Source organism: Corvus kubaryi, unplaced genomic scaffold (assembly GCF_017639235.1).
Source record: "Corvus kubaryi isolate FWS band 111438036 unplaced genomic scaffold, C.kubaryi_AGA036_p1.0 split1-37355, whole genome shotgun sequence".
NCBI lineage: Eukaryota > Metazoa > Chordata > Aves > Passeriformes > Corvidae > Corvus > Corvus kubaryi.
The window spans coordinates 375,476-442,586 of record NW_024582078.1 but is presented as its reverse complement, the minus strand read 5'-3'; the positions used below and the strand labels follow the sequence as shown (position 1 = coordinate 442,586).

At 54.0% G+C, this 67,111-nt stretch overlaps 6 protein-coding genes across 22 annotated transcripts in view; 3 read left to right on the top strand and 3 right to left on the bottom strand.

The window, feature by feature from the left end:
• The window catches only part of KCNA10 (potassium voltage-gated channel subfamily A member 10), a 10,998-nt gene extending 562 nt beyond the window's left edge, over positions 1 to 10,436 (top strand). Inside the window, exons 1-2 of one of the 2 annotated variants that reach the window (XM_042013564.1) lie at positions 4,560 to 5,176; positions 8,618 to 10,436. In XM_042013564.1, coding sequence (XP_041869498.1) covers positions 8,692 to 10,242 — 1,551 coding nt within the window. In that variant the 5' untranslated portion in view covers positions 4,560 to 5,176; positions 8,618 to 8,691 and the 3' untranslated portion in view covers positions 10,243 to 10,436. Of the gene's footprint in view, positions 1 to 4,559; positions 5,177 to 8,617 lie in introns of those variants that run through there. The other variant, XM_042013563.1, reaches the window with a different exon arrangement.
• A 4,361-nt stretch (positions 10,437 to 14,797) lies between these two features.
• Positions 14,798 to 19,567, bottom strand: LOC121657603 (embryonic pepsinogen-like). The gene is made up of 9 exons (XM_042013489.1): positions 19,512 to 19,567; positions 19,013 to 19,175; positions 18,448 to 18,565; positions 17,921 to 18,039; positions 16,856 to 17,055; positions 16,386 to 16,499; positions 15,764 to 15,908; positions 15,130 to 15,228; positions 14,798 to 14,935 (listed from the first exon to the last, which is right to left on the bottom strand). Exons 1-9 carry the CDS (start codon positions 19,565 to 19,567, stop codon positions 14,798 to 14,800), a joined length of 1,152 nt encoding a protein of 383 aa, XP_041869423.1.
• A 5,159-nt stretch (positions 19,568 to 24,726) lies between these two features.
• Positions 24,727 to 26,065, bottom strand: PROK1 (prokineticin 1). Its single transcript, XM_042013321.1, has 2 exons — positions 25,919 to 26,065; positions 24,727 to 24,846 (listed from the first exon to the last, which is right to left on the bottom strand). Exons 1-2 carry the CDS (start codon positions 26,063 to 26,065, stop codon positions 24,727 to 24,729), a joined length of 267 nt encoding a protein of 88 aa, XP_041869255.1.
• A 4,712-nt stretch (positions 26,066 to 30,777) lies between these two features.
• LAMTOR5 (late endosomal/lysosomal adaptor, MAPK and MTOR activator 5) lies at positions 30,778 to 32,713 on the top strand. The gene is made up of 4 exons (XM_042013543.1): positions 30,778 to 30,889; positions 30,996 to 31,057; positions 31,819 to 31,936; positions 32,393 to 32,713. Exons 1-4 carry the CDS (start codon positions 30,855 to 30,857, stop codon positions 32,451 to 32,453), a joined length of 276 nt encoding a protein of 91 aa, XP_041869477.1. The 5' UTR covers positions 30,778 to 30,854; the 3' UTR covers positions 32,454 to 32,713.
• Positions 32,714 to 34,022: 1,309 nt separating this feature from the next.
• SLC16A4 (solute carrier family 16 member 4) lies at positions 34,023 to 46,856 on the top strand. Of its 12 annotated transcripts, none has more exons than XM_042013805.1 (9): positions 34,028 to 34,511; positions 34,997 to 35,115; positions 36,068 to 36,200; positions 36,962 to 37,105; positions 37,862 to 38,089; positions 38,561 to 39,178; positions 40,971 to 41,182; positions 42,114 to 42,207; positions 44,022 to 44,308. In XM_042013805.1, exons 1-9 carry the CDS (start codon positions 34,496 to 34,498, stop codon positions 44,126 to 44,128), a joined length of 1,671 nt encoding a protein of 556 aa, XP_041869739.1. In that variant the 5' UTR covers positions 34,028 to 34,495; the 3' UTR covers positions 44,129 to 44,308. The 12 variants fall into 12 exon arrangements, with proteins under 12 accessions (XP_041869746.1, XP_041869747.1, XP_041869739.1 ...); XM_042013804.1 differs by lacking the exon at positions 44,022 to 44,308 and adding an exon at positions 43,497 to 43,962; XM_042013803.1 differs by lacking the exon at positions 44,022 to 44,308 and adding an exon at positions 46,544 to 46,856 and having other exon boundaries at positions 34,037 to 34,511.
• On the bottom strand, positions 39,659 to 64,756 carry RBM15 (RNA binding motif protein 15). Of its 5 annotated transcripts, none has more exons than XM_042013801.1 (5): positions 55,848 to 64,756; positions 48,991 to 49,173; positions 43,692 to 47,257; positions 41,122 to 41,250; positions 39,659 to 41,022 (listed from the first exon to the last, which is right to left on the bottom strand). In XM_042013801.1, the coding sequence occupies exon 1, from the start codon at positions 64,671 to 64,673 to the stop codon at positions 61,842 to 61,844; it is 2,832 nt and encodes a 943-aa protein (XP_041869735.1). In that variant the 5' UTR covers positions 64,674 to 64,756; the 3' UTR covers positions 39,659 to 41,022; positions 41,122 to 41,250; positions 43,692 to 47,257; positions 48,991 to 49,173; positions 55,848 to 61,841. The 5 variants fall into 5 exon arrangements, with proteins under 5 accessions (XP_041869735.1, XP_041869734.1, XP_041869736.1 ...); XM_042013800.1 differs by having other exon boundaries at positions 39,659 to 41,250; positions 43,692 to 43,851; positions 44,380 to 47,257; XM_042013802.1 differs by having other exon boundaries at positions 39,659 to 41,250; positions 55,848 to 57,433; positions 60,843 to 64,756.
• Between the last annotated feature and the right edge of the window lie 2,355 nt (positions 64,757 to 67,111).

Sequence of the window (67,111 nt, the reverse complement as noted above, 5' to 3'; positions counted from 1 at the left end):
CGAAGCCACAAGCCTGGAGCTACACCGGGACCCCACACCTGCCACAGGCTGCTTTTAGTGCTGCTGTTGCAGAAATCGGGATCAATGCAGGATCCATCTGACCCGATTAGCGGCTTCCTATTGCTTTCCATTTATACCTCCTCTCCGGTTTTGCCTCCGGCCGCTGACCTCCTCCAGGGTTTGCTGCCAGTGCAGATTCTGAGGGGGACAAAGTCATTCGTTCATCCCTAGGAGCAGACTGAGGTGACAGCACCGAGCTCTGGGTGCTGGGTTGGGGGTGGAGGGGGGCCGCTCTGCCTCTATCCCAGCACTTTGGGACGGACTGGGAAAGTTTCCCATCGATTTGGGATCGAGTTCTTTATCGTGTTACAGGGCAGTAAGCAGGACGGTGGCAGTGGGGGGATGGCTGCCTGCCCCGGCCCCAGCCAGGCGCCCGGGCGGAGCCGGGATGCTCCGGAGGGAAGAGGTCACTCCACGCACCCCCTTTTTTACACCTCTGCCGCTCCAGGCTGATCAAAGCACTTTCCGAGCGCTTTGTGTCCGTGTGTTCATTCAGCAGCCGCTCCCCAAAGTGTGTCCAACACTTTGCAGCAGCGACTGCTCCGTGAATCCCAGCGGGGACCAGACCCGGCCCCCGAAGAGCTCACTTAGCATCCCCAAGAAGCCACCGCAGCACCTCACAGCCAAAAATCCATTTAAATCTTTTCCTGAATCAGGCTAAACCCCGGCTCGGAGTGCAGGGAAGATGAGGAGGGCTCAGCTGCAGCCAAGCCTGGCCCGGTCCCAGGCTATCCCTGTCCCTCGGTGGAGCAGCCGGCACCACCGCAGGGCTGATTTCATCCCACCTGGCTTTTCCTGCTGCCTGCGCTGGGCTGTGGCCGCTTTCACGGCACACTCGGAGCGGAACCTCGCCGGCTCCCTCCGAGCAGGAACTCGCCCTCGCTGGTTATTAAATTACATCCTGACCCGGTTAATCCATAGCTGATTAATTTTGGACTCCATGGCTGGGTATAAGAAAGGTTTCATCTGTCTCGTGGCGTGGACTCTATGTGCCGAGCTCTCTAATAATCTGATTTTTTAAATATTAAAAAATATGGGTGGAAAAATCAGAAGGAGGTATGAAAAGTGGGGAGGGCTGTAGGGGTCGGGCTGGGCACAGGTCTCTGCCTGCCGTGGGGTCAGCAGTGATGGACACTCCATCCCAGCACTGGGAATCCAGCTGGGGATCTTCCTCATGTGCCTCTTTTCCTGAAGAGCTCCTGCTTGGCTCTATGGCACGTCCACAGCCCTGGGGAAACTGAGGCACGGAGAGGGAAGTAGCCTGTAGGAGCTGGTGGCTGCTGGCTCAGGCTCATAATTTGTTTCCTGGTGCAATTTCATGGATTCCCAGGATGGGTTGGGTTGGGAAGGATGTTAAAGCCCATCCTGCCCCACCCCTGACATTGGCAGGGACACCTTCCACTGTCCCAGGCTGCTCCAGGCCCCATCCAACCTGGCCTTGGACACCTCCAGGGATCCAGGGGCAGCCACGGCTGCTCTGGGCACCCTGTGCCAGGGCCTGCCCACCCTCCCAGGGAACATTTAGTCCCAAATACCTGATCTAAACCTACTCTCTTGCAGTTTAAAGACAATTTGTGTGTTTAAATGTTGAGGCTCATCGTGTCCCCCCCTTCCCCCCCTTGCCGCAGACAAACTTTAACCTCTGCTTTTAAAAGCAAAGAGGTTTCAGGTCTGGCTGCTCCTGAGCCCTGGGCTCTCCTGGGGCTGAAGAAACCCTGGGATTGCTCTGAGCCACACCATTATTTCAGTGTGTTTTGGCCCCTTTTCCATTCCTCTGCTATTCCCACAGTGAGGACTCCAAAGCAGAGGCAGCTCTTGCCAGATGCCATCATCCCCTGGAAGATCTGAATTACTCTTTCCTATATTTTTATCATTCACAAACTGCCAGCATCTCCCCTCCTGCTGATTCCCTCACAGCTGCACACATTCGCTTGGAATCTAAACAGTTCAATTCGCAAACACCTCTCCTAAGGAGGAGGACCAGCCACAAATTTTCACAGGGTCTCCCCCAGCAGCAAACCCAGAAGCTCCGTGTTTTCCTTCCCGAGATGATTCCTGCCCCGCTCCATCAGTGCCAGATGCCCAGGGCACCTCACTAAGCCTCCGAGGACACTCCGTGCCCGAATCAGAGCTCGAATATTAATAACCCAGCCCTAATCGAGGGCGTTGAAGGGTCTGGGTCGTGGTTTTACAAATTGCACCCCCCCAAAATCCAGCCCTCCTGATGCTGGGGGACTGTTGCTAATTGAGGGGCACTTCAATTAGCTGGGACGAGAAATAAGAAAAATTCCCTTGGTGGAGACGCCGCGGAGCCACCTGAGCTCCATCCCAGAGCCGCGGGGCTGGAATTACTGAACCCCAGGTAATTAGTGCGGCAAGGAGAGGACAATTAGCGGGGGCTCATTACTGCCCCGAGCTGCTCCGCGGACCGGAGCCGGTGCACGGCAGAGCCCGGCCCACACGGATTTCACAGGAGTCTCTGTGGGCTCAGAGAATTCAGGAGAAGCAAAGAAAGAGTCCCTGCCTCGTTCCGCTGCGGGACGGGACCTGCAGGACCCCTCCAGCCTCCCCGTTGTTCCCTGCTCCGGCTCATCCCGCGTCAGAGCAGAGGGAAGCGGCTGGGATGAGCTGCTCTGTCTCCTGCACCATTCCCGCAGGGAAAATTAAGCTCCCTGTGCAAACAAAAATTCAGGCACCTGCTGCCAAATATTCCTCCTTTGCCAGCTAATCCCTCTCTGTTTTAGGACAGGCTCGAGGGTGTTTTATCTCCCCTCTGCTGTCAGAGCTGTGCGTGCAGAGCTGCTGAGCAGCGATCCTGTACCAGGACTTGCTGGATTCTGGTCCATCCCGGATGCAGGACACCCTCGGGGGCCAAATTTGTCTGCGGGATAAATCCCAGCAGAGCTGGTGATTCCAGGAGCAGAGGGTTAGAGGGAAAGAAGAGCCGGAGGAGTGCCTGGGGCAGCCTGGCTGGAGCGGGGATTGAAATCCTTAAAGCCAAGAGGGTGTTTAAGGTCACCTTGGCTGGGAACAAAGGCAGAACTTTCCCGAGGGTGTCCGGGGTGCAGCCGAACTCCCCAGAGATGAGGGAGTTGTGTAACTGCCCCGTTTCTTGGAGGCAGTGATGTTATTCCGGGCATCTCCCCCCGTTCCCGTCTCCTCCGGACCACAGCAGCGCTGTCACTCCGGAGATATCCCCATTATCAAGGGTTTTTTTGCTAAAGCTCCTCAGCCCCAGTACAAGCCAGATCTTCGGCTCCTCTGGGTGCTTTTCATGCTCCGCATTTCCCTCAGCCACAGCTGCTCTTTGCCCGGGTGCAGGAAGTGACCCTGGTTAGTTCCAGGTAGATTTTGGGGAAAATAAACACCAAAAGAGGTCAGATTTTGCCAACAGATCTCATCACCCTGTGCTCAAAGCCCTTCCAGAGCTGGGTTTGGAGGGGAGATGGACACAAGCCGAATTTAGGTGCCAGGAATGTAAAATTAACTCCTCTTTGTTCATAGATGCCCTCAGTGGATTGAGGGTAAATTTAAGGACTGTAATCTACAGGGGTAGAGAAATGGTGTGTAAAACGATAAAGCTTCCCTGAAGGACCTGATCAAAGGTCTGGATAATCTCCTGTCCCCTTTCCATCACAGAGGGCTGGAGACGTCTGTAAGATGCTCCAAGCCGGCTCCAAGCCGGGCTCTCCTCCGGGGCAGGGAGGTTTAATGTGCTCATTAACGTCATGAGAGGAGAAATAGCTCAGAGGACAGAAAAGGATGCTGGAGGGGGGGAAATCGAGGTGACCGGGTCCCTCAAGAGCAAAGGAGCGTCACCGTGGAGGAATTCAGGAATTCAGGCTGAAGCCTGCGGGTAGAAATGTGCCACCCCCTCCTCTGCCTTCCCCCATTGCCTGAGAGGGCGAGGAGGAGATGGAGGAGGAGGAGGAGGGTGGGAAGGTAACCTGGGTGAAGGGAGAGGTGGGATCCAGCCCTGGGTGAGGCCAACAGGGACGAAACCACTCAGGAGCACCCAAGTCGAGATGGCCGTGAGCATGGCAAGCTCCGGGATGGAAAGAAGGGAAAAACGGGGAAAGAAAACAAAAACCCCAGTTATTTTAACGCCTCATGCCAACCTGCCCGGTCCTGTCCACCCAGGGAGCTTATTAATTAATTAATTAATTAATTCCTGGAGGTGACAAGCCCAGTGGCGCTGGGGTCTGAGCCAGCATCCAGCTGCATCCAGGCCTGAGGAAGGGCCACGTCCCTCCTCTCCCTCGTCCCCCACCGATGCCCTTTGCTGGGCTGTGCCAGCTGTACCCGCTGCCGCAACTGGTCCCAGTCACCCCGGGGCGGGGACGGAGATGTCCCACGTGGTGGTGGTGGCACTGTGGCCGTCCCCTCCTGGAAAGGCGCCCGCTGTCCCCACGGCCACAGGCGAGAGGTAGGTGGGCAGCGGGGGATGCTCCAACCCTTGGGCTTTCCCCTCCCCTCCTCTTCTCAATGCCATTATTTTATATTCTTACTGAAAAGAGCCCTTTCGCCTGCTGTAAATCTCTCTCCCGGTGCCAGCGGTGTGTGGGTCCCTGTCCCCCCTCTCGGCCTCCCTCCCGGGGACCAGCTCAGACCTCGCCACGTCACGGACAAGACTTGTCCCCGCTGGACCATCCGGAGCATTACCGGGGATTAAAGGTGGCATCCGCCAGAAGGGCACGTCCTCCCCCGTCTCGCCCGCCGGCGGCTGGGGGCAGGAGGTGGGTGGCCGGGTCCCCCCTCCCCGGGCGAGGGGGCGTGGGGAGAGGGTGTCCCCAGCACGGCACCAGCCCCTGTCCCCATGGACCCCCGGCTGACTCCAGGGCTCGCCGGGGGATGGCGGGGCCGGGGCTCCGCACGGTGCCGGATCCCAGGGCCGCGCCTGCCAAAGCCCGGCCCCGGAGCGCGGGGCTGCCAATTCCCCGGTGAATCAAAGAGAGAGCAGCCTTTTAAATGACATTGCCTGCGTTATCCCAAAGGCACCTTTCGAGGGTACGGCTGGACTTTTCTTTCATCTCTGCTTTCCCTACACATCCCTATGCGTGTTTAATAACTCTCTTCCCAGATGCAGAGAGCCTTGGCGCTTCCATGCCCTGTCCAGGTGAGTCCTTGCAGGCGCTGGCATGGGCGGGCAGCGGGAAGAATCTGCTCCTTTCTCATCCCGTTCAGGGATGATGGGGAGAGGAGAGGAGAGGAGGGGGGAGAAGAGGCTCAATGCCTCCAATAATCTGGAAAAACCTCGGAAATGGATATTGTTCGCCGCAGGAGCGTGAGGGTGGTGGAAGGAGTGGGCAGAGTAGGGGATTGCAGGCGGGAAGGTTTCACTGGATGCAGAGAGCCTGGTGGAAACCACAGCCCCGATTCCCTGGGATGTGCTGGGTAAAACACAAACTCTCCCTCAAAATGACCTTTCTCTTTCACCGTCGCTCTCCCTCGTGTGGTTTTTTTTATTATTATTATGATTTTCCACAGGCAGGGATTTCCGCTGAAGGATATTAGTTAATCAGATTCCGAGAAGCAGATGTTGGGTGATTTAGGAGGAAAAAACGAGGCAACTTTCTAGTTCAAGCCTCGGCTGGAGCCTGGAGCGCGGTGCAAAGCTTAGGGAGGATGTTTTGTGGCTTCGGGACGCCCTGTTAGTTTTGGTCTTAATTAAAAATGAGACAGATAAGGTGGTTCGGGGGCTTGGGGACAGGCGGGACACCTCCCTCCAGTGACAGGGACAGACAGACATCGGCGTGTTCTGGGGGTTTGAGGCAAGGAAAGGAACCTCAGAGCCCTGCATCCCATGGGAAGCTGTTCCAAGGGCTTGAAATGGAGCTAAAAAGCTCCTTTCCATGTCCCAGGGGGGAGAATGAGCCCGACTTTCCACTCCCAGCCCTGCCCAAGACATGTAAATTGCCCCTTCTGTGCCTCAGTTTCCCCAGGAGGGACGGTGCTGGGGGGGCTCAGCTCGATGTTCGCAGAGGCTCTGGAGCAAAGGCAGCTTTCAGCACATCCCAAATCAGATGTCGCTCCAAGCTGGGGCTGGGGAGCCTTCCTGCCCAATGAGCAGTGCCAAGAGCCGAGCGTCCCTAACGCTCAAAACACCGAGATCACCTCACCGTGCTGCCTCGGGATGCAATTTCCCCTTGTGGGTCCCTTCCAGCTCAGCGTACTCTGGGATTCTGGGAATTTCATGGTCAGCTTTAGCTGCTCCACTCTGTTCCACTGCCAAGAGACGTTCCCAGACATGGGGACCCCTCTGGGTTCTCCCCCAGGCTGGAGGTGTGGTGGGTCAGGTCAGCTCACCCTGCCAGTGAACACTAAACTCTGATTCAAACTTTATTTTATTCTGATTTAAAAATCAGCTTGGGATTCATATTAAGAACAAACAAGAATGCAAGAAGGGAATGAGGTGGGCTGCTTTTCTTCTTTCCTTCAGGGTTTGTTTTTCCCTTGAAAGACTCAAAAGAGCTTTATTCGGGCCAGGTTTGTTGCAGTATCCCTTCGCAGGCCTCCTGATGCTCCTGAAACCAGGGTTATCCTCAGCTCTGGATTGCTGCTCCGATGCCTCAAATCATCCTGCCAGCACCAGCTTCTCACAAAGCCACCAAATTGTCCAGCCCAGGGTGAATCCAGCCCCACGGAGACCTTGGGCATGTCCGAGCTGGGCATGGCTGGGGCTGGAGGACTCAGGTTTGGAGTCCTTGGGGTTCCCCAGCTTTGCCTGAGGTCACTTTGGGGACACAACCGTGCTGCTGCTGCTGCTGCTTCCTCCAGGCAGGAGGTTCTTCGTTCTGTCCCTTGCCCCAACCACTCCCCTCTACGTGTCCCAAGTGGGGAATTTGGCACAAAACCAGCCTGAAGCAGCTCTGTAGGGCTGGATTTCTAAGAGTAGCCAAGCCTTGTGGGTTTAGTTTAAGCAAAGAAACCTGGTCTTGTAAATAACTTATGATAAATTGTAGGATTTGTCCGCACACCCAGAATCTCTCCCACCGAGGAGAGAGTGAGGCTTTGCCTGGTCTGGGATAGGGATGCTGGGTCCTGTACGAAGTTCTGCTGCCGGGGCTGTAAAGCTGAGGGGAGGAGAGGGAGGATTCACAGCAAGCCGGGATGGTGATACCCATTTCCGCAACAGATTCAGGATTTTGGCTTGTCCTACCCCCTTCCCAGCTGTGTGTCAGCAAGGATGGATCCATCCAATGCCCCAAATTAATCCAGTGAAAGAGGGAGATCGAGGCACTGGGAGCCATGGGGGGATGGGTCTCTGCCCAGCACTGAGAAGCAAACCCTGCACTGGGGACCATCCTCATCACAGGACCGGCCCCGGTGCCACTGCTGCTGCTCCGTGGCCTAAATTGTGTTGCTATTCCTGGCAGTTGAGGGCATTTGGGTTTTTTTTTCCCTCCCACTGAAGGTGGCTGGGTAAGAAAGCCGGAGTGCCCTTGGTGAGCGGCGGTCACGCAGAGCAGCTCCACGTGTCCTCCTGTGGTGTCTCATGTCTGGAAAATACATTTGGAGGGGAAATAAATCAGGGCACTGAATTTACTTGGAAAGTTCATTCTGGGGAGAATCTCCACAGAAGCGTTCCCTGTTAACGCCTGATTCCTCTCTGTGCTTCTCCCTGAGGCAGGACAGGTAATTTCCCAGCTCTGTAACTTGGTCTGGTCCCTGGGCTCCTCTTTGACTTTGCTGAGTTCAGAATGATGTCGGTGGTGTGTGGGGAGGTGTGTGCCTGGGAATATTTGGGGACATGCTGGCTGTTCCTGAGTGCCTCACAGAGCTGGTCTGGGAGATAATCCACCCCGTGGCCCGAAAGGTGCTCTCCAGTGACCCGAGTGCTCAGTCCTGAGCTTCTTCCTGGGGCTGGGAATGTGCTGGGTCTGTCGTGGAGGAGGACTGGGAGAGCTCTGGAGGATGTCACCCCATCCTCTGCCCGCCCCAAGGTCTGGATCAAGACAAGGGGTTCTGTTCCAACCCCTCTTCCCAGAGCAAAGGCATTCTCCAAGGCTGGTGGACACTTCTCCTCCTGGCCTGCTTCCTGCTGGGCTGCACACCCCAAATTCCCGCGTGGTTCCTGCTTTGGGAATTGTTTCCAAACACTGCTTGACCCAACTGCAACGTGCCCAGGACCTCCTGGGGTTTGACCCAATGCCTCTCCCACCTGGATCAAGGGCTGCTCTTAAGCAGGACAGCCGTGTTTAAAAGCTCCAAATCCTGCTCTGAACTTTGGATCCGCACCGGGAAAAGGATGAAAGGAACCTTTGCTCTGGGATCACTGGGGAGAGGCAGGGTGGGACACCTGGATTCAGCCCCATCCTCTGCTTCTGCCTGACCTTTCATCCTTGGGTTCTGGAGGTGGGTTTGGGAGCTTTAACGATGACAAAGCCCTGCCAAAAGGCTTTGCAGGATGCAAAGGTGAAGACTAGCTGGAAGTCATTTTGCCGGTCAGTGGCATTAATGTTTCCATTAAAAACCAAAACAGGGTGGTGTGAGTTCAGGTTTGTTTCGCTCTGCTCAGCACATGCACAATTCAGCTCTGTGTCCCTGTCCCTTGCAGATCCTCCTAGCGTGGGAAAGACGCGGGCAGCCGGCATCCGCTGTGGGGATTTCTGCTGGTGAGCTGATTAGTGTATGATGGACGTGGCCAGTTGGAAGGAGATGGAGGTGGCACTGGTCAGTTTTGACAACGCCGATCAGATCGTGGAGGATCCCTGTTATTCCAACGACCTCAGCCCCGCCGCGCAGTCGCGGAAAGGCCACCCCAGCTGCGCCAACCTCCTGTCCAACCTGCGGATCCTCATCAACAGCGAGAACGCCAACAATGAGACCATCTTCTCCAGGTTCTCCACCGAGTTCAGCGACCACCTGGTGGGGGAGAGGGTGGGCATGGATGAGGGGGACCAACGAGTCATCATCAACATCGCTGGGCTGAGGTTTGAGACGCGGCTCAAGACCCTCGACCAGTTCCCCGAGACCTTGCTTGGGGACCCGGAAAAGAGGATGCGTTACTTTGACTCCATGAGGAATGAATATTTCTTTGACAGGAACAGGCCCAGTTTTGATGGGATCCTCTACTATTACCAGTCTGGGGGGAAAATACGGCGCCCGGCCAACGTCCCCATCGACGTCTTTGCTGATGAAATCACCTTCTATGAGCTGGGTGATGAAGCCATGGACCAGTTCCGGGAGGATGAAGGGTTCATCAAGGATCCTGAGACCCTCTTACCAACCAATGACTTTCACAGGCAGTTCTGGCTGCTCTTCGAGTACCCCGAGAGCTCCAGTGCAGCCAGAGGTGTAGCTTTGGTCTCTGTCCTGGTCATTGTCATCTCCATCATCATCTTCTGCATGGAGACCCTGCCGGAGTTCCGGGAGGAGAGGGAGTTTAAGTCCGCCGAGGAGCTTTCTAAGAATGTGACAGACACCTTGCTGGCCCACAGCACCTTCACGGACCCTTTCTTCGTCATAGAGACCGCCTGCATCGTCTGGTTCTCCTTTGAGCTCTTTGTCCGGTTCATCGTGTGCCCCAGCAAGACCGAGTTCTTCAGGAACATCATGAACATCATCGACATTGTGTCCATCATCCCCTACTTCGTGACGCTCACCACGGAGCTGATCCAGCAGAGCGAACTCAACGGGCAGCAGAACATGTCCTTGGCCATCCTGCGGATCATCCGCCTCGTCAGGGTCTTCCGCATCTTCAAGCTCTCCCGGCACTCCAAGGGGCTGCAGATCCTGGGGCAGACCCTCAAGGCCAGCATGCGGGAGCTGGGCTTGCTCATCTTCTTCCTCTTCATCGGCGTCATCCTCTTCTCCAGCGCCGTTTACTTCGCGGAAGTCGATGAGCCGCAGTCGCACTTCTCCAGCATTCCCGACGGCTTCTGGTGGGCCGTGGTGACCATGACCACCGTGGGCTACGGAGACATGTGTCCCACCACCTTGGGCGGGAAGATCGTGGGGACTCTGTGCGCCATCGCGGGGGTGCTGACCATCGCTCTGCCCGTGCCCGTCATCGTCTCGAACTTCAACTATTTCTACCACCGGGAGACGGAGAACGAGGAGAAGCAGATGCTGCCCGGGGAGGTGGAGCGGCTGCTGGCCAGCGTGGCCACGGGCAATGGCAGCATGGAGTCACTCAATAAGACCAATGGGGGTTACCCTCGAGACAAGGCCAAAAAATGATGGTTGAGGCCCTGAGGGACTGGGCACGGTCAGGTGGGATTGGCTGGAAAACGTATCCAACATCTGCATGCTCTGATTTTTTTTTTTTAACCAAATGTGCTGCTGCTTTTTTTTTTTTTTCTAGACATTTTTCAATCTCTGATTTCCTGTGGCTGTTCAAATAAATACCATCTTTCTTATCTCTCTGCCCTCCCCATCGGTCTGGTGTTTTTTATTTGATGCTCATCTGCTTGACATTTCTCTTCCCCGTCCATGGCGTCAGAGTGGAATTCCCCACATACAGAGGTTTCCCCGTTTACCGGAGAGGAAAAAGGGCAAAATGACATGAAATGCTTGGCTCGGTGACACCCAGCTGTCCAGGAATGAAGGTGGGTCCAGCTCCCTGCTTTTCTTAGCCCATTTTAAACAGTTCCTCCCCACCCACCACCTGAGATCTGGGGGTCTCACAAATCCCCACACCTGCGACAGCTCCGACTGAAAAATAAGCTGGCAAAAAGAAACAAGAAGGGATATTTTCAGCTGGATGGGTTCCCTGGTCTGCCTGACTAATTAACTGTGATGGCCCAGCAGGGTGGGCAGTCATGGATGGCCCCGAGGCAGCAGGTGGGGGATTAGGGGATGCTGACCAGTCACGGTGGCACAGCCACACGAGAGGTCCAGGGCACCGCGGCTCAAAGCCCGCTGGGGTTTCTGCTGGAAAACTGAGCTCTTAGAGAGGGAATGGGGTTCCTCCTGCAGCAAACGCTCATTATCTGGTCTACAAACAACCCTGGGGACGAGCCACTGTGACCTTGTAGCTTTTACTGTCACTTCTGGTGCTGTAAAGGGGGCACAGAGCGATGAGAGCCAACATTTCCTGACAGCTCCGCTCCCTGCTGTAACAAGGCACTTCTGCTTTCCTAAAAATGCAAATTTCCAGAGGCACTTTGGATGGGAGCAGCCAGCAACCGCTCATTTTGCCATTCTCTCCAATGCCAGCAGGTTTTCTGACAAAAACATTTTGTTCCCACTTCCCTGTTTCGCTCGACTCTTGTTTTTTCTTTTTTTCTGATGTTTCTGCCTCCATTAAAATCCCAGCTTCTCGTGCAGTGTGTCATCTGCTCTGCTATCCCACACCTGCTGCATGGATGTCTCATCTCCTGACGGATCCCCGTGATCATTACACAGCGTGCCAGCATCCCTGGTGTGCAATCTCATTCAGAAAGCAGTGGTGGAACAGGGATTAGATTTATTGCTCCTGGTCTGTTGGAAAATGTGGGTTCGGGATTTTCCCTGTAGCAGAAATCCCACAGTCCTGGTGGGAGGGGGTTTTTATTTTGGTTTTAGGGGATTTTGTGCACTGTCTTTCTGCAATGAGGTGTTTTGCACCCCAGGAGATGGATCGGAGGCATGACCAGTGCAATTCCTTTTCCCTCTGGGACAAATCCCACTTATCACCTGCTCTCCCTGTTGTTTTTTTCCCATCCTTCCACCATCCTTTTCCCCATCTCTTGCAAACCCCACACCATCATCTCGGACAGGAGAAACTGTCAGAGCTATTTCATCTCCTTCCCGCTGTGTCCAAGTTCCATCATCTGTGGGGACGCTTGGAGAATGCACAGCTGGGCACAGCTGGAGGAGAAACAGCTGGGAACAGCTGGAAACAGCACCCAAACATTCCCAGCTCCTCTCTTTTCACCCCTCAATTCTCCCCAGCTGCTCTTCCACGTCATTATTCTTATTTCATAGCAGCTTCTTTCTCCTTTCCTTCCAGAAAACTTGAATTTTCCCATTCTTTTGTATTTTTATTGCTCCCCTCCCCACATTCTCTCCCAGCGTCTCTAATCAGAAGCACTTTTGGTGGTTTTTCCTTGGGAAATCACCACAAAAAACTCTGATGAGAAGGTTTGGGCTGGGAAATATTCAGCCCGATTAGCCATGAGCACATTTCCACTCCCCCTGCAAACATGGACCGTAATGGTGCTGGGATGGATGGATGGGTGGACGGATGGACAACCTGATTCTTATAAACTTGTAAACTTTATCCTCAAATAAAAGAATAAATGCTTCCAAATCTGGCATGCAGAAAATATTGTTTATTTGGACTCAGCTTTTTGTTCCTGGCTTTGTGTTGCTCCATGGCAACGCAATTCCAGCTGGGAATGGTGTGTGGGAGGGTTGAGACATGGGGCAATACGGAATCCCAGACTGGTTTGGGTTGGAAGGGACCTTAAAACTCATCCCATCCCACCCCTGCCACGGGCAGGGACACCTCCCACTGTTCCAGGCTGCTCCAAGCCCCATCCAGCCTGGCCTTGGACAGTCCCAGGCATGGGGCAGCCACGACTTCTCTGGAAAACAGATAATTACAGATCTCCAGCTCTGTGAGATGACGACAAACTCTGCACCATCCACTGTGAGAGGCCAGGTCCAGGGGGGATCCCTGATTGATGCCATGGGAATGAGGTCAGAGGCATTAAACCTCTCTAGACACATCAATTTATTTCCAATTTGCTTGAAAGAGGAGGAAAACCAGGCTATGAATTCCCAGTGTCAACACTCAGCTGGTGCTTGACAAAAACCTGAGAGAAACCCCATTTTCCCGCACCATTTGCAGCTTTGTCCCTTCCCAAACACAGGCCCAAAGCTCAAAGCTCCATGAAATCCAAAAAAAGCCCTCAGTAACTGTCCTGTTCCCAAGTCAAACCCTAATGAGCCAGTCTGTCAGGTCCTTCAGCACAGAGGCTGAATTCCCTCTTCGACTTTTTTACTGCCTCAGGAAAAGCTCAAAGAAGACAAGAACCCCCTTTGCTTTATCAGAAAGGTGTCCTGGCCATGTTTTAACCTTGGAGCAAGACAGAACCTGTGGCCAGGTGTGAAAGATTTGCAGGTAGGAGTGACTCCCTCCTTTGAGCTGAAATTCCCGAGAATCCCAGCGTGGTTTGGACTGAAAGGGACCTCAAAGCCCATCCAGTTCCACCCCCTACCATGGGCAGGAACACCTCCCACTATCCCAGGTTGCTCCAAGCCCCGTCCAACCTGGCCTTGGACACTTTCGGGATGGGGCATTCCGGGAGTGGCAGCGCAGCCACGAGGTGGCACTCCGGGATCGGCATTTCCCTGCCACCGCCAGTCCCGACGCATTCCCTGCGCTCCAACCCGCGCTTGGAAGATTTCCTTGGTTTATTCCTTCATTGGGATGTGAGCACAGGTGTGGGAAGGGCTGGCCCGGATTCCCACGGAGGAAGCCGTGTGCCGGGAATTCTCAGCACCAGCGCAGGAGGAGGGTTTAGGAACTGCCCCCTGACTGTTGGTCCTGCCTGGAATAAGGAGCAACATCCCACTCGCACCCCGCTCACCGAAAGCACAGCTCCAGCCCCTGGCTGCTCCTCCAGCTCTTGTCCATCGTGCAGGGCTGGTCCCTGGGTGGCTGACCCTCGCAGTCACGGTTCCCACTGCATCCACCTCATTTCTTTAGTGAGAAAATTCCTGCGATGGAGCTGAGGGCAAGTCCCGTGTGCCCAAAATCCGGGGCTGGGTCACTCTTGTGCTTAGGCACAGGAGATTCCCACCAGCTGGGGCTGGGAAACCCAGGGATGTGCGATCCCGGGGAGCTGAGGGGAGTGAACCACACTCCCACCGTCCCACATCACATCCTCCTCTACAATCAGCTCAGTTTTTACACGGTGCCAGAAGAGAATAATTAATTTCCAGCCCCAATCGCCTGGATCTCGTCCCCACACATCCCACTGGGCATGGAATCTCCAGGCCCCACCAGTGATGGAGCCTCATTTACCAATAAATAACGCAACCAGTCCCTCGCCCCTCAGCACCGCAGAAATGAAGACACAGCAGGGACTTGGATCTCTCTCCCGGCTTCCTGCTGAGCAATTCCACTGCAGCTGCTCCTGGGGAAAGAGGCAGCCTCCATTTTTAATGGGGTTGGATATGGATGGGGTGATTTCCCTCACAAAACAGAACTGTGCAGGTTCTGTGCTTCTCGCCATGGGAGGCACTGGGTGAAAGCCTTTTCCTGCTCTCTTGGGTGGTCCAAGGGAAATCTCCAGCTGAGCCACATCCTCCTGAGGGACTTCTTGCCCTGGGGTGGCTTTGGGCTGTCAGACACCATGCAGGGAAAGTGGGAACGAGCCCTGTGTTCAGGGATGGGGATCTACCAGGACAGGAACTGGTGGGACGCGGTTGTGGGTCTGTAGGGATCTGCTCTGGGATGGTTTGTGTCTGGGGTGGTGAGTTCAGCCTCCCTGGGTGGAAATTTGGGGGTTACAGAATCATTCAGTTGTTGCAGCCCCAATAAGAGATCCACTCTTGACTTCCACCCCTCAGCCCTGCAGCGATCACCGCTCTCAAAGGCCCTGAGCAGAACTGCGATGACCAAACGGTCCTTGGCCACCACAAAGCAGCTGGTGTCCATCAGCTCCTTCCTGACTCCTGCCATTCCATGGGAAATAAACATGCAGCCACCAGCTCAGAACCATCAACACTTTATTTGTGCCAAAAGCCGTGGCTGTGGTCCGGGTGCAGACAAAACCTCGCCACTGCCAGCATCGTGGTGGATTTAAACAGCCTTGGCCAGCCCAACACGGTTGTTGGCCCGGTCAAAGATGCTGTAGTACACCCTGATGAAGACGTCTCCCAAGATCCAGAGGTCCCCAGAGGTGTCCTGGAAGCTGCTCATGCAAGATCCTTGGTCGTGCTGCATTTGAGCATGAAAAGGCAATTGGGAAAATGTGGACTGGTCTCTCCTCTTGCACTGCTCTGGAGGCCCGTGGCCATCCATGCCTTGTCTCCCAGGAGGATGGGAGAAGTCAAGGTGACCAGAGCCACTGGACAGAGCAGAAGGACCTTGAGAGAGACTCCTGCAGCCAGGACCAGCTGGTTCCCGCTTACCTGCTCGGTGTAAGCCACGGCGGACACAGGGTACTGGACCCCGTCGATGACAAAGATGACATCGGGCATGGCAGCGATGGAGCTGCAGTTCACGCTGTGCTGCAGGGGGGAGGGAAGGGGCTCTTAGGAGGGAAACACGTTCAGAGGGTGAGGAGTGAGGGGAGACCTCACTGGGGTCTTCAACATCCTCCCAAGGGTCAGCAGAGGGACAGCTTCAATCTCTGTGAGCAGGGACAGGACCCAGGGAAGGGCTGGAGCTGTGCCAGGGCAGGGTCAGGCTGGAGAGCAGGGAAAGGTTCTTCCCCCCGAGGGTGCTGGGCACTGCCCAGGCTCCCCAGGGAATGGGCACTGCCCCAGGGCTGCCAGAGCTCCAGGAGCGTTTGGACTCCCAGGGGTGCACAGGGGGGGATGGTTGGGGTGCCGTGTGCCGGGCCAGGGGTTGGACTGGATGATCCCTGTGGGTCCCTTCCAGCTCAGGACATTCTGTGATTCTCTGTCTCACTGACATAAACCAGAGGCTGGGAGTGTCCCAGGGGGTCTCTGCCAGGGTTGCCATGAGCAGAGGGTGGTGACCCAGCCTTGGCTGGGCTCTGCAGTGCCAGAAGCCTCCGGGGCAAGCAGGGCGAGCTCTCACCTCTCCATACGTGCCCTGCCTGGCCCCAACTGCACTCTGGATGCTCCTGATGCCCGAGGGTGGCCCGACCACGAGGGAAGTGCCGGTGTCAATGATGGCCTGGCAGCCACCAGCGCACGCAACCTCCTGGCTGTTCACAATGATGCTGTGGGGAGAGAGGAACCAGGGGCTGTGAAACAACCAGATGGACCTTAGGGATGGTTTTAACTTCTTTTATATGAGTTAAAGCTGGGCAACTCCAAGGGCTGCCTGTGAGTCTTTTCCTTTCTGGAGCTGCAGAGCCAGCTGGGAACACAGCCACCATTGCAGCCATGGGCACCGAACACAGCCCAGCAGCTGGGACCCACTCGAGCCCAACAAAGGAGGTCTTGACCCACGATTTTGCTCTCCACATCACCAGAGTCATCTCCTAAATCACAGGACAGGAACTAGGCTGTGCCCCAGGCACAAAGCATCCTCATTTTGGGTACTACAAACTACTATGGAGTTTGTCCCCCATCCCTCTGCATCCCTCAGCCCCGGGGTGTGGATGGCACTGGAAGCCTCTGGTGGCAATGGGTCCGAGGTCATTTTAGAAGCAATGGTTTGAGGCGACCAGAGAGCAGCAGAGCTGATTTGTCACCTGTCCATGGAGATCTGCCAGTAGCCCTGGTAAGAGACGGGGATCCAGTTGATGGGGCCGGTGAAATAGGACTCATCAATGCCCCCGAAGATGACCACGCTCCCTGCTGCCTCACTGGATGATGCAGAGAGAAAAACAAGGGGAGGTTTTGCCGTGTGGTTCAGTGCAGGGCCGTGTGTCCCCAAGGGTGGGGCACTGATTGTGTCATGTCCCCGCCCTCCTCACCAGCGACACCTCAGTCCAGCAGCGTGGCCAGAGAAAGGGAGCCGTGGTGGAACCACATGCCTGGAAACTCTTTCCCAGTGAGCCATAACCCCTCTGGGGAGGCTTCTGGCGCCCAGCCCTTGCACACTGTGACACAGACACGACATCTGATGGCAGCAGTGACAAAGATGAGCCAGAGCCACCAGCGAACGACGTGCACGAGGTGCATCCCCCCTTCCCCGGCCCCGCAGGCCCCCAAGGCTCACCGGGACAGGTAGACAGAAAAGAGGTTCTCCCGCAGCAAGCTCTGGTTCACCAGGTTATCAAAGACTGGCGTGATCCCATCGGCAGCCAGATTTGGGTATCCCAAGCCCAGGATCCCATCGAATCTGACATCGACAAAGAACTGTCCGGGCTCGGCGGTGCTCAAGCCGAAGAGTTGGTTGGTGTCCACCAGAGAGGCCACCTGGGGACAGGGAGGGCCCGTGAGGCCTGAGGCAGGCACTGGTTACCGGAGTTGATCCGGGGCAGAAGAGCAGGGGATCCCCTGGTGCAGGTGGAGTGGGAGCTGCAGACAAAGTTATTAAAGAAGCCCAGGCACCGAGGCACGAGGGGCTGAGAGAGCCCCTGGCTTTCTGAAGCCCTCCTCAGAGAGAGGAGTCTGGATCCAATCTCAGCCTCAGATACTGAGGGTTTAAATTCTTCAATAACTTCATCTCGCAAGTTTTAATGATGGCAAATCAAATGCATTTCATGAAAGACAAGTTATTTAGTAAGAAAGCGAACAGACAAAAGATAATGGATGGAAGATCTCAATGGGAATTACTACACAGGATAAAACTGAAGAACCACAGATAGGTTACACCATAACATAAACAGTGCGCTATAGCAAGGTACCTGCACTACAGCTGGCAAAAGGAATAGCATTGATTAGGAGCTGAAAGTGATTTCCCACCAAAACAACGATAACGTGCACAGATCACTTCGTCCCTGTGGAGTAACCGTGGAGCAGCGTCCCCTCTCACAGGAGAAACTCCACACATGTCCAGGAAAAGGTGTAGAAGATTTCTGCTCTGTGGAAGTTTGGTGTGGCTTTTACAGCTGTAAAGTGAGGGTCACTCACAAACCCAGCTCCCTCGGCCAGGTCTCACTTTAACAGTGAGAGGTTTGTTGGCAGCTGGGAGGAGCCAGCCCAGTGTTACCCCACGGCTCCAGAATAACTCACTGCAGGACAGCTCGTCCTGCTTGGGTCACCTGGTTAGCAAACAGCAGATCAGCTTTAGGGGGTGGGATGCTCTCCGCTGCCCCAGCAGAGCCATGGGGACACTCACGGTGACGGTGTCAGAGCCCACGATCCCCTCCATCTCGCCGGTGCCGTAGCGGATGGACAGACTCAGCCCTGTGCTCTTGTAGGTGGAGGACTGCGAGGGATCAAACACCCGGTGGGTTTCTAGATGAGTGGAAAAACACGGAATTAAAGCTTTGGGTGAGGCCAAGCCTCAGGGAGGTGTGGGAAGAGGAGCCCTGCTGAACTGCTGTTTATTATCCTGCCTTCAGGGATAACTCAGCTGTGAGCATTTGCTGTTCATCCTTCCCCTTCCCCAGCAGCCAGGGATCCCCCAGCATTCCCATCCCCCTTGCACAGGCGGGGGAACTGCGGCACCAAGCAGTAATCATGTCCCCTGTGGAACGCAGCTCTGAGCAGGTCCTGCACCCCAAATCCTCATCACTCCAGCTCACTGCACTCCATGCACCCAGCTGGGCGATCCCCTCTGCCCCGGCAATGTCACCCCAACTTCCAGGCTTGGTGGAGCCGTTATAAACCCGGGATGAGCAGCAGGACCCGGCTCCTACTCACGGCAAGCCAGGCTGGTGCAGGACACGGAGGGAACCCAGAGGTCGGAGGAGCCAGTGTCGAAGACCACGGTGAAGTCCTGCGGGGGGGTGCCGATGGAGATGGTCCCATAGTATTCCACCTGCGGGGCCAGGGATGGATTTTAAGGCATGAAACCAAACCAAATTTTGTCTAAAGTAAAGAATTCTGTGAAGAGGTAACACTGCTGCAGTAAGAGCTGTGCTTAAGGTCTCTGCTGCAGCTTTTTAATGTTTAAGGCACTTAGCAGATATTTCTACTAAAAGTTAAAAATCTGTATTTTCTATTTAATTTTGTTGTGACTTCATGTATCTGAGCTTGTTATCTTTGTGGTCTCCTTCTTCATGGAGACCCCCTGCTCCTAGCAGAGCTCCTGGGGGACATTCCTCTATCCTGGGCCACCGGCATGGGCAGGGAGGTGTGAGGGATGCGAGCTGAAGGCTTTGGGATAAAGGATTTGGGTTTGATCTGTGCCCAGCACAGACACAGGGACAGACATCCCACAAACCATCCCAGGGCTGTGTCCCTGGGGATCAGAGCCCATACTCACGTCGAGGGTGTTCAGCAGGGGCTCGGTGGCGGCGCCGGTTCCGTTGGGAAAAGCGTGTGGGAATTTGGTGCCGATGTCGTAGTGGTGATGCTGGAAGAACTGGTGCAGCAAATCCTTCTCCCTGAGGACATCCCTCAGCTTCCTCCCCCTTTCCAAGGGCAGCCTGGCACAAGCAACAAGGAAAAAAAGAAGAGTCAGATGGGATTTTGCTGCCTGCAGCTCCAGCGAGCAGTGTTTGACACCTCCAATGTTCTGATCCAGCAGCAGGAGCACAGGAAACTCCCCCAAAACTCTGAGTCAGGGATTTCCTCAAAAATCCCAAAACAACCCTAGAAACCACCCCCATTCCCTGGCACCTCCTCATTCTTTGCACCCCTGGAGCAGCTTTCCACAGCCTCAGACCTCCCCTCTGCTCCCCAAAGCCGTTAAAAGCCCCAGTTGCTCATTTCCCCTTTCCCATTGCCCAGGTGGCCCTGGCAGTGATGCTGCTGTGACCCACTTGGTGACACCCTGGCAGAGGGCAGCAGCAGCACAGAGCAGCACCAGGAACCACATCCTGCCAGGACAGCCAGGGCAAGTCCCAGTGGTTTATAAAGCCCCTGCCCAACCCCCCTGCCGTGCCAAGAGCAGCCGGGACCAACAGGAGCTGCCCCCTCCCCTCCTTTGGGCACCCGGCCAAGGCAGGTGGCACCCAGGGACCGAGGGACACAGCAAACACGAGCCACTCGTCACCGGGTGGGGGGAGCTATTCCCTTATGCCACCCATGATCCTCACCCGTGCTCCCCACTGGATCCCAAATCCAAACTCTCCATCCTTTACACCCCAAATCCTTCATCCTGACCAGGCACTGCCTGGCTGTGGGCAGAGAATCACGGAATTCCAGGATGGTTTGGGTAGGAAGGGACCTCAAAGCTCATCCAGTGCCACCTCTGCCGTGGGCAGGGACACCTCCCACTGTCCCAGGCTGCTCCAAGCCCTGTCCAACCTGGCCTTGGGCACTGCCAGGGATCCAGGGGCAGCCACAGCTGCTCTGGGCACCCTGTGCCAGGGCCTCCCCACCCTCCCCGGGATCAATTTCTTCTCAGTATCCCATCTATCCCTGCCCTCGGGCACTGGGAAGCCATTCCCTGTGTCCTGTCCCTCCATCCCTTGTCCCCAGTCCCTCTCCAGCTCTCCTGGATCCCCTTTAGTCCCTGGAAGGGTCTCCAAGGTCTCCCCAGAGCCTTCTCTTCTCCAGGCAGAGCATTCCCAGCTCTCCCAGCCTGGCTCCGGAGCAGAGGGGCTCCAGCCCTGGGAGCAGCTCCGTGGCCTCCTCTGGACTCACTCCAGCAGCTCCAGGTCCTCCTAACGTTGCAGCCCCCAGAGCTGAGGCATCATTTTGGCCTTTCAGCCTGGCCCCCAACGCCATTGCCAGGCACAGTGGCACCTCTGTTCACACGAATGTCCCCCGGGGCTGGCACGGGAAGGGCCCTGTGGCTGCTGGCGGGGGTGACCCCACCGGGGGGGTTTAACTCGGGTTTCTCGGCGCCGGTTCCCCCCCTCCCGTCATCTCAAACCCCGTGAGTGCCGCGGGATGCAAACAGGGCAAGGTGACCCCGCGGCCGCTGGCGCCGGGCTGTGCCCGAGATACGGGACCCTGGCGCGGCGCTCCAGCCCCTCAGAGCTCCGGTATCGCCGCAGCGATAGCGGCTCCCGGGCCCGCCCCCGTCCCCGGGGCGCGGGGGGCACGGGCGGTGCGGGACGTGGGTCCGGCACCCACTGGCGCTGCTCTGACTGAACGGCGTGTCCTCAGCCCCACACCCCTCCAGACGCCCAGATTTGCAGGAGATTGGGTTTCCTTGAGGATGGAAGGGGAAAGACTACGGATTTTAATTTTTTTTTTTTTTTTTTTGCTTTAATGTTTAATTTCCTGTGGGAATTGCCGCTGTCGCGAGGGTGCTGTGGCCAAAGCCACTCCATGCACCGGGATGTCCCCTCCGCTGCAGGGACACACAGGGGTTCCACGTTGGGGGTGGCTCTTGCAGTGCAGTAAAGCAGGAATTTATAATGGTTTTGTAATAATCCATGATGATTTTTCTGCTGAAATTGTCCGGGTGGTTTGTAGAAGAGTGGGAAGGGGCTGGGGCCGTGGCAGCCAAAAAGGCAGCGAGGCTCATCCCAGCTTGGTGCCAGAAAGGAGTTCAAGATGGGTTTGAAATGTGGGAAGTCATCAGCATGAATTGTAGGAACCACCCTTGTGACAAAAATTTGCTCCAGGCCAACACCGAATATTTTAAAAAATTATTGAAATAATAAATATATTAAAGTAATAATACTAATATATAATGTATGAGGGACACTGTGAATTATAAAACCTAAAAATATAATGATATATTCTGTGTTTTAATAGGATATAAATACATAAAGCTCCTGAAGTCCAGTGAAGAAGAGACTAATTAGAGCAGAGCAGAATAGAGACTGGAAAATAAGATAATTAGAATTGAATGGAATTACAATACAAGATAATTAGAATAGAATAGAATAAATAGAATGACAAGAGAATTATAGACTAGAATAAAACACCCCTAGAGAAGAGAATAATGAAATAGAATAGAATAGAATAGAATAGAATAAAGAACAGGATATTCCCCTTCTGTTCTGAAGCCATCCATGTAATTATTTTGGGTGTGGAATATTCACACCTCAGTGCATCACCAGAATGCAGTGCCGGGTTTGTGACATTTCAGCCATGCCCTGCTCCCATCCCAGCCCTGTCCTGCTCCCATCCCAGCCGTGTCCTGCTCCCATCCCATCCCAGCCGTGTCCTGCTCCCATCCCAGCCCTGTCCTGCTCCCATCCCATCCCAGCCGTGTCCTGCTCCCATCCCATCCCAGCCGTGTCCTGCTCCCATCCCATCCCAGCCGTGTCCTGCTCCCATCTCAGCCTTGTCCTGCTCCCATCCCAGCCCTGTCCTGCTCCCATCCCATTCCTGTCCCGCTCCCATCCCACCCCATCCCTGTCCCGCTCCCATCCCAGCCGTGTCCTGCTCCCATCCCATCCCATCCCAACCCTGTCCTGCTCCCATCCCATCCCATCCCATCCCAGCCCTGTCCCGCTCCCATCCCCGCCCTGTCCCGCTCCCATCCCAGCCGTGTCCCGGCCGCTCCCACCCCTCTCTCGTGCAGCCGGTTCACCTTGGAGGCAGAACATCAAACAGAGCTCGGGACTCGCCCGTGCGGGGGCCCCGAGGGGCGCTTGGCTCCGTTCCGGGCGGGAAGGCGGCTCCGGGGATCAAAGAGCCCCGGGGCTCCGGCTCACCGGGCGGTGTTGACTTTCCCCCCGGGCTTCCCCCCCCCCCCCCACCGCGGGAGCTTTGCACCTCCAGGAAGAAATTAAAAGGATCTTTTCTAGGTTTCGCTGCCCCAAATGCGCTTTGAAAGCAGCTCAGAAGTGGGGGTTTTGCTAAATTGCAGGGAAAACCCTGCAGGGACGCAGGAAAGGGGAGCTTCTGCACCACCTTCGTTATGGACAGCTCCTGACTCCCCCAGTTCACAGTCTGAAGTCAAGCACAGCCTCCTCCTTCAACGGGGGCGTCCCTCGTTTTAATCAAGGGATTTCCCACTAATTTGTCACCTCTTGTAGTTGAAAGCCACTGGGAGATTGGCAATTCCCACTCCTGGAGTCTGGGGAGTCCCTCCAGAACGGGAATTGAGGATGGTAAGAAGCTGCTAAGAGGTTTTGTTTCCTTTTGTTGTGGTGGAGTCTGCTGGGAGAAAACAATTTGCAATATTTTCCACTGGGAGATGTCCAAAAATTAAGCAAAAACCCCCAAATTAACATCCCTCTCTGCCCCTTTCCAAGGTTGTGGAAAGCCAGAGGCAGCTCATAAAATAAGGCAGCTTAATAAAAGAAACCCAAACCATGAAATTATATATTTTTGGGCCATTTTATGAGTTATTGTGGGGGGTTTCCTGAATTTTTCCCTCTCTCTATTGCCCCGAGACCCCTTCCTGGGGGTTTTTGGGCAATCCATGGTGTTCCCAGTGCCACATGTGGGTACCACAAACTCGCCCGCCTGGGGATGCAGCAGCCCCACAGCAGCATTTTCTCTCATAAATAAAAAGCAAAAAAATCCTGATGTTAAAAAAAAAAAAAACAACCTTAAATGAACTCAGCCTGGTCTTTGCAGTGTTTTATTTTCACCACATTTATGACATTTTTGAGGGGGAGAAACAAGCGCAGGGAAGTTTTTGCCGGGCCTCGAACACCAAATCCCGACAGCTTCCCCAGCGATGGGAACACAGCGCCTGCCACGGCCACAGCCCGGGGCTTTATGGATACAAATTGGTGATTTTAGAGCACCAAAACCCCCCCAGACCCCCCCAAACCCCACTGGTTCCACTGTTGGAGCTCCCAGCTGCACAGGTTCTGCAGCTCTGCACACATGAGCATCCAGCCCCTAAATTCAGCTTTGGGATTAATGCTGCTGCCTGAAAGGAAGCCAACCTGGTTTTTTGCTGGATTTTTTTTTTTTTTTTTTTTGCTGTAAATGCTGATTAGTTTTAATTTCTTCTCTTCATTTCTCTCTCCTTACCCTGGCTGGGGGTTGCCACAGGCAGCAGGAGAGAAGCTCCAGCAGCACCCGAGTTTTCCACAAGAGATTCCAAGAGCAGAACTGCGAACACACATCCGAGACCACTTTTAGCACATTTAATTCCCTTTAATATCCCCTGCTCCTCTCAAAGCGAAGCTCCAAACCCTCATGCTGAGGCTGGAAAATGTTTTGCTACATCCCAAAGAGCCACATCTGGCACAACACAGCTCCAGCCAGCTCTGCTTCAGACTCTTCCAAACCCATCCCAGGGCTCGGGAAAACCCATTCCTTAATTGCCCACAGCTACCTGATATGGATTTGATTTCATTGTGGGCCGGATTAGATCATCCATCAGCAGCTGGAAGAGCTGCTGCCAGGGAAAAAACTCATGGATAGGGCACGACTGGGCAGTATCACGATGGGAATTATCATCCCAGAACTGATTCCTCCAGCAGGAATTGCAAGGGAGCTGAAGCAGCTCCGAGGATACAGAGGGGCTGCAGAGGATTCGCATTTGGGATAATTTGGGCAGAAACTGAAGCTTTGGGTGTTGAATAAAATGCTCCAACTGCTCATAAAATGAACTTCCCGCCCCCCTGATTTTTGTTTTCCCTTGTACACAACTGAAAAGTGTGAAAATAATCCAAGTCAGGTCTCCAGCAGCCCTGCTCTGCAGATGAGATGATGCTGCTCAGCTTCACGTCCCAGATTTTATCATGTTACAGGATAAAACACCACATGAGGAAGCTCTTGGCTGCCCAGCACCCACTTCCACTCTTCAAATCGCCTCACCCTTGATTTTTCCTGGATGAGACAAAGAAGGGGGGTGGAAACTCCCTGGCAGCATCCAGGAGCCAACACCTTGGGAAAGGGATTTGTGAGGCCCTGTTTGCCACACAGAGAATCCCTCAGGCCCAGCCAGGTCCTGCTCCAGGCTGGGATTGAGCCACCTGTGGGAGCAGCTTGGCCTGGCCGTGCCTCAGTTTCCCCGTAGGACAAACGCTGAGCTCAGAACAACATTGGCCACCTCAGAGAAGCACTCCTGAGGCTGCCGGGTGCTCCGTGGGCACCTGGCGGCCACGGGAGATGGAAAGACACAGGAGCTGGGGGCTCATGGGTGGAATTTTCAGGAGCATCATCCTAAAAATGGATGTTCTTGAAGTCGATGGAGCAGCGGTAGCGACTGTCGAGGACCCTGGAGCACAGGAGGCTGGGCAGGCAGGGGCAGGAGTGGTGCTGGCGCTTCCCAAGGAAAGGCACCTGCAGGGAGGAACGAGAAAAATGAGGTGTCATGGCCCAAAAAATGATCAGTGAGATCAAAGCCCTGAGAAAACCTCTGGCTCTTCTCCGAGGTTCCAGAGGGATATGCCTGAAATTAATTTTTGATCCCTCCTGAAGCCCTTGCTTGTGCGAGCAGCGGGTGCAGCATCATTAAATCTTCTTCCTGGAGCATGAAATGGATGCAGGCACAGGCGGTGGGATGCTCGCTCCGAGGCTGGGATGCTGCTGCTAAATCCTCCAGGAGCAGGACGGCAGCAGCCCCGCGCTTTGGGCTAATCCCGGTGAGCTGGGAGTTCTCATCCAGCAGAAACCGCAGCACTGGGGCAGCTCGGAGGGATTCACTCAGCTCCTCCTGGCTCGGCAGAGCCTTTCTGGCTCGGTTTGGAGCAGTGTGGGGTGTGCCTGGCTTCTAAAGGAACGGGCAGAGGCTCCATCCCAGCTCCCTGTCACCGCCCACGGCTCCCCCGGGGCATCCCGAGCGATCCAGGCCGGGCTGGATGGGGCTCTGAGCAACGTGGGCTGGTGGGAGGTGTCCCTGCCATGGCAGGGGGTGGAAGGAGATGAGCTTTGAGGTCCCTTCCGACCCAGACAGGCGGGAATTCCACGATTTAGGATGGCGAGGACAGGCAGGGCGGTGCCAAAATAATTTAGAGGTTGAAATCAGCTACTCCAGCTTGGGGACCACCACGATCCTCACCCCAAACCCCCAAGAGCCCCCGACAGCGACCGCCCTCTGCATCCCAGGGGAGAAGAGATGCAGCGACCGACAGGTCTGGCGCTGGCTCCGCCTGTGCGGGTCCCACCCGCGCCGGCTCCTCCCTGCCACAGCAGTTTTCCCTTGGAATTCCTGCTCCAGAGGCACGACAGCGTCCCTGCAGCAGCGCTGGTGTCCCGGGCATCAGCTGCACTCCCAGCTCCTCCTCACTGCGCTCCCAGCCCCCCACACCAATTCCTCCTCACGCGGGGCTTTACGGAGCTTTCCCCCGGTGTGAGGAGCTCAGAGCCCCCTTCCCAGCCCCTTCCCAGCCCCTTCCCCTCCCCAGGGTGGTACCTTGTGGCTGAGGGGGTGACACTCGTCCCCCTCCTGCCCCAGGGGGGTGCAGACGCGCAGCCCCCGCAGCCACAGGCTCACGGCACAGCAGATCCCGCTGCCGCACGGAGGGTCCCGCTGGCAGGGCTGGGGAGGAGGGAAAAGCATCGTTATCGCTCTTTTCGGGGGGTTAATGGAGAAATCAGCCCCGAGCTGCTGGGGGCAATCCCTCCTGGGGATTTAACATAAAGGGGGGTTCCCAGCTGTCCCGTTTTGGGTTGAGGTGGGAGTTGTGGGGCACAGCAGGGGTTGGGTTGGGGTGCTGAGGTTTGTGGGGTGAAGGGGAAATCCTTCGTGGATACAGGGATGGGGGGACGCAGGGAAAGCTCGCAGCTGCCCAGCTGAAAGCCGTGCTGGTGCCCAGGGAGAGCAGAAGCAGCGAGGGGTGAACTCATTGTCCATCCTCCCTCCAGGGATACGGCCCGGCTGAGCCTGTGAAACCTGCTCAGTATCCCCCGCTCCCAGGGCTTTTGTTCCATTGCTAACGGGGAGCAGAGCGATTCCAACAGCTCGGCCTCTCCCACCCCAGGCAGGTGCAAAACTCTGGGGAACGAGAATGGGGAAACTGAGGCACGGATGCAAACGCTGCCCCAGCTCAAAACCTCGCCTGGGAGTCCATGAAAGTGCTGGGAAGAGGGGGATGGGGGCACTCTGAGCACGAAGCAGGTCCCATTGTGCCCCCCCAGGGTGACCAGAGGGGCTCATGGAACCCCCAAACCCTTCTCTGACCCCTCTGTCTGACGCTTGGTTGGCAGCACAAGGAGAACTGGTGGGATTCTCTCGAACATCCCTGGGGTCACCTCTCCTCAGGGCACCTCTCTCCCGGAGCTCCCAGCATAAACCCATCACGGATAAGGAGCTGTGGGAATTTCAGCTGGGGGAAAAAGCATGAAAACCCACCAGAAAGCAAAATTTCTGTGGTGCAGCTCTAACAGGGTGGCAAAAAGGGGATTTTATGGAGCCTTCCCTTTCCCCGATTCTCCTTGAGCATCCAAATCCCCTTGAAACCCCCAAATTCTGTCAAAAACCAGATCCCAGGAATGAGGGACCTTCCCTCACCTGCAAGCTCGGGAGGCTGCAGGCAACCAGGGAGCTGCACATCCAACCCCTTCCCTTCCTCAAAAGGAGCCATTTAAGCCTTGGGAATCATTTAAGGAGCTGCTGGATCTGTCTGGCCCTGGATGGAGGTGGATCCCACAGCCTGCAGCTCTGCGGCTCCGGGGTCTGTAGGGGTTGGGGAGATGCAGCCAAAACCACCCCAGGCTGGAAGGAAACAGCTCTGGCTGTAAGGGAAAAGAGGAGCTAAGAGCCAGCTGAAGTCAGCAAGGAAATTCCCCCAGGTTGGGAAAAGCTGGGAGGCAGCGGGATGGAAAACTCTGCCTTGGTTTTAAACAGATTTTTCACTCCTCGAGGAAAGAGGGGGGTTCAGCTCTGCTGAGACCAACGCCAAGGCTCCTGAAGCACCAGCAAAACCTGGATTCTGTCCCCGAAACTCGCCTTTAGCACCACCCTCGGTCCAGCTCGGGAACACCGACTCCATGGACAGGGTGAGCATCCACCTGCCCTCGGTGTTCCAACAGCTCCCACCTCTTTGAATGATTTAATCTGGGAGGGAGAAGGAAAATCTGAGGTGTTTGAGCCCTTGTCCCAGTCGGGAACATGCTCAGAGAGACGCCAATAAAGATTTATTAATTTTCCCGTGCTGGAAAACGTCCTGAAATCGCCCATTTCTGACACGGTGCCGAGAGGAGGAGAAGAGCGAGGTGTGGCTTTACCCTCACGGGCTGGGGCTGGGACAGCGGGAGCAGCATCCACGCGTCGGAAAAAAGAGCCACGAACGGAGGAAAAATGAAGAAAAACGAAGAAAAATGAAGAAAAATGGAGAAAATCAGCGGTCCCTGTGCTCCTCCCCGAAGCGAGGAGGGCGAACCAGCGGGAGCAGGACTCAGCCCGGTGAGGACGGCGCAGGGGCAGCGGGGGAGGAGCAGGAGGAGGCGCAGGAGCCGCAGGGTCCGGCCTCCCACCCTTTATAACCCTGCGGGTTTTCCCCCGGGATGAGCTCGGGAGGAGCAGATGAGACCTGAATCTCAAACGGTGTCAAAGACAGGTTAAAAAACCACCGGGAAGGGATAAAACCTCCCTCCCTCCCTCCTTCATCCACCTCCCAGGGGGATTTTCCACCGCAGCCGGATTTTCCAGGCACACCTCGATATCCGTGTTTATTCCTGCCGGGTGGACGGGAGACTTTCATGAAGGGTCTGTGATTTTTTTTTTATCAGAAAGAAAACCAAAGAATGAAGTTCAGTTGTTACTCCCTGGCTCGTCAGAGCCCAGCATGCCAAAAGCGTGGCTCCATGACAAATATCCCACAGAAAGAGAGGCTTGGCTGCATTTATTTGGGAGCATAAAGGGAGGCAGAGAGGGGAAAATGTCTTTTTTAGTACTGAGGGTGTGTTTCAATTTGAATATCACGTATAAATATGTTGATTTATGGCTTGAAGTACAACGCGTCGACCTCGAGCTGCTCCTGGGAGCACGGGGGAATAAAAAGGCTGGAAAAGCTGGAAAAGGTGGAATGATCAGCTTATTTTTTAAATCCGTGCATCCTGGGAGGACGCAAGGGAGAACATCCCGATGTGCTCAAGGCTGGGGGGCCTCAAAACAAAACCAGCCACTGCTGCTCACAGGGAAGGAATTCCTGCAGCCTCGGCCGTGGGACGTCCCCACGGAGCTGGGATCACTCCTCACCCCCCTCCTCATCCCATGGAGCCCCTCTGGGAGCCCAGCAATACAAAGGTTAATCCTTTTTAGGGTTTATTTTAATCGTAAGTAAAAAATAATAACAAAGAAAAATCGAAATACCCTTCCATGGCCAACACCTGGGTGCTTCCACAGTCAAATCCTGGATCCTGGATTCGGCTGGGACTGCCCAGACCAAGCTCCCAGGCCTGCCTGGGGGACAGATGGTGCCTCAGACCCTTCTCAGGACAAGGGCAGGACATAAAACTCTGGTTTTTTCACCCCAAAAGAAAGCTGGGTTTGGGATTCTCACCCAGCAGGACAGATTTTTCCAGGCCTGGGGTCTCAGACTCCTTTCCAGCATTTGGAATTCAATCTCCTTTGGCTTTTCCCACTGAGGAATCAACACCCCGAGGCTGATTTGGGGGCTGGTCCCTGTTGGACCCAGTGCACAGGGACAAATCTGGGATCAGGAGCAGCCCTGTCCGGGAAGCGTGGTCCGAGGTGATGGTTTGGCATTGAAATATGGGTTTGATCGGGCTCTTGTGGTGGTTTTATTTGTTTGTTTGGGTTTTTGTTGTTGTTACTGGTTTTTTGGGGGGTTGGTTGGCTGGTTGGTTTGTTCTGTTGGGGTTTTTTTGGTGTTTCTTGGGTATTTTTTGGTTTGGTTTGGTTTTTTGGGGGTTTTTTTGGTGTTGTTTTGGTTTTTTGTTGTTGCTGTTTGGGGTTTTTTTGAGAATCAGTCTGGTGCTGAATTGCCAATTGAATGAGTCAAAACCAGCCCCAGCACTCCCTGCCCTCAGCCCAGGCCAGGTTTCCATGCAGAGCTGCACCACTGAAGTGTCCCCGACCTGGGCTTGAATTAATTAATCCAAAATCTCTCCTGGCAGAAATCCCGCAGCCGGGAATGGCTCGGGAGTGGTTGTGCTCGAGAGGTTTCCTTGCCAAGGGGCTGACAGGACAGAGGGGAGGCAGCCTCCGACTCCAGAGGGGTATTTGTATTTGTATTTGTGTTTGTGTTTGTATTTATGTTTGTGTTTGTATCTGTATTTGTTTTTGTGTTTGTATTTGTATTTGTGTTTGTATCTATTTGTATTTGTGTTTGTATCTGTATTTGTATTTGTATTTGTATCGGTATTTGTACCTGTATTTGTATTTGTGTTTGTATTTGTATCTGTATTTGTATCTGTATTTGTATTTGTGCTTGTATTTGTATTATTTGTGTCCTGTGTTGCCTCCCAGAAGTGGGGAAAAAAGCCCCAAAACAAAGGCAATTTTAGTGCAAGCCGTTCCCGTGGGCTGGGGTGCAGCAGGAAGCCCCTGGAAACCCTTTGAGCTCGCAGCTTGACCACAGAGAAAGAAAAGTCCAATAAAAAAAAATTTAAAAATCAAAACCCTGCTGCACTTCGCTTCCCCCTTCAATATCAGTTTAATTTCCCGAGCTGACAAGCCGAGATCCGCGGCCGGGTGCTGCCTCATTTCAGTGCCGCGGGCTCCCGGGGCTGCCCCATAAATCCCCTCCCACCGCCCGCTGCCGGCACGACGCGGTTTTTGGGGGGGTCCTCAATGGAAAACTGGTCTGAGAGTCCCTTTTAACACCTCTGTGCTCCATGGGGAGAGGATGGGGGTGCTGATCCCGGCCGTATCCTCGTGTCCCTGCATCCCCAAACCTGCATCCCCCGCCGTGGTCCAGCTGCGAGAGGATGCTCTGGCCGGGGAGGGGGTACAGGAGCATCGTTAAAAGCCCACTTGAGTTCCCTTGGGCTCTACAAATCCCAGGCGGTGCTGCGTGGAGGGAGGGGACACAACTCAGCCACGCTCAGGAGGATAAAGTGGAGAAAAGGAAGGAAAAAAACCCAAATATCGCAGCTGTGCCGCGTGCTCTGCGGGAAAACGGACAGGCGGGGCGGGCTGGTTTGGGGCTGCGGGTTTGCTGCGGGTCCTCCCGGATCCGGGCACGGTGCCTGCGTGAGGGGACGGCGGCAGCCGCACAGCGGGGCCCGGGAGGGGCCCGGGACCGGCGGATTTTGGGGTGTCCGGGGCACCCCCACGGAGCCGAGCGCGCCCCGAGCGCTTTTGGCCCTGCGGAGCCGCCGTCGCGAGGTCACGTGGTACCGCCGCTGTCGCCAGGCGCGGGGCGGAAGTGGCGGCGCTGGCGATGGAGGGGACGCTGGAGCAGCACCTGGAGGACACGTACGGGCCGGGGGGCACGGGGGGACACGGGGGGACACCGGGGGGACGAGGGGAGCTGGGCCTGGGCCGGCCCGACCCGGCTGTGACCGCCGCTGTCTCCCCCCAGCATGAAGAGCCCGGCCGTGGTGGGCGTCCTGTGCACCGACTCGCAGGGGCTCAACCTGGGCTGTGAGTGAGCGAGCGCCGCCGCGGGAGGGCACCGGGGCCGGGGGAGGGCACCGGGGCCTGGCAGGGCCCGCTGAGGGCTGCCGGGGGTGGGAAGCACCGGGCACTGCCCCAAGGAGGACGCCCGGGGCTGCGGCACACCGGGTCCTGCCCATCCCCTCCAAAGGCGCCCGGGGCTGGGGGCTTCAGGCCCTGCCCATCCCTTGTGAGGGCTTCCGAGGGTGGGGGGCACCGGGTTAGGGGACACCAAGCCCTGCCCGGCCCCTTTAAAGGCTCCTAGGGGTGGGGGGCACCTGGCACTGCCCCACGGGGTAGCCGCAGGTCCTGCCCATTCTCTTTTAAGGGCTCCCCGGGATGGGGGCACCGGGTTAGGGGACACCAAGCCCTAGCCGGGACCTGCCCGCCCCCTCTAAGGGCTCCCAGGGAGGCACCAGGCCCGGCCCTACCAGACCCCTCCCCGTCTGGGGGTACCCGGCCTTGTCCTGCATCGACGCCGCTCTGAGCACACCAGGCCCTGCCCTGCTGTCCCCAGGGGCCACCAGCTGCCTGTGCCTCGGAGGAACCCGGAGCCGGCTCTTCCCGAAGCTTTAATTCAGGATCTTTGGTGGTTTGAGAGGGACCATTTGGGGAGACACTGCATCAGCTCCCAGGGAGAGGAATGGGCTGGGGCAGGATGAACCCCCTTGGCCTGGGGAGGCAAATGGCCTCTCCCCAAGCACTGCCCTGGCACACGTGGCTTTGCCCATCGTCTCCCCCCTGTCCAGGCAGAGGGACCCTGTCGGACGAGCACGCTGGCATCATCTCGGTGCTGGCCCAGCAGGCAGCCAAGCTCACCTCCGACCCCACTGACACGCCCGTGGTGTGCCTGGAGTCGGACAACGGGTGAGTTGCCAGCCTGGAGCTGCCGCTGTCCCCCCGCCTTTGCCTTTCCCCCAGCCCTGGGAGCCTCCCAGATCCCCGGAGCAGCTTCTCCTCTGGAGCTGCAGGGGCAGCTGTGGAGGAAGCCCCGTGCCAGTGAAGCTGTGGGGGGAGGCAGGCACTGCCATAGGCAGATTCGTTGGATGAATGGGATTTTAAGAGGCAGGAGAGGTAAAAGCAGTGGGAAACCTTTCAGGGGGGGTGGTCACTGCAGCTCGGTAGCTCTCCCGGGATCCCTGTGGGTAACAAAGGCTGTGAGGCAGCAGGGACGCTGCTCAGGGAGTGGGGACATGGAGCAGCCGAGGTCTGGGATGGAGCTGGGGGCTGCAGGTGCTCGGTGATTGCCCTGCCCACTTCCCACTTCCCTGCCAGCTCCTCCTGGCACAGCTGAGCTCCCTCAGCACGTTTTCCTTGTTCCAGGAACATCATGATCCAGAAGCACGACAGCATCACCGTAGCAGTGCACAAGCTGCTGTCCTGAGCCTCGGGGACCAGCTCCGCTCGCGGCTCCTCCTCCCTGCACACCACCCTCCCTTTGGAGCTCCACACCTGGGATGAAGGCTCTCCCTCCCCTCTCACGGCTCCTGGGCAGCTCTCCGGGGCTCCAGCTCACATTTTAGCCCTTGTGCTGCTGAGGATGAACCGTGGGCACTCCCCCAGCCCCTGTTACAGCAGATGCTACCGGCTGTGGGGAGGGGGCTCATTTGTTGGAGAGATCAATAATAAATGACCTGTAAAAACCCTTCCTTCCTTCTCTTTGCTCCGCCTGGGAGAGCCGGGCCTGGTGCTTCGTTTCCAAAGCCAAGCGAGGTAACTTCTCCCACTCCCTTCATTTGCATTTCTGTAGAGAAACATTGGAATTCACGGGGGCTCCTCCAATAGGAAAGGTACAAACGCTTTCCAAGGAATTTCTCCTAGGAAACATTTCGCCTCCTCAAGTTAAACATTCTGTGGGAGTTACTTGCTCACTGTGCCTTGGGGTGAAGTTCAGACCTGCGTGTGCTGGCCCTGCCGGGGCCCTGGGAGCTGTAAATGGATCTTGGAACATCCTCACTGTACCGGTTTGGCCAAATTTAGAAATATATCCTCTGAGATATCCTCAGTTTAGAGGCATAGAAAGGCACAGGAATTAATTTCTGGGCATAGGCAGCGATTTGTGTCACCCCAAGACACTCACAAATCCAGGTCCCTCTGCCTCTCGCAGATTTCAAACAGGCAGGGAAACAATCCTGCAAAAGGACTTGGGAAGCTGCTGCACTCAGATGGCTCCGTGTGCTGGGGAGGGAAAAGGAGCCGGGCTGCAGCTGCAGGAAGGGGAAGGGAAGTTTCCCAGTAGAGCATGAGGTAAAGCTTGCGCTGAGTCAGAGTGAAATGCCCTTGTCACTGCTCTGACTTTACTCCTCGGAGCAGTGACAGTGACAGGCTCACACAGGAGCAGCCCCTGCCTGGCCAGGCTCCACGCTCCCATCCAGCTCAGTCTCAATCTGGAGTAAAGCCCCGATCTTGGCATATCCAAGCTCTGTGGTGGCCCTGGGGAGTCCTTCTCCCCTGTCCCTCCATCCCGCCAGGCTGGGAGCAGCTGGAGCTGGAGTTTCCCCCTGGGCATCCAACAGCTCCCCCCTGCCCCTCTTTCAAGCCCTTAAACCACGCTCAGTACAAATCTCACCCTGCTCAAATAAAGCTCAATGTACATATGAAAAGTCTTGCTGTGGGGAGAGCTCCTCCACAGGCTCCCATTTATCCGGAGTGATGCAGCTTTGGCAAAGGAAACCAGAGAGCACCACAATCCCCCAGTGCTCCCAGTTTTCCCTGACCTCAGGAATGCTGACTGGGGTGACAGCTCAGCCGAGAGCAGGGCAGGGAGCAGCAGGGCTCTGTTTATCCGGGAGTTGGGGCAGATTCGCAGTGGAGGCGCGGAGCCGACGCCGATCCCGCTCCGACCCCAGCGCTGCCCCGGGGCTGCAGCAGCGCGGCTGCTCTGTCCAGCTGGAAAACACAAAAGTTTTCCAGCCTATCCCATCCTCGGTGCTGCAGTTTCCCGGGCTGAGAGCCGTGCAGGACGGGCAGGGACAGGGCCCTGCTCCTCTGCAGCCACCGGCAGCCCCAGGCCGGGCTCCAGTCCACCCCTGCTCTGCTCTGGCCACATCCGGAGCTTTCCCCGGAGTCAGAACTCGGCAGGCTCCCCCTCCTTTTCCCTCCCAACAGGATTTCTGCTCCAAACGCCCCGGGTTTCCTGCTCCCAGCTGGGAAGGGGAGGGACTCCCGGCCTTGGGGCCTCACAAGCCAAGCTCTGCCCCCAGAGAGGAGGAGGAGGAGGAGGAGGAGGATGGGCTCTGTCCCCCCAGCGCTTGCCAGGCTCCATGTCCTGCTCAGGACCGACACCATCATCCTCATCGGATGGGAATGAAGGAGCAGACTCTGGGGTGCCAAGTCAGGAAGGGGGGATTTCATCTCTGGAGCAAATGAAGAGACTCTGAAGAGGTTCCTCTTGGCTGTTGACGGTTCCGGGGAGGATTTTCCAGCATGCAGCAGCGAGGGGGTAAGGAAAAGTTCCAGAATCATCATCCCCAACTGCTGTAGGGTCCAGCTGCTCCCTCGGGCAGGATCCTGCCTCTGCCAGAGGCACGGGGTGGGTGAGAGGATGGAAGGGAAACAAGCAGAGAAAAGAGGGAGTAGGAAGAGCTTCCTGGAGAGCTCCAAGGTGGATCCAGACAGACGGAGACCCCCTGGCTTCTGGCACAACCCAAACTGCTGAAGCAGCACTAAGGACTTGCCCACTGCTAAAGCCGCAGTGGTTACAGTAATTTGGTGGGAACGAGAAAGGAAATGGAACTGTTTCCAGACAGGGATAAGGTGGAATTGTCGAAAAGGTTGGTGAAAGATCACCAGGCTGAGTGCAGCGTGTGGTGCTGGCCCCAGCAACAGCCACGGGGCTCCACGGCAGCACTGCCGGCACGGGAATGGTTTTGAATGGCAACAGGAGCAGTGGAAGGTGTCAATGTGCCCTGACATTCTCATCGGCAGGGGAGAGGAAGGAGGATGAAGAGCCGGAGGCTTTGGAGGCTCCATCAGCTGGGAAGAGCCGAGGCAGCGCAGCAGCAGGCGGAGGGTGGGCGTGGGCAGTGGTGTTTCACTTCTTCCTGGTAAGCAGGGAATGCACCAAACCCTCCTGGAGCTGGGGCAGGGGGGAAAGTCTCCAGCCTCGCTCAGAGGATGGGACAGGCCGAGCCCACCCGTGCCAGGGCACAGTCCAGCCCCGCCATTCCCTATGGAATGCCACCTGCAGACGTCTCAGTGATGGACAAGGGGGTTCCCTTGCCACAGTAAGATGACTTTTACTCAAACACATCACCACGGGGCTGTCAAACCCCACAGGGGTGTCCTGTCCCTTTGGCAAGGGCACGATCCCACCTTGGGCAGTGAGAGGGGAGCCAGGGAGCAGCACACACAGGTACTCTCTGGGAGGACCAGGCACCTCAGCACCAAAGGCACTAATTCTCTGTGCTCCAGGCTTTATCTTCCCACCAGTGATGAATCAAGGAATTGTGAAGCTTGGAAAAGACCTTTAAGGTCACCGAGTCTGACTGTAAAGAAGGCACCATCCCCCCAGCTAGGAAAGCTTCCCCCACTTCCACTCCACCCCAAGTAACTCACTGCCAATCATTAACCACCGGCCACCAGGGAGGCAACAGGAGTTAAAATTAAGGACACAAACTGTCTGTCCTTTGCCCCTGTGGCAGAGAAATCCTGGGAAAGCGCCCCGGATAACATCCATGCCTGCTCCACTCATCCCCTCATCAACTCCCAGTGATCTCCAACTGATCCATTTAGACTATTGCTTTAGTACTAAAAAGCAACTTAAAAGGCAAAAATATCCTCCAAGAGTTGAGCTCTAGTGTTGCTGAGGGTTTTCTGAGCATCTCTTGGGATCAAACTGCAGCAAAGCCACAACCAGCCCACACTGCTGGTATTCCCAACACCGGTCCAGGTGCCCCAGTTTGTTTCTCCCACACCACCACAAAAGCAGCAGAAGGAAAAGCTTTTCCTCCCTCCCAGTCCCCTGCGGCACCTCACCTCCACCCCCTCTCGATTCAGGTCAATGTGCTCGTGATGGGGATGCTCAAAACCTTTGGGATTTTCTTCGTGGCTTTCCGAGAGGAGATCGGGGGATCTTCTGAGCAGGTCAGCTGGATCGGCTCCATCATGTCCTCCCTGCGCTTCCTGGGAGGTGAGCTGGCATTCCCAAGGCTTGGAGCAGTGCTGCAGCCTCGGCTCCATCTGACCTGGGGGCACTGAGGATCCGCTGTGGATCCAGTTCCCAGATCCCAGACTGCTCCACACGGGACGTGGCTGGTACTCACACGTGTCTGAGCAGGAACGTGGTCTAAACACAGGGTCCTGTGTCATTCAGATGGGATAGTGGGAAGAAATCGGATATTGGGAAGGAATCCTTTCCTGTGAGGGTGGGCAGGCCCTGGCACAGGGTGCCCAGAGCAGCTGGGGCTGCCCCTGGATCCCTGGAAGTGTCCAAGGCCAGGTTGGATGGGGCTTGGAGCAGCCTGGGACAGTGGGAGGTGTCCCCGCCATGGCAGGGGTGGCACTGGATGAGCTTTAAGGACTCTTCCAACCCAATCCATTCTGGGATCCTCTGAATGTCACTGTAGGTTTATTGCACGGATCCAGAGCAAACAACAATCCTGTCCCAGCTGTGGGACAATCTGGAACCGCTGGGCATGGTGTGATTTGGGAAGGAGACTCAGGAGAGCTGAAAGTTTGGGCCTTGCCTCCTTCCCTGCCCCACTCCCTGAGCTCCCAGGGTACCGGGGAAGTCTCTCTCCTGAAGACTGACCCATCCCAAACCCCTCATCACCCCCTGACTCCCAAGGCTGCACATGGACCACTTCTCAGTGGTCCCAATCAGGTCTCCAAGCCCTGCCAAAGCAGCTTTTGTCACCTTCAGCCTGAGACATGTCCCTCCTTCCCTTGCAGCCCCGCTCGTGGCCGTGGTGTGCCGGAGGCTGGGAGAGCGGCCAACCTCCATCCTCGGGGCCGGGCTGGTGGCCGGGGGCTGCCTGCTCAGCACTCAGGCCACCAGTGTCCCCTTCCTCTGCTTCTCCATGGGATTCCTCCTGGGTGAGACTCCCTGGGCATAATGAGTAAATCAGCTCCTTCAGCCGTAAGCCTGGGGAAGGGTCTGGAGGGGGAGCAGCCAAAGGTTTGTTCAGCTGGAGAAGGGGAGCCTGAGGTGATCACAGACAGGACCCAGGGAAGGGCTGGGGCTGTGCCAGGGCAGGGTCAGGCTGGAGAGCAGGGAAAGGTTCTTCCCCCAGAGGGTGCTGGGCACTGCCCAGGCTCCCCAGGGAATGGTCCCGGCCCCGAGGCTGCCAGAGCTCCAGGAGCGTTTGGACAGCGCTGCCAGGGATGCCCAGGGTGGGGTTGTTGGGGTGTCTGTGCCGGGCCAGGGGTTGGACTGGATGATCCTGTGGGTCCCTCCCAGCTCAGGACATTCTGTGATTCTGTGAACCTTCAGTGCCAAAGCATCCCCAGCTTCTTTCTGTGAGACGCTGTGTGAACTCCCAAAGCTTCATGCTCAGAATGAAACATCAGCTTCAACATTCCAGTCCCAACTAACCTTGGTTTTTTCCCTGCACCTACACAGATCCTGGCCTTTTAAAATCCCTTATACGAGGGCAGAGCCTCCAATCCCCCAGACACCAAATCCCACCCACCAAATCTCACCGACCCCTGACTGCCACAGCACAAATCCCCCCTTTCAGCCCAGGAACACTGCAGAGCCAGGGACCACGACCTTGGGATAGCAAGACACAGAATCCCGACAGCAGGAGTCCCTTTTTGGGCACGGAATTCTCAGTTTCAGCCTTCCCACAGGGATGGGGTTCGCCTGCCTGTACCAGGCGGGCGCGGTGATGACGGCCAAGCGCTGCCGGGCACGCCTGGCCTTCTGCAACGCCCTCGCCCGCTCCGGGATGGGGCTGACGTTCCTGATGGCTCCCTTCACTCAGCTCCTCATCGAGTTCTACGGCTGGCAAGGTGAGGGATCTCCTGCTCCTTCAGATTCACCAGCTCCCAGAGGGCATTTGGGGAGATCTGGGCAGGGTAAGAGGCTCTTTTTAAAAATTCAACACACCGAGGAACAACTCTGCCTCTTCTAGGACAGTTTGGGGGCATCTTGTTAATAATTAAACACTTAATCACTCATTAAAGTCAGAGGCAAAGCGCAGACCTCAGAAATCAAAGCCAGAAATGCCTACTTTTAGTGTAGTGTTTCAAGACCAGCTTAGAGGTCCATCACAAGTTTAAAGGAGGAAAAGCAAAACAAGCTCCCAGAGCTCAGAGGCAGCTCTGGGTTTGTTGTGTGCATCGCAGCAAAATGAATTTCCAGCTTCCAGAAAAACATGAACAAAAATCCCTGCTTTGTTAACTCCTCCATAAGGAGAAGGCAAAACCCTTTCTGATGGCAGAGCTTTCTCCACGGTCAGTGGAAACCACACCCTGCTCTAGAAAGGCCATTTCCTGCTGCTCCTCCCTTTTCAATCCGGGAACAAAACGCTTTTTGCCTTCCCTCAGGTACTCTCCTGATTTTTGGAGGCATCATGCTGAACCTGGTGCCCTCCAGCATGTTGCTGTGGCCCGTCAGCCCCCAAGTGCCTCGGGAATCTGCTGAAAACCAAGACCGGGGGTCTTCAACGGAAAAGAAGGATCCAGAAACTCCTGAGGGATGTTCAGCTGGAAGCACTCACAGGGAATTACAGCTTCTCAGAGCACAGGAGGCTCCCAGCACGGAGGGACTCGTGATGCCCCACGGCAGAGATGTCTCCGATCCAGCAAATCCATCTGCCTTGGGAAGGCTCCAGAAACCCACCCCGGAGAGCTCCTCCTCGGAAACATCCACCGAGGCCAAGAGAAGCCACAAACCCCTTCCAGCCACCAAAAAGGAACCTTCTCAGCCTCTCCTGGACTTCTCCCCGCTGAAGGATCCCGTTTTCTTCATTTTCACGTGGTCTTTCCTGTTCAGCCACCTGGCCTACTTCGTGCCCTTCTTCCACCTGGTGGCGAGAGCCAGGACGCTGGGCATGAGCAGCAGGGACGGCTCCTACCTCATCGCCGTGGCTGGTAGGCAAAGGGATCCTTTACACCCACGGGTCACACAGCAACACCACAGATTCTGCCAAGAAATAGTCCCAGGTTTGTCCTGGGATGGGTTCTCCTGGCAGAGGTCCAGCCCCTACCCCCGTTCTGCGGACACAGAGTCGCCTCCTGTCCGTGCACAAGTCGCTCCCGCTGGGGTGGTGCTGGGTGGTGCTCCCAGTGCCAGCTGGGTGATCTCACATCCCCCCCTGCTCTCAACAACCCCAAATTTCCAGTTTCAAGGTGCTCTCTGTCCTCCTGGAGCCTTCCCATCACGATTCCTGCTGTGCTTAAAGCCACAAACCGCCGGAATCCAGAGGGGCATCCAAAGCCCTCCAGTTTGACCCAGGAGAGAGAAATTCACTATTGGGGGGAAAAACCCCACATTAACGTGGACCCAGGCATTTGGATTTGGTACATTCACCTCAAAGTGGGGAAAAAACAAGGCACACTTCCCAAAAATCAAACCCATGCCTGGTTATAAGCCGGGATTAACACTAAAGCCATGCTGGGGTAAGAAAGCGGCTCCAGCCTCAGTCAGCAGCAAGTACTTTATTGTACAAAAATACATTTTCTTTGTGCAGTGCTGGGGAATGTTCAGCAGTGAGGGGTTGTCGAGGCGTTAGGAGAGCCCAGGAATGAATGTGACATTTGGAATTAGGAGTGGGAGGGACTCAGGGGTCAGTGGGACACGAGCTCACTCGAGAGCTCCTCAGATTTTGCTTCATAAAAAAGTACCAAGAAATGTAAAAAACAACTCTCAAACCCCAACTCTCAAAGCCCAGCTTTCACAAACCCAACAACCAAAAGGCTGCTGAGCCTCTAAAATTCCTGGGTTTCTGTGCTCTTTGGATTTTTAGAAGAATTTAGATCTTAATATTCAGCTTTTTCTCTTTAGAGAGTTCCTCTTTCCTGGCTCAGGGCAGTTCCGAGGTGTCTGGGCTGCAGAGCCCCAAGGGAATTTTTCCAGAGCACTTCGGTGCCCTTGGTAAGAGCAGCAGAAGGGAAGAGGGAAAAACCCCAATCCATGGATTTTGCAAGAGCCTAAAAACGCCTCCCTGGAACTTTTCAGCATTTCAGCCCTTTGTGGTCACGTCCTCACAATGAACAGGGAAATTGGGATGTGACACAGCAAATGACAGGAATCATGTATAATAACAGAAATAGGGAGCATAAAAATCAGAAATAAATAATAAATAATCAACGTAACACCATAAAGCATTATAAATAAACACATATAAAAATAAGCATGGATATAATAATATGAAATAATACAAATAATTAACGTTATAAAATAAAGATAAGAATATATTAGGGTTAATAGAAATAATCAAGTGTAATGTGAAGAATGCAGAATAAAAACATAAATGATATATTATAAAATACTGTAAAATACAGTTGTAATGTATAATGTGCAATATTGTGTTATAATATATAAAAATATAACAATATAACAATACAAAAATATAAAAATACTAATTTATGATAAACACAGTAAAGATATGAATAATTTAAGTGTATGAAGTATATTTAATTATATAAAATAATATAGATGAGATAGATAAGTTAAGATATATTAGAGCTGATAATAATAAACTATAATCAAAATAATATAATATAAAATACAAAATACTGTATCAATATAATACCTATTATACTACAACTAATATAAATAATCACATAAAATACTATACAATGCAGCTAGATTTATAATATCTAATATATTTCTATGAAGTAATAATATATAAAAATGAAGTAGTAATATACAAAAATACCTAGAAGTAACAGAATTTCAATATCATACAAACCCAAGTCTCCCCTGAGGCTCTGAGAGCTCCTGTTCCCTCAGGCATCACGGAGATGCTGAGCCAGCTGCTCTCGGGCTGGGTGGCCGACCACAACTGGACCAAGAAGTACCATTTCCATGTCACCTACCTGCTGCTCAGCGGGGCCACCAACCTGCTGGGGCCACTGGCCACCACCTTCCCGCTGCTCCTCACCTACACCGTGGCCTTCGCCACCTTCTGCGGAGGCTTCATGGCTCTGGTGCTGCCCGTGCTGGTGAGTCCCACGTGTGATCAGCCAGGGCCAAGCCAGGCTTGTGGCACCTGCTCCGCTCCCAGAATCACCTGGAACACACAGACAGCTCCAGCAGGACCCTGCTGGTGGCCACGGAGCTGCTCCCAGGGCTGGAGCCCCTCTGCTCCAGAGCCAGGCTGGGAGAGCTGGGAATGCTCTGCCTGGAGAGGAGAAGGCTCCAGGGAGATCTTAGAGCCCCTTCCAGTGCTTAAAGGGGCTCCAGGAGAGCTGGAGAGGGACTGGGGACAAGGGAAGGAGGGACAGGACACGGGGAATGGCTTCCCACTGCCAGAGGGCAGGGCTGGATGGGATATTGGGAAGGAATCCTTCCCTGTGAGGGTGGGCAGGCCCTGGCACAGGGTGCCCAGAGCAGCTGGGGCTGCCCCTGGATCCCTGGAAGTGTCCAAGGCCAGGCTGGACGGGGCTTGGAGCACCCTGGGACAGTGGAAGGTGTCCCTGCCCATGGCAGGGGTGGAAAGGGATGAGCTTTGAGGTCCCTTCCATCCCAAACCATTCCAGGATTCCCTGATCCAGATAGAAAAGCACCATCATAATTTGGCATTTCTTTCTGGAAGGCATTCAGAGATTTAAACACCTTCCTCAAAGCAGCTGGAAGGCAGAAAAGCCTCTCCCATCCCAGTAATTTCCATGTTGGCCTTAAGGAGGCGAACGGATTCCAGGCTGGATCAGACCTACAGGGGCAAAGTCCTTCCACAGCTGCAGCTGAAGAGCAAATTCCCCAGAAAAAGAAAACTCCCCAGAAAAAGAAAATTCCCCACAAAAAGAAAATTCCCCACAAAAATCAAATCAAACTTTGTGCTTTAAAAAAAAAAAAAATTAATTCCATGAATCTCTTGTGCATATGCATTCCTATGAACTCCATCACTAATTGTCCATTTTGGTTTCCAAACAGGTGGATCTGGTGGGTGTGGAAAAGCTCCACAGCTACCTGGGGTTTGCTGCCTTCTTCGCAGGGATAGCAGCCATGGGAGGACCCCCTTTAGCAGGTAACTGATGTTATATAAAACATCACCCACCCCAGAAATCCAGGGATAAAACACGCTGCTGGTTCACTCTCCTACAGGGATCCATCCCAGCATGGGTTTTCTGTTCAAACAGAGGGTGGGAAAAAAAAACCAACAACCCTATTTCAGAAATGTATTTTTATAGACAGGCAACATTCTGCTTGGGAATTTGCAAAATCCAACCAGCAGCTTGGAAAACGCTGCCTGGAATATTTAGGAAATGCTGCCTGGAATATCTGGAAAATGCAGTGAAGCCCCACGTGCGCAGTTCAGCCCTGACCACGGCAGGACAACGAGCACATTACCAGGGATTTTACTCCCAACAGTGTTAAAATAACACTGAGCTTGGACTGGGGGGACTGGAGGGGAAGCAAGGACAGGCTCAGCAACATTCCCACCAGGCAGAGGCACTGAAACATCAGGAGAAGCCTCAGTAATCTCTTGTTTTGACACAGATTACACAGCTCAGCCACCAGAGCTCTGGGCCCTGAGATAAGGAGCATGAAAAGCCTTTGCTCTTCTCCCTCTGCCAGAAAACCAAGGCAGTTGTGAGGATTTGGGAGATTTCACTTAGAAATGAGTGTCCAGCCTGTGCTCAGGAGCAGGGGACTTGTTCTCCTCCAAACAGCCTGGCCAGGACAAAGCTTTTCCTTCCCTGCAGCCCAACAAACCAACTGCTCCCGGGCTGACCCCCAGCGTGGGCAGCAGGGCAGGGGGGGATTCTGCCCCTGTGCCCAGGTGAGACCCCACCTGCAGAGCTGCCCCAGCCCTGGGGCCCAGCACAGCCCTGGAGCTGCTGGAGCAAGTCCAGAGGAGGCCACGGAGCTGCTCCCAGGGCTGGAGCCCCTCTGCTCTGGAGCCAGGCTGGGAGAGCTGGGGGTGTTCACCTGGAGAGGAGAAGGATCCAGAGAGACCTCAGAGCCCCTTCCAGTGCCTAAAGAGGCTCCAGGAGAGCTGGAGAGGGACTGGGGACAAGGGATGGAGGGACAGGAGAGGAGGGAATGGCTTCCCAGTGCCAGAGGGCAGGGTTAGATGGGATATTGGGAAGGAATCCTTCCCTGGGAGGGTGGGGAGGCCCTGGCACAGGGCGCCCAGAGCAGCTGTGGCTGCCCCTGGATCCCTGGAAGTGTCCAAGGCCAGGCTGGACGGGGCTTGGAGCAGCCTGGGATAATGGAAGGTTTCCCTGCCAATGGCAGTGGGTGGAAAGGGATGAGCTTTGAGGTCCTTTCCAATCCAAACCATCATTTTTTGTTTCCTGCCCTCCAAATCAGCTGTCCCCAGCCTGCAGAGGCACCTGGCTCAAAGTTGCCAAGGCTTCTGTAAATTCCAGCTCCATGCAAAGTTTCAGCAACGCTGCTGTTCCACCAGCACAGGAAAAAGTTCATTTTCCTAATCAATATCCCTGGGCTGGTTATGCTCTGTCTGCCTGTGGATGCAATTTCAAGCAGCCAAAACATTCCATTGACCAGGAGCTCCACATTGCCACGGTGATGGCCAGCCTGGATCCCAGATCTCTGCTGCTGCTCCCAGGTGTGCATTCAGCAATCCCTCAATCCCACTGAATTCCCTGCCACGACAGCAGGAGCTCCACACCTCGGCTCAGACTGCAGTTCCACTGCCATCCACCTGCAATGTATTTTCACTAATGGGAAGCCTTTGCTTGCTGCAGGGGATTTGTAAAGCAAGCAGGCTTCCTGCAAAAACCTTTCCACAGCAATCAGGCTTAGTGCAGGCGGGATAAATAAAGGCCAAATAAAGCCAAGAAGCAAAACACTTCCCCATCCATCTCATTACAGGCAGAGCAAGTTGGAAACAATCCAGAGCTCAGGATCCAGGTTTGGCATCCAAGATAAATGCTGCAATTTTCTCTTTCAATGCAGTTTTAAGTGTGAAAACTGAGTGAGACCAGAAACTCCTGATGAAGTGGCCAAACCCACCTGCTCCTTGCAGAATGCAGGATTTAAACACTCTGTGAGACCTTGGAATTTGGTGCTCTCACCTCCCGGAAACCTTGAGTTTAGAATTACAGTTTTATCAAACTCAAGTGCTTTTATGCAGTGGAAATAATGATGATGGGTAATGAGAACTGCAAAGGTTAAAACTGCCTAATTTGCATATTAGATCAAAGCCTAATGCAAGGAAAAGGTGCCTTACCTGCAAATCTGTTCAGCTGAGAGCCCTGAAATCCAGGGGCAGCTGGCAGGACCCGAAGGGGAAGTTTGGAGTCTCCTTCAGAACTCCCCATCCACTGGCACCTCTGGATGCTGCCACGCTGAAAAAACCCAACCCAAGGCAGAATAAACATTATTTTGGCAGCCATGAGCAAGCTGAGAGGAGGGCACAGTTTGTTTCCACCAGCAGTACAAATCACTGACTCAAAGTGCAGAAGAGCTGAACCAAAGCATGTAATGCAAGTTCTAGAAGAGATTCCAGCCCCCAGAGCACAAACTCCAATCCCAAGAAATTTGGGTGGTGATAGGAGAGAGGATGGAGTCTCCCAAAAGCTCTGCTGGCACATATACTTAGATGTTTTCTACATTTTACCTTCACCTTCCCACTGAATTTTGCTCCTCAGGGCATCAGGAATAAATCGAACTTCTGATTAAAGATCAGTAGCACCATTTAAACAGCCTGACCCAGCTGGCAGCACCAGCAGTGCTGGGAATGTTTCGTTTGGATCACATTGGTGCCTGGGATTTACCAGCATTCCTTACAAAACTGCTGCTTTGCTGGAGTTCGAACACCACAAGATCCTAATTCAGCGTTCTGCAGCAGGAGTGATTATTTGTTTGGAAAAGGATTGGGGGCACAGAGACTGGAGTTGCTTCAAAAGGTTGGGGTGTGGTGGAAGTTGATGGCTGTGCTGCCAGTGAGGCAATGCTGGTAAATCCCTCCGCACTGAAATCCCATTCTGCACCAACAAAAACCCCAAGAACATGAAAAAAAAAAATTAACAAATATCCTGAAGGATATTTTAAGAATAATTGCAGTAAATCAGAGCTCAGCTGGAGCACTCTGTCCTGCTCCTCTCACAAATAACTACGTCAGTATCCCTTCTCCTCTCCAAATCCCAGAGACTTCCAGGCAGCAAAACCAGATCCCACCCCTGGGAATAAACCCCTCCACAACAACCTCGGGGTCATGGGAGAGTCACCCAGCCCAGCACCACGGGATCCTCCTTCCCAGCTGCAGCCTCGGGCTCCTCCAGCGCCGCTCACACGCCAGCCCTGGGGGAAAAACAGAGGGGCTCCCCCGAGACAGCAATGAGCCAACAGAAACTGAAACTGGGCAAAAGCAGCTTTTCCTCTGCCTTATAAATATATATTTCCTGCAGCTGTGGAAATCTACAGCAGGGAAACATCGGTGCCTCTGCTCCGGCACAGATCCCAGCGTTTTACCGGAACCCTTTCCTTCCGTGAGCCCAGGACCTCAGGGACCAGATCAGGTCCCTTCCTGGGTTTAAGAATCCCAGATTTGGGCCAGACCTGCTGTTTGTGTAAATCATGGAAGCCCATGGATGTCTGGATTCCACAGATGTCTCCAGAGGAATTGCATTTCACGGCAGCAGCAGATCTGGCTCAGCTGCTGCCCCACACCCGCCCAGCCCACACCACATTTGGGACTGGATGAGGGTTTTTATGTGCAGCAGCATCTCCCACCACTTTGTAGATTTTAGATTCAAAGAGAGGAATTCCCCACCTTTCAAAGGACTGCCCAGACCCCAGATGATTTGCCAGGACCAAACCTCACCAAAGTGACCTTGGAGGTCACCTTAAAAGGCGACCTGAGTCCTCCACAGATTCCTGGGGCTCAATGGAATTCAGCTTTGCCTTTTAAGTCCTCCCAGAGCTGATTTTATCAAGTTCACCTCCAGCTCCTGGCTTGGGCTCTCTCCTGTCAGAGAAAGTGCATTAAACTGGGTCTGCTCACAAGAAGACAATGCTGGAGGACAGGGGGTTTGAAGCCCAAATGTTGCAAATACCAACACATGCAAGTCATCCCATCAATCCAACGGGATCTTCCATCAGCTGCTTTTGGCCCACTTATTTAACAGGGGAAAAAAAAAATTCAGGGATTCAGTTCAATCCAATTAAAGCCCGTGTCCACTGCAAGGATCACAGCTGGCTCTGGGAAGAATGAGCTACGTGTCATTTCCTCGCAGGAAATGCTGCCCAGGAAGAGTTAAAATAATTCAAAGGAAGTATCTGAGGAATTCTTAGATGAGAACACACATCCTTTGCCTCCCACCCACCGCCCCAAATGGTTTTTTTCACGGAGAAAAATCCCACAGCTTTAATAACAACCTTCTCTCCTGCAGGCTGGCTCTACGACTACACCCAGACCTACGCCTGCTCCTTCCTCTTTGCTGGAGCCTGTGCTCTCATCTCACCTATTTCCTTCTTCTTCGAGCCTTCAGCCCAAAAATGGAAGCTAAAAAAAGCCAGTTTGAACAAGAGCCCCAGGTCTGGCTGAAGTTTTAAAGGCTGGGCTTTGATTGCATCCATGCTGGGAAAGCCATTGCCTGTACTGGGAAGTATCAACAACAGCAACCCTGAAAACTGGAATTCTTGGATGCCAGATTCAGTTTGTATATGTGGATATTTCTCCTGATTAAAGCCATCTGAGAAATGCATGGTGTGAAGTGTTACTTGATGGGGAAAATGCAGCCTATGGCGTGGGTGGGCCTGGGTTTCACTGTGCCTTTGCTCCTGAGCTGGGTTTTTCTGCCTCTCACATTTAATCCTCAGCACGACAGCTCCGTCCCTCCCGGAGCAGAGCTGACTCACCTCGTGGGATGAGCAGCCAAGGAGCTCCAGGTGCCAGAGCACAGCCAGAGGTTTCAGCCCGTTCTATTCAGCTACAAACACCCAGGCCTGGGGAGGGATGCAAGGGCAGGGACAGGGGGATCAGGATGGTACTTCCACGAGGATCCGCAGAGCAGCTGTTCCAGGAGCCCCTCTCCCTGCGGGCAGGATGCTGCAGTGGGGCCATTCCATCTCCCAGGCACAGTTATTGCCACAGCACGGAGCACCTGCAGGCAAACCCAGTTTTAATTAAAGCCAGAACCACAACACAGCAAAGGCAGAGACCAAAGCCACCCCTCGGCCTCCTCTGCCCTTCTCTCCCCAGCTTCCCAACCGTCCAGAGACTCCCTGGGATTCCAGGCACACACAAAGGCAGCTCCAGTGCTGAGGCTGCATTCAACCAGCACCCCACAGATTTCGTTTGGGTGGATAAGACACAATACAGCAGCTTTGCCTTTCTCTCCAGTAGTGAAGCTGCAATTTTTTGCATTATCACCAGACATTTGAAATTAAGATGTCAACCTGGGATATTTATTCCAGCCATTGGCATTTTCCTTCTTTTCACCTCTCCTTTTTTTTTTAATTATTAAATTGTAAAGAGATTTAAGTATCCTATGTTTTTTCTCACCCCTTTTTTTCCTCATCCCTTTTTTTAATATTAAGCCATCAAGAGAGTTGTTTCCCCTGCAGAAACACCCCTTTAAACTGTGAAATGGGTTATTTCAAGCCCCAAATTAGCTGGTCTATTTTTAATAAAAAGCTACAGAATATTGTAACAGTTTTAAGGAGCTCAAACACTGTCCCAGGTAAGAAAGTTCCTGCACAGATGATGGGCCAAATTCAGCCCTTACACAATTACACAGTGCCAAAGAAACTGTGCTGAAACGAGGGGAAAATTACAGGGAACGGGGAATATCAGTGCTACAAAAGAGCTCATTTTTCATGAGCTGTTTCACAGCTTCTCTCAGGAATCTGCAGGCAGCAAGTGCTTCGGGAATGGTCCTTTTACCCTTTAATCACCATCCCTCTACACCTTCAACCTCAGCATCCAACACTCCGTGATTTGGATGGACCAGGAAATACCTGCATCCAGGACAGGATCCCTAGGGGGCATTTTCCAAGCCACCAGGATTTCTGGATGAGATTATCATTTCTGAAGGGTTTAAGGCACTGGGAGTTGAAGGGGGATGAACAGGGGCCGTCCTCAGCCAATCCTGCACTAAGGCCTCAGCCAAGACCTTCTGCAGCAGGGATGAAGCTTTCATTGAAAAATTTTGAGTTTTCACCTCTTGAAATGTTAAAGTTCCTCACTCTCCCTCTCACCAAATCAAACGTTACCAGCAGCTTTGCTTTGCTGCTGTAACAGGAACTATGTGAGAGCCTTGGCTTCAGGTTTTCCAATTCTAAAGCTTTAAACCCCCACTTGCTCTGCCCCTCCCTAAGAGCAGCTGTGCTTTGGCTTTTAACAGTGTGACCAGAGCTGTGTGGGGATGCAAAGAGGCACCCCACCAGCTCCTCACCCTGCTGCTCCTGCTCTGCACAATCCCAACACCTTTCCCTACGCTCTGCTCCCTGTAAACGAAGCCTCTGCTCAACACCTTCCTCCTTCCAGCACAAGCCCTGCGATATTTTTACCTCTTCTGCCACCAAGAAACAACTTGGCAGGATGTGGTGTCCACACCTCCCATCCCATCTGCTCCAACAAAGCTCCCCTGCAAACCTCCAGGATCTCAAGGAGATTCCTCCCCTGCCTCTCCACCAGACCAATAAGTCACCAATTCTTTACCCTTACTCAGCAAAATGGGAGTGCTTGTCCCGCCTCTCTGTCCTTCTGCAGAGGAGCAAACAGCTCAGGAGCTCCCATTTCCCACATCCCACCCCATGGATGAGCACCACCAGCCTTTATTTGCCCCCAAAATAACCCTGTGCAGGCACAGCACCTTTCTCCAGCCACAATTACCTCGTGTCTATCCAAAACCGCTGAGGAAACCAATGCCCACAGTGAGAAACTCCTCCAGGAGCCCTGTGCCATCCTGCCAGTGGGCTGGGAGGGGCGAGAAGAGTCTTCAAACCTTTTGTCTTTGCACTGAGCAGGCCCGGGGTGATGGCTGCTGGTCAAACACCTCTCTGCTCACAGCTCGTGCTGGGGAGGCAAGCACAGAAGAAGCTTTAGTTCCCCTGGCAGCTCTGAGAACCAAAGGCAGTTATTTACTTGCAGGATACAACAGGTGCATGAGACAAACCAAGAGTGAGCAGGATGGGAACCCCTGCCTGCAGGAAGGTTTTCCCATCCTGATGCCATGATGATTTTTTGCCTTTTCTTTTATACACCTTTTATATACCTTTTTATAGCTTTTTGTATTCTTAGTGGTTTTTAGCCTACATTCTTAGACTTATCTGTTAAATTAGGAGAATAAACGTCTTAGAAGCCGCAGACCCCAAGGTTCTCTCCAGAACACATTCTGTAAATGAAGATAGAACCATCCAGGGGAAGGTTCCTTGGGGAGGGGGGCTCACTTGAGCCTCTCATTGGGGAAACTTTGATAGATCTGCTAATTAGTAACACCTATAATGTGAATCCAGATCTTTTGGGGGTGCATTGGGGTGTGCATTGAGGTGCATTCGACCTGGACGTGGTGCACCTAAGGATCCTTAAAATAAATTCTGAGGTAAAATCCCTTTTTCCCTTCTAACCGTGTTTGATTCTTGATTTTAAGACCAGGAGAAGGCATTGGTCCCACTGAAGTCACCTTGCAAATCACTTCCTAAAGCTGTTTTTGCACAGTGCAGAACAGCACAGGGTGTGTGGAGAAATGCGAGAGCAGGGGTTGCTGGGACACAAATGAGGTTAAAAGCTGCAGTCTGAGGTGGAGTAAAAAAACCCTTTTGTCCCTACTCCCTCCACAGAATGCCAGAATCATTAAGGTTGGAAAAGCCCTCCTGGATCATCGAGTCCAGCCTGTGCCTGATTCCTTGTCCCCAGCCCAGAGCACTGAGTGCCACATCCAGGCATTCCCTGCACACCTCCAGGGATGGGGACTCCAAACCTCCCTGGGCAGCTCCTTCCAAGGCCTGACCACCCTTTCCATGCAGAAATTATTCCTCAAAATTTTTCCCTTCCTCAAAGGAAATCCTTCCCTCATTCATCTGCGGTAGAGAAAATGAGCAGCAACGGCTAAAAATGATCCTCAGCATGAAAAATGCTTTGTTTAAAGACATTTAAATGCTCCCCCAGCCATCCTGGTCCTGAGAAGGCAGTGGAGAACCGGATCCCTCCTGCCTTCCAACCCTCGTGTACCTCACAAGCAGCATCTCCACACTTTGCATTGGAAAGAAATCACCACCAACCTCCTGGATCTTTCCAAGAGGATAACTTCACTCACAAGAAATCAAACCCCTTGGAAAACCAATGCCAGTCTCAGCACTGTGCCCTGAGTCACTCAGGGGAACACTTCCCTGCCCAGCTCATCCTCTGCACGTGGGATAACGTGCCGTGGCCAGCTGGATCTTGATGGGAAACCGCATTTGGAAGCACTTTAACCAGGATTCATGGGCTTAAAAACCTTCCAAAATTCATGGTGCAGAGAAACCAAACATTAAAGATCTCTCCAAAAGATCCAGCGACCTGCAAGGAACCAGAGCTGGCTGGAAGGAATCCGAGTGACCACAGGAACCCAAGAACACAGCCTCCAATTTTCACTGTATCCCAACAAAGACCTGGTACAACACCTGAGTCCCTTTGGGAAAAAAAAAAAAACCCTTAACAATTTCATTTAGATAATTAGTTTTCTGAGCACTGACAGACAGAGGACTGATACCCTGAATCCTGATTAATTTGAGCACCACAGGATTAAGAAAGCAAGAAGAAAACATGGAATTGGCTCCTCCACCAAGACATGGCAGGTAAGGATTACTCCTGGGTTTGTGTCATCCCAACAGCTGGGCTGCAGGGGTTCCATCCTTCCCGGGAAGGAAAGGCTTTTCCACTGTCAGTCAGTGATTTATTCCCAGGTGTAATCCTGAAGGAGGAGCCTGGGTAGCCTCCAGGACCTGCTCCCAACGCCTGCTAGGCATCCTGGCAGGATTGAGTTATGGGGTGGGCACCTGCTGGGTCTAAAACCTGCTGCAAGTGATGTTCCACGTGCCAGGATAAAAAGCTGCTAAGACTCAGCTCGGGTCTATCAAAGCTACAGAAGCTGGTGCAGTCGGAGGTCACATCAGGAAGCACGTTGCATCCCTCATTCCCACTGGAATTATTTTATATTATTAATTTATACAGCCACTGTGCACCCCTGAGTGTCCTGGCTATCAGCTGCAGGTTTCCCTTCCTTGTTCTGTGTTCTGGGTCATTGAAAGGCAGGACAGAGCTCCTAAAACACGGATTTAGCCATTTCTAAGTACACAAAATCAACCTCTTCCTGGTCAGGCTCTGCCCTTGACAAAAAACAAAATCTACTAAAAACCAAGGCTGTGACTTTCCCAGCGCTCCTCAGATGCCAACAGCAGATAAACACAGGCACTGGGCACAGAGGAAGTCGATCCTGACGCTTATCATACAATAAGGAACAATCTTTATCTCGCAATGAAATCCCCTCCAAGGGCTGGGCTGGGATTATTTCGGTTGTTTCTCCAACGTGCCCGAGCTCTGGGTTTGCTTGGAGAGCTGTCTGGGAATCACACATCCCTCAGGGTGTGGGGCAAGAACTCCGGGTTTAACCCAACCCCTGCGATCTCCCTTCGACCCTTTCCAGGCACCTCGGTTGTTTGAACCAAAACCCAAACCCACTGTGAAGCTGCTCCTGCCACAGCTCCCAGCACGCCCATTAACCACAGGGGGGAAAATCTATGTAATTCCCATTTTAAAGGGGAGCAAGAGGCTTTTCCACAGCTGTGGCAGCACAGGGCACACCGCAGACAAGGAGCTTCAGCTACCAACACTGCTGAGGTTCCTGTGCTCACCTTAAGCCACAGGAAGAAAGCCAAAAGCCATTTAAAATAGCTGGGTAAGGATATGACAACAGGGCCTTCCAGCAACAGGAAACGTGGCTGCTCTTCCCTCGCCCTGCTCGGCAGATACCGCGTGCGGTCTGGGCTGTTTGCTCGCCCTCACACACAGTGATAACAGGAACACTCTTTTTTTTGGTGCTGGCTTCCCCCCCCTGCCTGGAACACGTCCTGCAGCCGTGTTTACCATGCAGAGCGTTATTAGGCTGCAATTCACCAGAGCCTGAACGAAAAAGTTTCACTTCCAAGGAGCTGAAAGCCTTCGCAGGAGGTGGGAGTTGTTAGAAAAATAATAATAAAAATCTTTAAAGATATCATGGTTTTCATTGAAGTCCATGGGAACTTATCAGCGGCTCTAATGAACAAAAATTAAAGCAGATGTTTGAAAACCCAGAAGATTTAGCTTTAGCTGAGATCCTCATGGGAAAACTTTCCAGCCTGCAGAAACCACAAAGGGAATGGGAGCTCTTGCTCATGGCCACGGACAATTCCAGAAGTAATTCATGGGTCAAAGTCTCTTTTCCAAAGCAGACTTTGCCTCTGAAGCCACCACCAAGCCTTGCAAAACTTTCCCCTACAGATATTCCTCACGTGGGCAAGACAGAGCCAGGATTGTACTCTGGAAGAAAGAGGCAAAGGGTGTCTTTACAACACCCCAGGGACAGAGAGAACACCAATAAACCGAGCTCCAGCCCCTCAAGCCTTTGCTCAAGCTGCAAAGGAGTCACAGCCACCCTGGCTGACAAAAGGGCGGTCACAGGGATGGGGTATCTGGGATTGGGCTCTCCCAGCCTCCAGCTGCTGTTGGGATTCAGCCCTGAGTGCCATGAGGAACAGCAAAGGCACTCTCAGATATCCGAGAGCTCCGAACATGCTACGCCTCAGTGCCAGAGGGGAACGCGGCGCTGGCAGAGGGGGAACACAAGGTCTTAGAATCACAGATTCCTGGAATGGTTTGGGTCGGAAGGAACCTTAAAGCTCATCTTGTTCCACCCCTGCCATGGGCAGGGACACCTTCCACTGTCCCAGGTTGCTCCAAGCACCATGAACCTGGCCTTGGACACTCCCAGGGCTGGGGCAGCCACAGCTGCTCTGGGCACCCTGTGCCAGGGCCTCCCCACCCTCACAAGGAAGGATTTCTTCCCAATATCAAACCTAAATTTCCCCCTTTTCAGCTGAATCTATTCCCCTTTGTCCTGTCACTCCAGCTCCTGATGAAGAGTCCCTCCTGTAGTCTCGTACACAGTCCTGTCTTCATCCACCCAAGAGGAGCAGCACAAGAAACATCAACATCCCCTTTTCTCACCATGTGCTCCCCACAAGCCTCAACAACAGCAGCTCGGGTGGTTCAAGACCTCATCCTGTCCTGAACCTCTGCCCACGTCAGAGCTCAGCTCAGGCTGGCACTGACCAAAGCAATCCCTTGGCCAAGGAAGCTGCAAACACCTCCACAGCCCAAAGGACATCTCCTCTCCATGGGCAAACAGAGCTTAACAACCACCCCGGGAGACCTCGCTGGCTTCCCTTCACTGAAACCCTTCCGCACCCCTCGCGTGTCCTCAGACACATCTGAAGTGTGCGATGGCACAGCCTGGAAAGGCAGCACGTGCATCTGAAAGGAGAGAGCGGCTGGAGGATCCAAGTGTTCGCCTGCACAAAGGGCAGAAACGCCAGGGAAAGCTGCCAGCTCAGGGCTGGGCCGGGTTGTGTGCATTGCTCAACGCTGGCCTGACCTCTCACTGGATCTGGGGACAGGAAATACTGAAGAGAGCTAAAAATCTCCAGCCCGATCTTCAGATGCAATTGCAGAACTAGGTATGAAGGTCAAGGCAGGCAGATAAGGAGATGAAATAGCTGTGACCCACAATTAATCTACAGCTCATCCACTCATCTGTGGAGCCGACCACATCCCACCCCCATCCTGGGACAACACACACGAGCTCAAACCCAAGAGCCTGGCCACAGGAGCTGGGCTGGGAGGTGGCAGCTCCTTAATGCACAGCACCAGCAGCGTGTTCGACAGCACCCACAGCCCCGGGTTCCAGCCACGTTTAATTAATACATCCCTGGAGCGGGAGGCAAAGGGTGAAAAAAATAGGAGACCTTTGTGCCACCGTCCGTGTTCTCTGCTCCCACTACAGGCACCTCCAGCAGCACATGGACAAACAGGAAGAACAGCAGGAGGCTTCTGTCAAACCCATCACAGCACGTGCCGCTGACCCGGTCCCTCAGAGCTTACTCTGTCTTAGGAGTTTACCTCACCCAGTTCTCAAGGCAGCTCTAATTACACTCAGGCACAGGGCTCCGAGCCAATAACCGCAGGAGACACAACGGGAATCACAAAGCCATCAGCTCAAGAGCCTTTCCGCTGCTCTCCCTGGCTTTTCTGCCTGTTTGACCAAACCCTTTTTGGTCTTTGCCCCAGCCCTCGGCACACGAGGCGGGAGCGTATCCTCCAAGAGCATTTGCCATTTCGTAGTAAACCAGCAGCATGAGGCCAACACAAGCTTGGTATTGGCCAAGAGCAGAATCTGGGGCATCTGATATTTTAAACTTATTAATTCAGCTGCAGCTGGTAAAAGCACAGTTCTAAAAAAATGTGTGAATTCAAATAACCGGCTCCCATCTAATCCGCTCGCACCGCTCTCTGCTGCAGTGCAGTTAATTAAATGGCTCTCGTTATAAATCCACTTTCCCCAGAAGTCTCATTAGCCAAATTAATATGATGCATATAGAGCACTTAACCCTTCCAAGAGACTGGTTTTAACAACAGCCTGGCTCTACCTGGCCACTGGAGCATCCCTCTAAGCCCCTCAGAAGGCAGAGGGGCAGACCCAGCACCCGAAAAACAACTCGCTGGCACAAAGCAACCGCAGGAGAACCATCCCACACCACATCCCACGATACCTCCGAGTCTCTGGAATAAATACATAATGTAAAGGAGACAGGGAACCATCTCCCAGTGAAACAGACAGTGAAATCTGACTCAGAGAGGCAGAACTCTTCTCGAACAGCCACTGACACTTTGAAGCACAGCCAAAAAGTGGGATAGAGCCCAAGCCCTGCCACAAACACCTGGATACCTGAGCAGGTGACCAGCTTGCAAAAAACATCCCCTTTTTTTGGGGGTACACTAAGAGATCACCCATCTCCTGTCAGCATCAACCCCCCAGCTGAGGCAAAGGGGCTGAAACACATCTCCCATTACTGCTACCAGCCCCAGACCTATGGTACACCACTTCAAAGGAGATCCAGAGGTTGTATCTCAACAGCACAAGAAATACATTGCAAAAACCAGAAATTTTAACTACAAACACCAACTTCTAAAAGAAAAGGCATCTCCCGAGTCTCCCCTCTCCAATTCCCTTCCCTCATTACCAGCAATAGCTACAATTGCTCCCATTTACAACAAACAGCTTCATTTAAATTATTACACCAGCATCCCATAAACACAGATAATTTGCCAAATCATCGCCTTGGCTTTCCTTGTCGACACACACAAATTATAAACACTATTCTGGGTTAAAGCAGTGTTAATTCAAGCAGTTCATGAAGTCAAAACAACAGCTCCAGCTTGCCAAGCTGAGGACACGTAGCTTTATGTGCTGTTTGTTAACGGGACCCCCCCAACGAACAGGGAAGCACATCCAAGAGTCGGCTCCTTCGCTCCCGTTCCCGAGCGGGTGGAGCAGCAGGGTGACTGAACCAAACACTGTTAGTAAGCATTAATAAACTGGAGAACCAAGACAACAAAAGGCGAACAACAATCTTCTTTGACATTACAATTCAGTTCAACCTCTTCCAGCCCCTTACCTGTTTTAGGGATTTACACAGCGCTTTGCCCCGGGAACAGACACCTTGCAGAGCACAACCACAGCATCCGTCGGCTGAGAGGCATCTGCAGCCTAGCAAAGATCCTGCCCGGCTGCAGGGGGTTATCCATGGAGGTTAAAGTATGTCAAGGCAAACAGGGCAAGCTGCCATTCAAGGTGTCTTCATGGCACGTCACAAGAACTGTACCACGAGCTCCTGAAGCCGACGATGCAGCAGTGGCAGCTTCCTCTCGACGGCCGCGGTCCTCTCCTGCAGCAAACACGGAGTTGTGCTCCTGCACAGGAACAGCCTTCCAAAGCTCAGGAGCCCCCGGGACAGGAGAACTACAGCACACAACGTTTTCGGGCCGCCTCCGGCTTTTCCTCTCCCCATCTGTACTACACCGGGAGCGACTGCACGGAGCGCGCGGCGGGGCCGGGACGCGAGCAGGGCACATGCACATCCGAGGCGTGTGGAACCAACTGGCTTCAAAACCGGTCAAAATAAGGCACTGAGACACCACGCAAAGGTTTTAAATTACCGCCTCCAGCTCTCAGGAACTCTTCATCCATTCAGCACTAAACCCACAACTGCTGAAAAGCCCCTGGAGATGGAGGAGCGCCTCGCGTACGGCAGGAAAGGCTTTATTAACAGCATTTAAACACTTTTAAGGACTCATTTCTCTTTTTCTTTTGGCAATTTTGGTGCAAAGGTTTTACGTGCAAGATTCAAAGCAATTTCAAAACTTTTTTTCTTCAAAATTAAAAAAAAAAAACCAAGAATCAAAACTAAAGGCAAACATGTTGGGTGAACAAAATAAATCAGAAACTTAAAATTCAGGAACTCCAGCTCTTCCAACCAGCGAAGCCCCAGACTTGGCCACCGTTCCGAGGCGCAGGGCGGTGCTTCCCTGCTTCTTGAGTGCCAGCAGCAGCACCGCTGCCCCGTCCCGCTGAGGAGAAACGCAGCAAGTGACCCCTTTTTCACTGCAAACACGGGGGCCACAGCAAGGCAATCAGCTAGAATCCTTCTGATTGGTACCACAGGTCGGTCAACGCGAAAGTGTCGGTGCTCTCCCTGCTTCTTGCTCAAGACCCACAACTATCAGCTCAATTGGGCAGCAGCAGCAGGAACCCCTCCGCTGCCAACACAGGGGCCAAACGTTTGTCGTCAATTCACTTCCAGGCAGAAAAACCATTTTCCTCAAAAGAAACAATTTATTTAGAATGAAACAAAATCAGCTCAACTGTGAGCGCATGTTTGAGTGACAGCTACTTTTAAGCTGTGTGAGCCATAAAAAGGGTATTCCTTTACTTTTCCAGCAATCTTGTGTACACAGCACAAAGCAAAGAGGTCATTTTTTTTTTCCACTTAAAACACGGGCATTGGCATCACAATAGCAGATACACAACTTTTTTTTTTTTTTTTAAAGCTGCCATTTTAGTAAAATGCACAAATACTAAACAGATAAGCTTTCTTCCATCAGGAGGCCCATGGAAATTCCACATAAGCCACAGCTTCTCTTCCCAAAGGTCCATTAGAGCTTGGTATCCCATGCGGTTGTCTTCTGCAGTCCACCAGATTTGCTTGCAGGAGGAAAAAAACGTTATTTCAATACAAATGTGTACACCAGATTTGGGTTTTTCCCCTCCCTACATTATACAGGTGAACATAAAGAGCTACGAGGCCTTTCTGAATATTCTACTTGGACTTCAAAAAGCACCAATACCACCCACAGGCATGAAACCTCGGAATGAAGTCACCTTCTAGGGATAGATGCAAAACAAGTAGTGCAGGGCTTCTTTTTGGACCAGGATTAAACTAGGCTTACAGTACTGATGATTACCCAACTCGTAGTAACACGTGATGGGGCACACCGAAATCATTAACCAGGAGAAAAACCAACCCAATTCTTGCTAATTCGGTTGACTTTCCTCACAGGGTATTTCCTGAAGGCAACTTATCAACAAAACCATGAAATGTAGTGTCACACAGCTCTTTTGCTCTCGTTTTGCTGCGCAGTTCTAACAGCAGACAATGCCAATGTTAAAGAAAAGGCCAAATCAAAGACACACCCAATATAATTTAAAATTGTTACTATTCAAGCCGTATCTCTCAGCCATCCTTTTCACACAATCGGAGCTGCAGGAAGATGAATATTCAATGAACCATTCTCTGCACCACCCGCTCTGCCTTAAGCCTGATACAAAAATCACCTCATCGTTCAGTCTATCAATCATTGGAATATCTGTCCTTCGGTGCTATAAAGAAGTAAACAGGGGGATAAAGGGGAAAGAACCCCAAAAGCTCTAGAGCCACATGGCAACCATTTCTTCCCCTCTGGGTACACAGCACTCCCCAGGAGCGCTGCCCTCAACACTGTTTTGCTTAGAGCCAGGAATTACCATTTTCCAAGCCATTTTTCCCTGAGTCCTCAGAGTTTTTGAACCTGTCTTCACAATTTTGATTCTCTCCTCCTTCCCCATTAATACTTCAGGCCTTTCACCTCAGTTACCATCAACCAGAGGGTTCCCAAATCCACGCAAGAAATTAAAACTCGTTCTCTGCTCTCCACAGGGGCCAAGAAAGTTGGCACCAAAATATTCCATCTTTAACACCCTTGTAGGGAACGAAAGAGAGAGAGAGGGCAAGGTTTGTCTGCCTGGCAAGGATGCCCTTTTCTCTCTGCGAGGCTGACAAGGACGTGTCGGTATTTGTGCCCCTAAAACCTCTGGATTGAGGATAACCTCGGTGCTCCCGTGGCAGCAGCTCGGCGGGAGCAAACAAAGCCACTGGCTGGAGGCCAAGGAAGTTGCACAAAGTTTCCAACTGAAAGAAATAAAACAACTACCTAAAATCTCAAACAAAACTACGAGTCATTTGAGGTTCTTTCCCCAAAGCATAAAGCACACGGATGAAATGATTCAGGAAAAGGACATCCTTTTTCCAGGCTAGTTCAACGCACTAATGAAATAGAAGAACATCAGCTGCACACAAGGTTGGGAGGGAATACTGAGCTCTCGCCAGAGCAACGTAATGCCAGACACAAGGGAGAGAGCCAACAACTGCTACATCTGGTTTGCTCTGCACACAGTGGTATCACCCACAGGCTTCAAAACCTTCAGCCCTGGCCAAGCTGACTTCAGTGGACAGTTACTCCAATGGGGAACACCTCAGACCAAGGAGGAAAGCAGAGCCTGCCCAGCTGCACCGGCCGGGACGGCAGCACGGGAATTCAGTGCCGGCAAAAAAAAAAAAGCTGCCAAAGTTTTGCCACAAGAACCCTCAAAGGGTGTTAAAATCCCTGCTTACAAAACAGAGCAGCAACCACAAATAAACCAGATTCAAAGCAGCAGGTGCTCCATTAAATAAAGAACCAGAAAACCTGGAGTCAAACACAGCCTTGCCTGCTCCCTCTGGCCCTCCAGCACGGCACAATTTAACAGCCAGTAGCAGGTGGAACCACTGTGATTTTCCAAGGGAAAAATGGAAGTGCACCCAGGATGCTCTTCCCAAAAGGCTTCCCAAACCAAGCTGGCTTTGGCAAGCTACACTGACCCCAAGTTTTATGGGTTTTTAAGCAGGTGCCTGCTGCGGATCAGCCGAACAAATGCTGCTCTCAGCGACCTTAAGTGTCCAACACAAACATTAGTGCTTCTTTTTCCCGGTTTTGGGCAGATTTGAATTCCCAGGTGCTCAAGTCTCTTTCCTAGAAAACTCTTGCAAGTGATTTCTGTCAGATGCAATGAGAAAACTCCCTGCGAATGCAAGCAGCACTGGCAGCATTGATCACCTGCTGACACACAACAGGCACCTGCTCCAATTAAAACATTCTTTGCAGTAAGTGGTAAATACGCTGTATCTCCTTAAACACAGTGATCTGCATTTCCGATGTCATTCCCAAAAATTCTCGTTGTTAATAGTAAGCTGAACAGCTGAATTCTGCCATCTCTTACATTCACATTGAAGGGCAACCCAGAAATCCTGGATTTTACCCTCAAATTTAAGAGCATTAAATGAGGCTTTCACCTTTTCATTTAGAAAGAAAAGCAGCTATAAAAACCAGATCTGTGTTTAAGATACGCTATCAGACTGGAATTCTCAGTTCACCACGATGTTTGGGGTACTGTGTCCACTCATTCCTGGCAGATAAAGCAATCAAAGCCCTCTTAAACCACAGCCCTCTCTCACAAGTGGTTCAGTAACAAAAATTCCTATTTTTGTGACAGAAACTCAAGCAAGTTCAGCTGCACCCATAAAATACATTCAAGACATTTCCTCCTTCATCTCCTATTCGCATCCTATTCCACACTTTGAATTTGATTTTTGCCGTGCGAGTTGTAGCAGAAATCAACTCATGCCTGCATCAATCATCCAAGGAATCTACTGGAGCATGGACCGAGCGAGGCAGCGTCGCTTCTCCGTTGCCCAAATCCCTGAAAACATGGCTAAGTGCAAGATTACATTCTGGGTTTAAGTGCAAGATTACAATTTTGGGGCCTGTAAAAAGATAACAGTCAGATTTACACTTCAGTTTAGAAGCTGCTGCAACATCCTTTTGGTTGTTAAACAGAATATCATGGAATTAGATCCCATCAGGGATTGAGATCCCTTCTTCCCTCCTAAATGCCTGGATTACCAAGGTGGCCGAGACAGCTGGAGAAAAGTGCCCAATGGTTGGGGGAAAAATAAGAAAAAATTAACTATGTTCCGTGAAAAAAAACACCATGCAAACTGTTTCATCCTTGAATCACAAGAACAAGAGCTCAAACCTCGGTGTCTTGGAGTATTTTTAACATTTCTCCAAGATGCTAAAACCACTTTACTCCAGGTGCCCATGATAAACCTCATGTAATGCCCGCTGCACACTGTACCTGAAAAGTCCCTAGCAGACAGCAGTTCCTTGCTATTAACAAAGAGGTAAAATGTTAATGAGAACTTTTATGTAATTAAATTATCACAGAATGAAAAGCATCTCTGGAGAGAAGCACTTACTTGCTCAGAGTTTGCACTGTGGAACCAGACCCCACTGAACCTGCAACTCTTGGAAAACAACAACAAAAAAAAACGCAGTAAAACCAAAACCCCACGATATAACTCAAGTTCTCCTTAAAGCACCTCCTTGTTTCCTGCACACCAGAGTGAGCACAAGACATTCCTGGTTTGTAACAAAGTCCTCAGCTCTTCGCCAGACCTTGTCACTGCTACAAACCCAAAGTGCACATATGGGATACACTGGGAAATCAGGGAAATACACCTGGTAAAAAGCCCAGTTTCAGTGCATGCACCTGGGGGGCTGGCTGAAAAAGGAATCCCTTTCCACAAAGGAATTCAGGGTTCTGCTGTGTACCCGAGAGCAGCTGCTGCTCACCTGAAAAACGTCGACCTCGAGCCACGCGACTCAACGGGGAAACCACTGAGGCTCCCGAGGGAAGGGATCCCATGGGCCAAAGGGCCGCTGGCCTGAGGCCGACAGGGAATTTCAAGGACTCAAAAGAGGAGCTGACACCAGTCTGTTACTAGAGTGTGGTTTTCCATTTCCACTGAGTGCTTTAAATCTGGTCTGTTGGGTTTGGAGCTCTCTCAAGGATGAGCTCTTGGGACTTGCTTTAAAATACATGAAATGAAAAAAGGACATGAATCAAAATTCAGAAGACGGGAATTCTTCTTTCCCTCCCCTTCCCTCCCCACCCCAGTTTTTCTTATTTTTCTTTTCTATTTTCTGTAAATCAAAGCAGGCTGAGCCTCCCTGCTGTCCCCACTGATAGGGAATTCTCAAAATATCCTATTCACACTACTCCTAACCAACCTCTCTGGCTTCTACCTTTATAGAAAAATGTAGTAACAGAAAATCGGGCCGGGAAAGTCACCTACAAACAAAGATCTATTTAAAATAACGACAGGGCTGGCTAAGGCTGTATCCCATAGCACCTGGCACACGCTGGAAGGGCTGCATGGAGGAGTAGGCAGGGTTGGGAACAGAACACGAGGGCCTTAGGACGCCCCACGGACAATGATCATGACCAGATAGTCGTCCTCTGATTTGGCCAACGCCTTGGCCGTGGAGTCCAGGAACTGCTGGGAGAAATCGCAGGGTGGAAAGGCGTGCAGGACCCCGCTGTTCTCCTTGTCTTTGTTCCCCCCTACAGGGAGGCTGATCACCCCGGCAGCCTGCTTTTGCTTTAGGTAGGACACCAGATTCCTGAGCGGCCTCTGCGTGGAGGTGGTGGCGGCCTCGGCAGCCCCGGCTGCGGAGCGGTTGTCTGAGGCGCCGGGCACGGCCAGAAGGATGGCGTATCCGTTGGGACCCGCCACCTTGATGCGCCGGTTGACCTCGTCCAGCTTGGGCTGGTCCAGACGGAGACGTTGGGTGATCTTGAGCTGAGCCACTTTCCCCCCAGTCGCTCCCTCCACGAGGAGGCTGCTGGCGACTCCGAGGTCCCCCTGGAGCAGGTGCATGTTGGACGGGAAGTTGCTGTTCTTCAGCAGGAGCATCCCCTGCCAAGCCAGGCACAGCTTGGGCGCTGCCCCGGCCTGCGCCGCTCCGTCCTGCTGCTGTTTCTGCGGAGGAGGTTTGAGCCGGGAGCCGCCGCCACCGCCGCCCTCCGCCGCCCGCTCGTCCTTTTTGGCCGGACTTTTGCACTCCTGGGCGGCAGCGGCGGCGCGATGCTTCCGCTCCCGCTCCGCGGAATTCTTGCGGTCGCGCTTTTCGTTCTGCGCCCGCTCCAGGCTGCCCCGGCGGGATTCCCGGATGGGGGAAGGTCGCTCCAACAGGAGCAAGCGGGATGAGCGCTCGGGGTCAGTACTGTAACGCTCCCGGCCTCCAAGGAGCTCGGGGCTGCGGTCCGGGGGAGAGGTTGTGGCCAAGCAGTGGCGCTTTCGGGAGGAAGAGGAGCGCTCACTGTCGGGGGAGCGGTCCAAGTGCCGGCCTCCATCCTCTGCCAGCCTCCGTTTCCTAGGCTGATCCCTACTGCTACTGCCCAACTCCCTCTCCCCACGGTCCCGCTCCAAGGACCACCCATCCCGGCGGCGCTCCAGGCTTTCCAGTGGGTCATAGGCAGCTGCCCGATTACTCCTGTCCCGCACAGGGGGCGGTGGGGGCACCCACTCTGTCTCAGGGTAAAGGTCTCTGTCACGGTCTCTATAGAGCAAAGGCGGCGTCCTGTCCCGGGCCCCCCGGAGAGGGTCAGGGGGGGCTCCCCGGTGAGCCCCAAAAGCAGCCGCCTCCGCCACAAGCTCGTAATGAGCTGGGGGTGGCAAGGGCAGGGGCTGCAGGTAGGGCTGCTGGTACCGATGCTCCGTGTCAGCAAAGTCTACGCGGAGCCGGCGATCCGGCCCCCCCAGGGGGAACCCCCGCATGTGAGTGCAGGCCGCCTGCGCCGCGTCCAGGCTCTCGTACTGGATATAGGCCCAGGAATCCCCTTTGCGGTAATCGATTGTGCGGATGGTGCCAAACCGATCAAACTCCCTGGCCAGGGCAGCCAGAGGCACCCAGGGCCCCAGGCCGCCCACCCAGAGCCGGGTGGTCGGGGTGGCTTTCCCATATCCGATCTTGATGGGGTTACGCAGCAGCACCTTCCCTGACATGGCCAACTTGGCCCGGTGCGCCATGTCCAGATTCTCAAACTTAAGAAACCCATAGGTGCTGGTCTGCCCACGTCCCGGCCTCTTGATGTCCACCTCAGTGATGACCCCAAAACGGTCAAACGCTCGCCGCAAGTCCGACTCGCTCACGGTGATGTCCAGGTTGCCCAGGAACAGCGTGCGGTTGGCTCTCTGGTCATCCTCAGGGCTGATCTCCTCCTCACCGGCCGCTCCGGCACCTCCTCCTCCTCCTCCACGGAATCCCCCGGCCGCCGCCACGCCGGCCACGCGCTCCAGCCCGTAGGCCGGCCGCACCCGCGCCTCGTAGAAGCCACCGTAGTCCCGCTCCCTCTCCAGCTCCCTCGGCAGCGGCGGCGGCGGCGGGAGCCGGCCCAGGGCGAGCTGCTGCAGCCGGTAGTCCCGGTATCCCAAAGCTCCGCCGCTGCCCGCGGGGGACAGCGCCCGCTGCGCGGCCCCGGCCGGCGGGTGCCGCACGGCCGCCGCCACTGCCCCGACCGCCGCTGTGCCGTAGGGAGACTCCTTGTCCAGCAGCGCTGGGGAGCGGCTGCTGCGCCGGCGGCCGCTGCCTCCGCCGACATAGACGGCCTCGATCTTGAGCGGGCGGTCGTAGAGCACGAGGCGGCCGCGGGCGTGCTTGGCGGCGCGCGCGTCCTCGGGCCGGCGGAAGTTGACGAAGGCCACGCGCTCGTCGGCGGCGCCGGCGCCGGGCGGGAGGCGGCTGATCTTCACGCTCACGTCGCCGAAGCGCTTGAACTCGTGGAAAAGCCCGTCCTCCACCGCCTCGTCACTCAGCGCCGAGCCCAGCTCGCTGATCTTCAGCGTCTTGTACTCGCCGCCGCCCGGCTCCGACGAGGAGGAGGAGGAGGAGGCGGCGGCGGCGGCCGCCCGCGATTCGCCGCCGCGGCTGCTGCTGCTCCGCGACGCCTCCGCGGTTTTACCGCTGTAGCCGTGCCGGCCCCCGCCGCCCGCGGCCGCCGCCGAACCGGTCTCGTACTCGCGGCTGCCGGCGCGGCCGCCCTTGTCCGTGTGGGCGCCGCGCCGGCCGCTCCCGCTGTTGCTCTCGCCGGACGCCGCCGCCGCTTTCCCGCCGTTGGAGCCGCCGCCTCCGCCGGACGAGCCGCTCGGCTTCTTGCTGCCGCGCGAGGAGGAGGAGGAGGATGCCGAGTCCTCGCCGCCCCGGGAGCGCTTGGCCTTGGCGGGCGAGCGCTCCTTGCCCTTCATGGCGGCGGCGGCCGCGCTCCCGCCGGGCCTCCCCGACCGCCCCGCTCACGCACCCGCCGCCATCTTGGGAGCCGCGCCGGCAGCGCGCGCCGCCCCCCCCGCGCCCATTGGCTGCCCAGGGCGGCGCCCTCGCCCATTGGCTGCCGCCGCGAGGAAGCTCCGCCTACCGCGTGGCGCTGCGCGTTCCCATTGGTCCGCCGGGCTGTCGGTCTGCCAACCAGCCCCATGCTCCCGCGGGGAGGGGCGGGAATCGCCGCCGTCGCGCGCCTCCCCGCTCCGCTTGCTCATTGGGCAGTTAGAAAGGGCGCGGCGATCTGATTGGGCGGTTCCATCTGTCAGTCGTGGCAGTACAACCATGGGAGGATTTTCGCTGCCCATTGGACACTGGGCCGAACTTACCGCCGCCTTCTGATTGGCTCTCGTATCTGCCAGTTACAATATTCACACTGCGGCCCCGCCCCGCCCTTTTCCATTGGCTCTCTCGCTTAGATGTGGGTTCCCATCGTACCTCTCAAAATCTCGCGAGTTACTATTTCCCGCCCCCTTTTCTCATTGGTCATTAGTCAACGCCATCGCCTGCTCTGATTGGCTGATCCCTACGCCGCTCACGACGGGGCGCGCCCTGCCCCCTAACTCCACTCCTGGTTTATCATTGGGCGAGAAAATCTCCCCAGGCATCTGATTGGGTGCAGACAGGCAGAGTGCTGATTGGCTAGGACAAAAATCAATCAGGCTTGCGCTGACTCTGATTGGTCGCAGAGGGTAGGGAGGCGGTCCCCAGCAGAGCTTGCGGTGCGGCGGCCCCTGAGGGCTCAGAGCGCGGCGGGCTGCGGTGCTGAGCGGAGCTGCGGTGCCTGCTCCCTGTCCTTCCCCTCAGCCCGCCACTACACCCACCGGCCCGGGATGAAGCCACCGCGGGGGAGAGGAGGAAGCTCGGCTGCATTCAGTGCCTGTCTCACCCTCCCCCTATTTCCTTGTGCTTGTCCGCACCAGGGAATGCAGAGAAACGCTCCCGGCGACTGCGAGAGCTGCGCAGGGGTCTGAGGCTCCCCAGGGCCCGGCCCGCGCTCCTCTGCCGGTTTTGGAACCCTGAGTAGCTGCAGGCACTGTCTCGGGGCACGGTCACTCCTTACTCGGGGCCTCCAAACCGCTTGAAATATTTCCCTGTTAAATCTTCACAACACAGTGGGTATCCTGATAGATTCTGCTTTCAGCAGCGGTCCCATCTTTCCCTGGGGAGTTGGAGCTCGGAGGTTCTCGGAGATGGGGAAGAGGTTTGGATTCGGTCTGAGGCGAAGGAGCCTCCGCGGCCTCAGGGAATCCCAGTTCCCGTGGAGCAGGAACGCCTCTAATCCCTGTATTTTGTGAGGATCCCGCTCTAATCCCTGTATTTTGTGAGGATCCTGCTGCCACGTGGGGCCCTGGGCACTTCCTCTTCTTTCTCCTGCTCTGCTCTGCCTGTGAGAAGTGTAAATAGGAAAAAGAAAGGTTCAAAGCAGGAGAAGGCGGAGCAGGGCTGTGTCCCCCAACCCTGCTGGAACTGCTGCCCCTGCATCCTACAATCCCATAAATCTTCCCCCTAAACCCTAATTTCCCCCAATAAAACCATAACTTCAACACCCAAACTCCAATTTCACCCTCAACGCTCCAATTTCACCACCAATCCCCAGGTGGATTCCCCCAACTCCAAATTTCGCACTCTAAACCCTCATTTCAGCCCCTCCAAACCCTCATTTCCTTGCCCAAACCCCAAAATTCATCCCCCAAACTTTAATTTCCCTCCCTAAATTCCCGATTTCACCCCCAAATCTCAATATCATCTCCCCAAACCCTAATATCACCCTCTCCTGTTCCATCTTTCAAACCCCAATTTCATACTCGCAACCACTCATTTTACCCCCTAAATCCTAATTTCACCCCCCATAACCTAATTTCATCCACCAAACCCTCATTTCATTCTCCCAAACCCTAATTCCGACGTCCCAAATCCCAGTTTCTTCCCCCAAGCACTAATTTCACCCCACCTGATCCTGATTTTATATCCTAAACCCCTATTTTCATCCCCCTAAACACTAATTTCGTGCCAACAAACCCTAATTTCACCCCGCAAACCTTAATTTCACCCCATCAAACCCCAATTTGATCCTCTCAAACCCCAGTTTCACTGCACAAACTCCAATTACACCCCCACAACTGCAATTCCACTTCCAAATTCCAATTTCAACCCCCCCAAACCCCAGGTTTGTCCTCTCAACCCCCAACTTCACCCTCCAAACTTCAATACCATTCCACAAACCCCCAGTTTCACCCCCAAACCCCAATTTCACCCTCCAAACTCTTAGTTTCACCTTCTAAACCCCAATCCCACCCCACCAAACCCCAGTTCGATCCCCCCTAACCCCAAATTTCACCCTCCTAATCGTTATTTTCAAATCCAG

What these genes read in the sequence shown, in the direction of transcription:
- LOC121657603 (XM_042013489.1), bottom strand. Translation starts at nt 19,567, where the DNA reads ATGTGGTTCCTGGTGCTGCTCTGTGCTGCTGCTGCCCTCTGCCAGGGT. An exon ending in CCCTGCTGAACACCCTCGAC is followed by an intron (nt 18,566 to 19,012) that starts GTGAGTATGGGC and finishes CTGGCCCCGCAG; the next exon opens with GTGGAATACTATGGGACCAT. An exon ending in TGGGCTCTGACACCGTCACC is followed by an intron (nt 17,056 to 17,920) that starts GTGAGTGTCCCC and finishes CCCTGTCCCCAG; the next exon opens with GTGGCCTCTCTGGTGGACAC.
- PROK1 (XM_042013321.1), bottom strand. Translation starts at nt 26,065, where the DNA reads ATGCTTTTCCCTCCTCCCCAGCCCTGCCAGCGGGACCCTCCGTGCGGC. An exon ending in GTCACCCCCTCAGCCACAAG is followed by an intron (nt 24,847 to 25,918) that starts GTACCACCCTGG and finishes TCCTCCCTGCAG; the next exon opens with GTGCCTTTCCTTGGGAAGCG.
- RBM15 (XM_042013798.1), bottom strand. Translation starts at nt 64,673, where the DNA reads ATGAAGGGCAAGGAGCGCTCGCCCGCCAAGGCCAAGCGCTCCCGGGGC.
- SLC16A4 (XM_042013803.1), top strand. An exon ending in TTTGGGGAGATCTGGGCAGG is followed by an intron (nt 38,090 to 38,560) that starts GTAAGAGGCTCT and finishes GCCTTCCCTCAG; the next exon opens with GTACTCTCCTGATTTTTGGA. An exon ending in GGGAGGACCCCCTTTAGCAG is followed by an intron (nt 42,208 to 46,543) that starts GTAACTGATGTT and finishes TCTCTCCTGCAG; the next exon opens with GCTGGCTCTACGACTACACC.
- LAMTOR5 (XM_042013543.1), top strand. Translation starts at nt 30,855, where the DNA reads ATGGAGGGGACGCTGGAGCAGCACCTGGAGGACAC. An exon ending in GAGCAGCACCTGGAGGACAC is followed by an intron (nt 30,890 to 30,995) that starts GTACGGGCCGGG and finishes GTCTCCCCCCAG; the next exon opens with CATGAAGAGCCCGGCCGTGG. An exon ending in GCAGGGGCTCAACCTGGGCT is followed by an intron (nt 31,058 to 31,818) that starts GTGAGTGAGCGA and finishes CCCCCTGTCCAG; the next exon opens with GCAGAGGGACCCTGTCGGAC.